General features: G+C 49.6%; 2 long non-coding RNA genes across 2 annotated transcripts; one reads left to right on the plus strand and one right to left on the minus strand.

Moving 5' to 3' along the window:
* The first annotated feature begins 24,988 nt into the window (after nucleotides 1-24,988).
* Nucleotides 24,989-31,004, plus strand: LOC137843137 (uncharacterized). Its single transcript, XR_011089383.1, has 3 exons — nucleotides 24,989-25,119; nucleotides 25,404-25,528; nucleotides 25,888-31,004. It is a non-coding gene; the product is annotated as an uncharacterized lncRNA (long non-coding RNA).
* A 12,666-nt stretch (nucleotides 31,005-43,670) lies between these two features.
* Nucleotides 43,671-48,225, minus strand: LOC137843108 (uncharacterized). Its single transcript, XR_011089366.1, has 2 exons — nucleotides 48,090-48,225; nucleotides 43,671-44,982 (listed from the first exon to the last, which is right to left on the minus strand). It is a non-coding gene; the product is annotated as an uncharacterized lncRNA (long non-coding RNA).
* Between the last annotated feature and the right edge of the window lie 23,136 nt (nucleotides 48,226-71,361).

Genomic DNA, 71,361 nt, shown 5'->3' on the forward strand with positions numbered 1-71,361 from the left:
CCTGAGGCAGAGCTGCAATTCCTCCTGCTTTGCTGGCCATGCAGGGCTCCAGCTCAGAGCCTCCCCAGCCCAGGCTGTGAGTGCTCCCATCCACAGGGGAGGAGGCGGGCAGTGGAGCTTGTCATCTGCGCCCCAGGAGAGGCCCACGGGTGCCACAGGGTAGGATGAGTTCTCAGGCAAGATGATGCATTGCCCTGAGCTGTTTCGCTGTGAGGAGTCAAAGGGGAGAGACTTGATGAGCTTTTCCCAGGGGAATGAAGGGGTGAAGCAGCGAAGGTCTCCTGCAGGGGTCTGGACAGGAGCAGGAACACCCGGCTGGCTGTGTGACCCCATATCCACCGAGGCATTATGTCAAGGAGAGAGGTAGGGCTGGAAGGAAACTGCTCCAAGCTCTTATCTTTGCTTTGCCAGTGATTAAACATTGTATTTTCCCATCTGTAAAACAGAAAAAAAAATCATCCTCCCTTCCCTCCCAGAGGCTTTGTGAGGATTCATTCATTCAAGTCAGAGTAAAAACGTGCAAAGTGCTGTGTGGATGGGAAGTCCAGCCTGGGCTCCTGGCTGCAGGCATGACGACCACAACACCCCCTGTGCTGGCTCTCCTGGACCATGCGGTCCTCTTTGTGGCACCATGGGGACACAGCATGGTGCCACAGCCTGGTGCAGAACAAGGGAGGTCCATGGTAGGGTGGGTGAGGAGGAGGCATGCTGCAGACCCTTCCCAAATCACAGGGCATTCCTATTTCTTCCAACAGTGAGAACAAATAGGAGTGGGGTGGGACTGCGGAAGCATTTCCCCCACCCTCCAAATGGTTCGGATGTGGGTATTTGGAAGGCTGTGACTGGCACAAAGCTCATCTCCAATATTATTTTTCAAGGGGATAGTTCCAAACCCCTGATACCCTGATGTTATTTTTCTGCTCCCACCCATCCCTGCGGTGCCAGGACACCCACTGTGCCCTGCCTGGGCACTGCACAAACCTCACCATCAGCTGCAACCTATGCAAGCAGAGCAGGGCTGTCTGCTGGGGCCAGAGCTGGGCTGGGACAGCAGGGCTTGGGAGGAGCTGCTGGCTGCTCCCCTCCTCCCAGGCCTGCATCCCGGGGATCCCCATGCGCTCAGCTCCTTGCACAGCCCCAGCACAGCCAGCCCCGGGCTGCACAGCCACGGGCAGCCACCACCCTCTGCTGGGTGGACGTGGACCCGTGCAGGACGTGCCCTGTGCCGTGCTGCTCCCCTGTCCGGAGCTCAGCTCCCGCAGGTCGGCTCCAGGGACAGCAGAGTTGGACTCGGGCACCGGGATCCTGAGCATCCCCCGGGAAAGCTCCCCGGCTCCCTCCTGCCTGCTCCCTTCCTCGACAGCATCTCCTCAGCAGCCGCCGACAGCTGTGACAAACACGCCGGCTGCTCGATCTGTCCCGCATCCCCCAGAGCCCGCACTCTGCCTGCTGAGACCCAGCCACAGCCCATTAAGCAATTCAGGTTCAGGAACACGCTTTGCTCTCCCACTGGCTGCTGCAGACAGCGGCCACCCCTGGACCCCTCCTGTGCCTGCCGAGGGGACCGTGGCTCCGGATCACTTCTATCTGCTTAGCTCTGCGCTGGCTGGTCGATGTCCCTGGAGTCACCTGGAGAAGAAGGGGAGCAGCCATCATGCAGGGGCTGCCTGCACCATGCAGAGGAGACCGAGCTCCCACCGAGCCTGGGAGCAAGGTGGGAATGAAAATTAATTAAATGCATGCAGGACCCCCCCCATGCTGCCCCAGTTTCCCGGTCCAAGGCTGGCCGGGCAGGCACGAGGCGCCAGGCACCCCGGAGCCAGATCCCATCCTCCCAAATTTCCACCAGTCGGAGGAGGGTTTTGAAGTTGGTTCAGAGAGACGCTGTGTCTCAGACCTTCTCTCAGGGCCTTATTAAAATGCAGACTGCAAATTCAGATACTGTAAACAAGGTCACTGGAGAATGAAGATCAACAGAGTGCAAGCACAAGGAATGCAGAGCATTAATATTCTGATGTGTGAGCCCGTCCTAAATATTTTATCAGGCTAAGCTTTTTTGTATTGAGGCATCCTTCCCCTGCTCTTCCTCCTCCTCCTCTGCCTGCTTCACGTCCTTTTCTCTTGCGTTCACAAAAAGCACTTTGTATTTCGGCTGAGGCTTGAAATGTATGCAAACCTTCCGCTTCCCCCCCGAACAAAACCCTCGCCCTCTTCCAGGCGGAGGGGGAGAGATTTCCTAACGGGCTTTCTTTTGTTTCTGTCAACGTCTCACTTAGGCAGCGGGCTCTGAGACAGAGCCGACTTATTGAACGCTGCCAGCGTCTTACCACCCGTGCCCCCCCCGCAGAAATGCGGGGATTCCCTCCCCACCGCCAGCAGCTCCACAAAGCGGGGAGCAGCGCGGCACCGCCGCATCCTGGACGGGCGCGGTGTGCGGGGAGGGGACAGCATCCCATCGCTGCTCGGGGGCTGCTGCCTAGGGTGGCTGGTTTTGGCTGGGGGAGATGACGCGGATATGCTTGGTCTGGTTTCAGAGCAGCCCTTGGAGGGTCATTGGGGTTTGCCCAGTGCTGAGAATGGCTGAAAACATTGTAGTTAGCAAGAAACCCAGGGAGACCCAGCCCAGCCTTTGCTGGTGGTGAGAGGTTGCTTCCTGACCCCAAGAAACACTTTGCACAACCAAAGGATGAGATTTGCTTTCCAAGATGCTCTTTAGCACAACTACAAATGTATCGCACAGTCCTGAGAGGTGCCTTTATAAATCCTAAGTCTTTTATGATTTTTTTTCCCCTTTACTTTGGGGTCACAGAATCCTGAAAGTGGCTGTGTGTTTAGAAATCCCCAAATGGTAATTTTCTCCCTTTTAATTGGGTGCTAAACTGGGAAGTTTGGATGTTGCTGTCAAGTCTGGAGTTACCTCACAACATGGGAGAAGTATTTTGAAGAGGACTTGCCCTGTGGCCATCTCAGGCTGTCCTGGCCCAGGTGCAGTGTTTGCTGGATGAGACCATTTAAAAGACACCCAGAGCCTCAGGGAAATGTTGGCTGATCCCAAAATGCCTCAAATCTGAGTATTTATCCACGTTGCCAACTGCAGGTAGCATGCTGTCCCCCATGCTGCCCGCTAACCTAAACGCATCTCTTCTGAAAAACTACACTCCTCCAATTAACAATATAACCCAGCAATGGCACGGCCCACCACACATCTCAAGTAATAAATAGCAGAGGATTGAAGTGAACAGTTTGGGAATAGTCAGTTGAATGGGAATTATTCATGCAAACTGTATCGCAGACTCTTACAAATACCAAATGCACTCCAGAAAATGAGGGCATTTATGTAATGACATCTCATTAAAAAAATAATCATAAGAAATTGATTATTAATAAAATATTGAGAGATAATTAGCATTTTTTTTCTCAGCAGAAGATTCCAGAAAAGGGGCCACTTCTCCTTTTCAACTTCAACTTTGGCTTCCAAAGGACTTGAAAGAGAATCATGTGCATTAACCAGAGAAATCTGGACTAAAATGAACATTTAAATGCATCGTGAATTAATGGGTGAGCTTTTTAGTAGGTGAAATGTTGGAGTCTATACAAATTGACATTTTTGATCATAAATAATAGTCTAGATCTGAAACTGCTGTATAATTGTCAGCTCTTGGATCTACAACCATTTTGCAGTTGTGCAGAGTGGATTTACCTTTTTTTTTTTTTTTTTAATTTTTACTGTAAAGTTAATAATGGCCTCAATGTTGCCAGCTCTGAGAAGCATAACAGGCAAAAGGAGTGGATGTGCTCATGCACAAACAGTGGTGGCCGAAGCCAGCATTTGGTCCCTTCCATGCACTGCTGAGGGATTTTGCTTTCCCCGCGCTGACCCTGAGCCATCCCCTGCGTGGGTCCAGCCAGACAGCCTGGCACAGCGAGGAAATGAGGGAGGAAAGCTGTGCAGGGGAAAAGGATCTGATTGTGTTGGTCAATGCTCATCTGAACATGAGCCAGCAGTGTGCCCAGGTGGCCAAGAAGGCCAATGGCATCCTGGCTTGTGTTAGGAGTAGTGCAGCCAGCAGGACCAGGGAGGTGATCGCCCCCCTGTACTCTGCTCTGGTGAGGCCACACCTTGAGTGCTGGGTTCAGTTTTGGGCCCCTCACTACAAAAAGGACATCGAGGCCCTGAAATGTGTCCAGAGAAGGGCTGCGAAGCTGGTGAAGGGCCTGGAGCACAAGTCCTGTGAGGAGCGGCTGAGGGAGCTGGGGGGAGTTGATCTGGAGAAGAGGAGGCTCAGGGGAGACCTTATTGCCCTCTACAACTGCCTGAAAGGAGGTTGTGGTGAGATAGGATTCATTCTCTTCTTGCAGTTAACCGGTGATGAGACAAGAGAGAATGGTCTCAAGTTGTGCCAGGGGAGGTTTAGGTTGGAAATGAGGAGACATTTCTGCTCAGAAAGAGCAGTTAGGCATTGGGACGGGTTTCTCAGGGAGGTGGTGGAGTCACCATTCATGGGGGTGTTCAAGGAGAGGTTGGATGCAGTGTTTAGGGACATGGTTTAGTGGGTGATAGTGGTGGTAGGGGATGGCTGGGCCAGATGATCTTGGAGGTCTTTTCCAACCCTAATGATTCTGTGATTCTATGATTATCTCAGCCTGAACAAGCTTCGGCTAGGAAGAGCTGATATCCCTGCTTCTTCCTTGTCTTGGACACTGGTGCCCAGCCCAGTTCCCATGGCTAGGGAGATGCTCAGCCGATGACGCTCACCAGGACGAGTCCACAGTTGCAGTGCTCTTGGCTGCTGGGAAGGACAGGGCAGTTTGGGCTACGTCCTGGGCTGCAGGGTTTTGTAGAGCAGGTGCAGCCACGGCCCATGCCCAGGAGGCTTTCCAGGTAAACAGTGGGAACAAAGCATGGAGGGGGATCTGGACTCTGGATCTGAAAATGAAGATGTACCCCTAGGCCTGGAGACTCCTGGAAGAACTCCTGGAAACTCCTGGAGAACTCATGAAAAACACCAACACCCCATCAGCTGAAACAGAAATCAAGTGAGACTGCTGCTCCAGTGCATGCGGCTGCTGTAGCTGAGCAGCCCTGGGTCACACACTGTGTGCACGTACAGAGTCCCAGATCCACCAGACCAGAGCAAGGAAAAAGTTAAAAGAGGGATTCAAGCTGGTGCCAGTGGCCCAGAAAGGGGTGCAGACATGGGCACCAAGCAGCTTGCCCCCATCCTGGCAGACTGGGTCAGTGGCCGTGCAGGTGCCAGCTCCAGGCTGGTTCCTGTGGCTGCAGCTGGGGATCTTGGCAGCATCCGGACACGGGGAAAACCCCAGCGTGCTGCTGCCTGCTTCTTGGCACAGCTCACTGGAAAGGCCTGAACACGTCTCCCCTCCCTCGGTGACTGCACTACGGCCCTAAGTCCAGCCAGGGGGACCCTGGGGAATGAAGACATTTATACTGCACATTGACTGGCCCGTGCTCTCTTCTCTTTTGAAATATAGCAGCTTATTGATTTATATTTAAAAGGGATGAATGCAGCATATATCAGTATATTAGACACACTCCACACAAACAGAAAGGGCACCCCTGCCTTCCCGCTCGAGCAATCCATCACGGCCAGAGCTCTCCCAGGGTAACAAGTGGGCAGACCGGGGGGAGAGGGGATTTCTCTCTCGTGCAGCTTCCCGAGCAAATTCCCCAGCAGGGAAAAGAAGTGGTGTGGAAGCACCGTCTCCAAAAGCCACAAACTGCTCTACCATCACCCTCTACAAACAGCCTCTCCCTGGTCTCTGGAATGTAGTGCAGAGCTGTCATTCCTGCCATGATGTGGGGAAACTGAGGCACACAAAACCAATTTGCTTCAGGTCACAGCGCAAGCATGAACAGAGGCAAAGATTTGAAGTCAGGCTGCCAAGGTATTGAAGCAGTGGCCTGGCTGCCAAACACCTCCCCTCCAAAGGGTCCTGAGGTGGGATTCCAGCTCCTGCTGCAAATTGCCCAGCGCAGCAGAACCAGGTGCTGGGCTAGTCCTGACCCCCTGTGCTCACAAGGTGCACAAAAACCATCCTGCCTGCCATGGGCTGGCTGCTTTGGAGCACACAGAGCCCCTCGGGCATGTTGCCTGGGCTGCTGGCAGGGACATGGCAGAAAAAGTCTGCCCCAAGGGTCACGTTCGTGCTCCAGCCCTCGGCATTTCAGGGCTTTGCAAAGCCTCCTTATGCTTGGCATTGCAGGGCCTGTGAAGTGAAAGGGAAGAAAGAGTTTTCTCTCCCCAGCCCACCACACCGGGAGGGACAGGTGCCCTGCCAGAAGGCAACCCTTCATTTCCTAGGGATGGCATTAAAGCAAGCAAAGCCCCAGAGCTCCTCAAGTGCCAGAGGCAAAGGGAGCTTCCTTACCCCGACAGAACAAGAGCTCATCCTGGTAGCACCACGCAGCAATCCTCCTCGCTTCCCTTTGCTGTGGGAGGCTCCGTGCTGCAGGCACCTTTCCTCTCACTGTCAGCTGGCCTGGGGCTCGGGGCAGGGGCTGCAGGAGAAGCCCCATTCCTCATCCAGAGAGAGGCAGGCAGGGATTTCACACAGGCAAGTGAAAATTACAGCATCTCTTCTGACTTAAGGGTGTTTCTGTTGGCTCCTGCTTGTGCTGGGTTTCCATTAGCAGCACGAGTGGTCTAGTTCACCTGTCACATTTGCCAGCCAGAGAAATGACATCAGGGCAATACAAATACATGCCGGTGCATTAGCTTTTGGGATAGATAAAGGCAGTGGTGATCCACGGAGAGGGTAGCTAAGTGCACCAGCTAGAAAGGACAAGGCCTAGTGAAGCCATGCTCGCTGAACACTTGGTATCTGAATCAAATCCAGGCTGCTGTCTTCATACAGAGGAGTATGCCTTTGATATAACATCCCCCTGAGATATGATATACACCTGTGATTATCCCGACTTGCAATTCCACATCCCTGTGCTGCCCTGAGCCGGCTCTGAGAGCCTGCAGTGTTATTTATCTGGCAATAAACGGCCTTCTGTCTGCAAAATGAGGGCTTCAGCTGGGAAAGTAATGGACAGTTTTGGCTCAGCTGGAGATGTGCCCAGAGGTTAAATCTGACTGGGAAGGAGTGTTATCCTTCTGGCTGAGCCCCATGACCCGCTTCCCAAGGTGAGCAGCCACGGGCAGCCTGGGAAAGGGGAGCTGTGGATGCTGGTAGTGAGCAGGATCACCTGGGGCTGAATGTTAGGGTTTTCCCTCCGTGATTGTCCCTTGGGAGGATGCTTCTCCATGTGACCAGCTTGTTGGGAAGAAGAGCAGATCCATGCCCAGGCAGTTAAGAGGACTTAGCCCCTCTGCATGTTGCTCCTCCTGACGCCTGCTCTCCTGCTCCGGGTCATGCATCCCAATAACGCCTCCTCTGCCTGCTCCTCCCTTGAGCTGGAGGGACAGATCCTGCTCATCCTACTTCATACTGCAGCGAGAACTTTGTACTGAGGCTCCAGAGACAACCTCAGTGATGAGTTGCCAGCATCCTGGCCATGGGTAACTCCTCCTCATCATTCAAGGGCATGGAAGGGTTAATAAATTCTGTGTGATGGGGCAAGGGGCAAACGGAGAGGATGACTTGTCTCCACCAAGGGGATCCATCTGAAAGCGGAACAGCACGTGGAAGGAAAGGATGCAAAGTCCCTCATCATCAGGGAAAGACTGCATCAGCCCTGCCAGCAAGCGGCTGGGAGACTTGGTCCCCTCAGGGGACAGCAGAGGCAATTGGCAACTGCCTAGTGCAGAGACAGCTGAAGTCTGGCTCTCAGCTGCATGGCATTTGTGATAGCCCAGCCTGTGCTAGAGGAATATCAACAGCAACTCCATTTATAACATGCTTTGGGATCCGTCTGTGGCAGGATGCTGCAGGGAAAGTAGGCACAGAAATATTATCGTTAGCATCATTATTATTATCATCAGTACTCCCCTGCAGCTGGCGGTGGCTGCACAGAAAAACCATCCAGAATGGCTCTGGTGGCATTTCCCCCAACCCCCCAACCCACCCCTACTCCCCATTGCTTTGACTAGACAGAAATTGCCCCCAAGAACATCTCTTTTCTGAATGCTGATTTCTCTTTAGTTAATTAAATGATTTTAATTGTAGTTGCCAGTTTTTTGTACTTTCAGTGGAAAAGCAGTCTTTTTTTTTTTTTTTGGGGGGGGGGGCAGGGAGGAGGGACATAAAATTAGATTTCTTCTATGTTTCTCAGGGAAGAAGGCATCTAAGTTTTAAACAGGTCCACAACCATAGAAAAATCCCCCTGTTTCCAGTGCCCCCAGTGCCCCCAGTGCCACACTGTGGGAGAAGAGGCAGCACTGGTCCCAAATCCCCACTCACTGCCTCTTCTGGTGCCACCGTCCCCATTCTGGGCATCAACAGTGATAATTGCCTCCCACGGCATGGGGAGGGTTAATTAGCCAGTGTTTGTTCAGTGCTGTGAATAGGTAAAATGCTGTCTAAGTGCAGAGCATTATGATTAATAATATCCAGCCTGCTAAAGCAAAGTGCTTAGAAGGATTCAGAAAGGATTATTCATTTATATGAATACAGAGGATATCTACAGTTACATTAAATGGGATAAAAATCTGCAGGGGACCTAAACCCTCACGCTTCAGGACATAAACCAGCCATTAGCTGCCTGGGTTGGGAAGGAAGATCTCTCCAAACACTTTAGCATAGTGTCACGGTGCTCAGCAGGAGACCCTCGTCTTCCTCGGGAGCATCCGGGCCCAGCTCCCCAGCCCGGTCTTGCGGAGATGAGACTGAGCCTGAGCTGTCTGGCAGCTCACAGCTTCCAGAGGTGCTTCAGAGTCAGATTTTCTGTCTCCCCTGCTTGTGCAAGCACCCACTGGTGCCTCATGGAACCCATCTCGGGGAGCACCCAGCTACTGCTTTGCTCCAGAACCACAGCAGCCAGGGTAGTGGGACCTACACTGCTCAGAGAAGAGAGAAGACGCTGGTTTTGCTACTTCATCCTCCTCTACATGTACATGTATTAAAGGTAATTCAGAGAAAAAGGGTGAACCTGGGCCCTGGTGAATGAGGATGTGAGCAGGAGACCCTGGGATGTGGAGGTGAGCTGTCTCCAGAGCAGGGCTGGGTGCCCAGGTATAGGTGGGTCTCTTGGTGGGTTGGATGAGACTTTGAAGGCATCTGCCTGCACCTGGTGTTCTTGCTCTGAGCTGCTGCAAGCAGTTTTGCTGAGGGTTGCACTGAAATATCTACATGCTTTGCAGGCTGGTGCTGGCTTGGTGCTCATCTTGCTGGGGCAGGGGCTGAGCAGAGCTCTGTGTCACAGACCTTGGGAGAGGTCTTCCCCTCCTGGGCACCTCTTCCATCTACATATTGGGGCAGACTTCAGCTCTGGCCGACAGGAGGACTGCAAGAATAATGACCAGAAACTGAGGTGGAAAGAGTTGTAAGTTGAGAGGACCACATACAACTCAACAGCTCTGAGGGAAGACATCACAGAATTGTTGGAAGGAACCTCAAAGATCTCCTAGTTCCAACATGAGTGGGATGGAAGTGGTGCTTATTTTCCCCAGCACTTGAGTCTCTTCAGCACAGAAGCAGGGCCTTGCAGTATCTATCTGCTCAAACCCCTCCTCCCACACCAAACTTCTTTATTTGTTGCTTGGACAAGAACATCTTGAGCAGAAACTCCAGTTTTGCATGTACCTTCAGAAGCTCATTTGCCATGCTTGCTTAGGAGCTTTCAGTTTTATTCAGCCTTTTTTCTTTTTGTTGCAGGAAAAAAAAAATCTCTCTCACACACACACAAATCCAAAACTGATGAAGGTGCAAATGGTAGAACATTTCAAGGATTGCTGGTTTTGTGGTGTTTATGGTCCCAGTGGTTTTGGGGATCAGTGGTAAGAAAATACTCCATATTAGATCTTGGAGTGGGCTGAGAAGTTAAGAAATGCAAGAAATTAAACTCAGGAAATGCAGAAAATCATAATGCAGGAAATTAAAAGGCAGTAAATTCAAAACCAATACAAGTTTTTATACAGTGTGTGGTTAATCTTCGGAGCTTATTGCCACTAGATATTAAAAGAGGTTGGATGTGCCTATGAACCATCAGCAGCAGTCACTCTAAGCCCTGTAAACATTAAGCACCCTCTTTCTGCACAGCACAGGCTGACCGCTCTTGCACTTGTGGTTAGCAAAAAGCTTCTTTGGGAGGAATGAGAGGGCAATGCTGACTGACCATGTTAAGAATTAATGAGACCCTCCATCCAGTATCTTCACCCCCAGATACGGTGCCCCCTGTCCCTGGGGGATCCAGGCAGGCGGGTTAGAGGAGAGATGTTCTGCACATGCCCTCTGCCCACCCACTGAGGGGAGCAGAGTGGATCTGCAGTATCCTGGACAAAAGGCCAAAGCAGCAGTGGGACGGGGTGATCAGCAGCAGCCCTTGGGCTGAACGATCTGCAGAGTTCTCTGGAGCTCAGCTGGTTCAGATGCTGCTGAAGCCCAGCCTCACTCTCTTTGATCTTCAAAAATCCCATGCAACCTCTTCTGTTTCGTGAAGAACTGGCCTCATACATAAACCCATAGCACTAGAACCAGTTATATTCTGGGATACCTTGTTTTCCTCAGGCAACCAGACCCCTTTGAAGGCCCCCATGAAGGCCTCATTACCATAATGAGGTCATGGCATTTGGGAGGGCCCTCCAGACCTGGGTGAACTGTGAGCTCTGCTGCTGCAGCCAGCTGCCAGGGGTTGCCCTCACCCTGGAGCAGCCCAAGCAGTGCTTCCACCCCATTCTGCAGGTTAAAGGGGTCAGCAGCAACACACAACCTGTTCTGAGCTGGGGGACGTGGTCCAGGGGGCTCCTGTCAACAGATCACTTGGCCGCCCATGCATTTCCTTCTCTCTGGGCTCATTACGATTACTGAGGCCCCTTCATTTGCTGAGAAAGAGCCAAACCCAATTTGTGTCATCTCATAATGTGTTCTCTAATATGTTACATTGGATCCAATTAGGTAATGGCAGCCCCAGCAACAGAGGAGGGGGGTGTCAGGCTTCATCCTTGTTTGGACCGTGCTGTCAGCATTGATCCTAATGAACGCCAGGCAGAAGGGTGTCCCCCGAGCCATGCTTTGTGATACTGGAGCAGTTCAGGACTGGGTAATGTGCACTTAACACAAAGTGTTACCTGAAAAAGATGCTCAGCTAGAGGGAGCCGACACGGTGCAGTGTAATTTATGCCTTTCGAATAGGATCCTCCATGGGCATTACAACAGCACACTCAGAAAGGACTCAGCTGCATGCTGGAGAAGAAAGGAAGGCTTTAAGTGAAGATTTAAAGACGGGGATGGAGCATCTACAAAGAAGGGGAACACACGCCCTCCAGCTGTGGAAGAAGGCAGAAGGGAGGCTGAGATAAAAGGGGAGCTTTGATCTACCTCGATCCATCGGGCTTCGATCAGCCGTGTCCTGCTGTGCCGGGGCTGGCCGAGGGCTGGCGTGTGACTGCCTCGGTGCTGAGCTGGCTGCTGTGAAAGGCATGTTTGTTGCTCCTCATCCCACCCCAGGCTGGGCTCCCTCTGCTCCACGGGGTGCTACCGTGCCCTGAGACCCTCCCAGGACCCTGCTGCTGCTCACCAGCCCTCACACCGCTGTGCTGGGGCTTTGCTGCAGAAGCCCTGTGCAAGGGTAAAAGCAACAGTTTTCTGGTGCCAGAAGTTCAGGCTGGGCTGTCTGGGTTTCTTCATTGCTGGTTTGCAGCAATTTAAATCTTCTTGATTTTCCATTGATGTGTTGCTGGTGTGTCCATGGGAACTAAGGACACAGGAAAGGCAAAACTCACCCCGGATCCCAGGGTGTGTGCTGCTGGGGTGTTAGGGAATACAGCAGACTGCACAAGAAGTGATGCGATGGCAGGTGTGGGCATTGTTCAACCAGTACAAAAACCTCACGTACATATTCAGGTGCCCACTGTAATAGAAACCTGCTTCAAGCCCATGTTCGTAGTTTGACTGCCTATGATGGGCTTATGGCAAAATCTAATCACTGGCATGCAAGGAGGAGAGCCAGACCCCCCATTATCACAGCCTCCTGACCCATGGAGCTTGTAGCACCAGCACCTCCCTGTTGGTCTGCAAAGTCTCCTTGCAAGTAGCAAAATGAGAGCCCTGATGTGAGCAGGAACACTGCCCTATTGCTCCACAGAAGCCATCAGGAAGCGTCAAAGGCCAATGAAGAACCCACAATTCAGGCATCAGGAGCACAAGCAGGAGAGCAGATGATCGAAGGTGATTTTTCAAATAATTTACAACATCTTGATTGACCTGTGGTGCTACAGTGCCTGCCCAGCCCAGTGGCACAAGGTGCAGATGGCACCAAGCCCACAACAGCTCTCCAGTGCTCATGGGTACCCACAGAGCAGGGAGCGGATGCAGGAAATCCTACTTCAAGAACAGATGTGCACCCATGGCCACATCTTGCCTTGATAAAAGCAGGACCAAGATGCTTCTGTGATACCCTCTTATCTGTATCTGACACTTATTTCTCACTGGGAAAAGGGCCAAACTGTGGGCCCATGTGGGGTCACAGCGCTCCCTGAAGCCCACCGCCCCTCCGCCCTCCCTGCCTGGCACAAAGCGGCTGCTCGGTGCTGCTGCCAGAGCAGCTCAGCCACACTTCACAATCCTCTTTGCAATTTCATTCATTTCAGAGCTCCCTGTTACCAGCTCCAGCCCTTAATCTCCCACTCCATAAATCAATCAGCAAGGGAGCTGGCGAGCGGAGGCAATCAGCTCCTTTCACCCCGGCTGGGCAGAGCCGTGCAGCTCATGCCAAGGGCTGGGGAGTTGCTGGGGGGTCTCTGCCCCCTGCCACACGTCCCCATTGTGCAAGCCAAGAGGCAGGGACAGGGGGGACGAAGTAGGAGGACATTGCTGGAGAGCAGGCGCAGGTCATTCCCAAGCCTGGAGCTAGCCTTGAGTTGATTTGTGGGGGCGAATTAACTGCAGGCTCCCAGCATTAATATCTGGAGGGTGCTTGGCTGCTTCTCACGTAAAGCCCACCTCGGCGGTGGGTGCTGCAGTCACCAGCCAGCAGAGCTGCGCCTGCTGGAGCCTCCTCAGCCTGGGGAGCTAAGCCCTCCAAGCCTGGTGCTTACCACCGTGATGGATTTGCTCCGAAGGAAAATGCCCCTTCGGTGACCATTAGGCAGACACATTGATTAGATTTGTGCCGAGGATTTTTATACATCTCATCTGAGGCTTCCAGTGGAATGAGGCCGGTGGACTTCACACAGATCCCAGCTGGGAAAGGAAGGACATTTATCCACACTAATAAACGGGTGTGCTGGTACGCAGGGGAGGCTGCCCAGTGCGGACCAGTGGGACCTCAGCAGTCTCCGTGCAGCAGGAAGGGGAGCAGGGCAGAAATCGTATGCTGCCTCTCGACTTGGTGCCTTGCGTGCCTCGCGTGCTGATGCAGCAAGTGGCAATTTATCAACAAAAATTAGGAGTGGAAACGCTGTTTATCCAGAGAGCGAACTAATTCACTTTTTGCTTTGGAATTCCAGGGTTTGCATTTATGAGGATTTTTTATTTATTTTTTTTCCCACCAAATGCCACACAGGGAATGGAGATTAATGAATTTTGTTTCGTGTAACTTTTCTGTGGTGGAAATGCAAGTTTGTCAGCTCTGGAGTATTTCGCAAAATTATGGTGATTTTGCCCAATTTTGTTTATTGGAGAAAAAACATGTGAAAACACTCAAAATGGCCAGTTTTGACATGTTCAGAATGAAATGTTTTGATTTTTTGGGTCTGAAACATTCTTCAGTTTCAAAACTCCCTTTCATTTAATTTTGAAAAATCCAGAAGCTTGATTGAAGCAAAGTATTCTGATACTGTCAAATGAAATGTTGACTCCAAACCCTTTAAAAATCAATTTGACAATAATTTGGAAAAACTCTATCTTTGTTCCAAGCCTGAATAACATTAAAAACAAACAAACAAATGCACAGTTTGCAAATGAACTAAAAGGAATCTCTTTTCCATTCAGCTCTTGTTGTTAAAACCATTTCATTTTCTATTATTTATTTTTCAAAAAATAAAAAAATAAAAGGCCAAAATCCCTTTCCAAATCCAAGGAACAATCTGGCCCTTAGAAAGCGAGGTGACTGCATGCTACAAAGTAAAATCTTTGAAGCGGATGTCATGGCTAATGAACAAACCAGAAGCCACCACGACGTGGCTGCCAGGCCTGAAAGAGCTTTTGGCTCCATAAGCAGGGAAATACCAGTTTGCAGCAGGGACATGGCATTACCTTTGGACATGGCTTCCTGAGGCAGTCACTGAACTCCTGCGTGTGCCAGAGGTCTGTGTATTTATTTAAAAGATTGGTGACAGATTTGGAAATCCTCAGAAAATAACTCAAGGGATGATACGAGGTGTTGGAAACCTGTTGTGCGCTGGGAGAGGAAAGAAGTGCAAGGTACGAAGTTCACTGCTCAATCCAAGGCAGCATTAACAACCGACTCGGCTGAGTTTAGAAGTGCCTTTGAGAGGAGGAGACACCAAACAGCCAGCTGGCTCGCAGACCAAGCAGGATATCAGCTAGCAGCTGGAGGGTACAGCCAGGCAAACGGGGAGCGGGAGCTGAGAACCAGCATCAGCAGCCAGCAAGAGGACCCGCTCCGACAGCTCGCTCTGCCCCGTGCTGGGGTCCTCATCACTCCAGGCTGTTCATCCATTCAGATACCTTGCTGCAGGCTCATCAAGCAGAAACTCTGTGCTCGACAGGGGTGAGGTTTTCCCTCTTGGCCCAAAAATCAAGCCGTGTCTTCTCTGCAGCTCTTCTTGGACTAAGCTTTGGCACGGGGAGACTAGGAGGGCCATTTTCCCAGATCCCAGGCACACCACCTGTGGCAAAGACGGTCCCTTCCTTGTCCAGCTTCCCAGCAGCCTCCAGCAGGAACTGCAAAGAAAAGCAAGCACACATGCCATCCCTGGATCATTCCCAGTACCTGGTCTCCCAGCCAAATCCGGCTTCCCAGGGGTGTCCGTCCCCTGGCATGAGACCATCCATCCTTCAATCATGCAGACATGACCCGTGGCTCTGCCCTGCTTTTCTCCAGCACAGCCCCACACATGGGCTGTGATGCTGGGGTATGGAGCTGCCCCAAGCACCCTCCTCTGTGCTCCTGCTCTGCTGTCACCAGCTCGTGGCTGAGCTGATGGTTACAGAACCCAGGAGAGGGGCACGGCTGCTCCTCTGCTCAGGCCTTCTGCACACAGATAGGGCAGGGGAAGAGGGAGAAAAGGTGGAAAAAGGTGAGAGAGGAGGGGGACTGCCCAGGGAGGTGAGGGACGGGGAAGGCCCAGGGGTGTTCCTCTCCCATCCTCAGCAGAAAGCGCAGGGTGACCCCACTCCTGCCCCTGCTCACCTCGTTTATCCAGGGGATGCCACCATTACCCCCAGAAAAACTATGAATGTGTTGGTCTGCTGCTTGGTGTCCTGCCCCATGGCCTTTGCATGCCTGCTGTCAGATGAACTAATTCACCACAGGCAGATGTAGAAGACATCCCCAGCTGGGAGCAAACCTGACCCTCTGCACCCAACAGCCTTGTCCAGGGGTAGCAGGGAGCCACACTGCTCCTGCTGTGGTGGTGCAGGTAAGGAGCATCCCTCTGGCTTGTGCTGGGCACCACAGCACCACCTGCAGCAGCACCATGGCAAGTTTCATAGCTCTTGGAGTTGATGCCCCAGGGCAAATCTCTCTGGGACTGCAGTCCTGACACTGCCAGTGCAGAAACAGGGTGTTGTTTCTGGGGCTTTTTTCCAAGCTCAAGTGGCTGTGGAGGAAAGCAAAGGCCAAGCGTCCAGCCCCACAGGTTTCTCCTTGTGCAGAGCAGCCTTGGTCCAAACCAGGAGGAAGGGTACGGTGGTCTCTTCTGTTCACCCCATGACAGGCAGCAGGCAGGGCGCTGCTGTGTGATCCAACCCATCAAAGGGTTTCTGGAGACACAAACTCTTCATCCTGCATCATCCATGTGCAAATGCTTTGGCTCCATAAGGTTTTCCTGCTTGTTGCTTTTCAGTTTGTGAGAGCTAAGAGCTTTCTTGTATACGTGGTTGAAACAGAGCAGCCTGGAGAGAGAGCAGCTTTCTGTATCCCATGGTATAAGTGTCTCCAGTCCATTCGTAGAGCCATACCACGCAGCCTGCTCACTGTCCTGGCTGAACCCTGCCCTGTCTCTGTCCAGGCTCCCTCCCATCACCCACATGGAACTGATGCTCAGTAGCAGCCACCGACACCATCAGGACTCCTTCATGCTGGCCATGGCACCAGCATAAAATAAAAATCCAGCCCTCCCCAAGGTGCTGAGCACAGGGCACAAGTGCCTGTTCCTCACCGCACTGTCTGTGCTGCCAGAAAACCTTTGCAGAAAATCATCCTGTTCTCATGTGCTGCCCTGTGGGTCAGAGTTTTGCACCCTGCAGGTATGAATTGCTGGTGCTGACCCTTCAAGCCTTTCCAATCCCCCATGCTGAGTGCAAGGAATCATAGTTACTATTTCACCTGCCCCTTCCCTCGACCTCCAGCTACACAGAGCTGCTGAATAATAGAAGAAATGCATCTGAGCGAGCTCTGGCCCGGGCAGCTGGGAGGGCAACTGCTGCTGCTGCTGCTTTGCCTGCCCCCTGTCATGGCACAGAGCTGTGGTCAATGTCAGGGGCTGCATCACGAGCTCCTCTCACTGCCTTGCATGGTTCCCTCAGCTCAGGTCTGGCCCTCCAGGGTTTTTCAGCTCCTTCACCAGGACCGCCTTTCAGGAGCCCAAATTCAGGTGGGAAGTATAGGGTGGGAGGGAGGTCTGTGGCCAACCAGGGTGGTTGGGACCCTGGGGTTCTGCACAGAGCCAGGCACTGTTCTTGGACACTGCCGGTGCTCAAATGAGTCTAAGGCAGGTCTAAGGTGCTTTGGCCTGGATGCCCCAAGCTGTGTGTCCCACCAAGCCTAACTGGTGGGAGCCTCACTCCCATCTCTGTTTTGAGGCTGACATGGTTTATCTGTGCTGAATGCCACCACAGATTGCTTCTTAGCATCAATTTTCTTTCTTGCAATAATACCTACAGCCAGGAACAAGAGATACTGAATTATTTTGGTAGTAAAGACAAGGGCCAATTGTGAGGAGTTGCACAAAGACTTCATGATATCAAGTGACTGGTGACAAAATGACAGATAAAATTCAAGGTAGATAAATGGAAAGTAATGTACATGGAAAAATACAGTCCTAACTTTATGAATTAAATAAAGTACCACGAGCTGCCTGTCATTGCTAAAGAACAAGATCTTGGTGTTATAATACATACATCTTTGAAAATGTCAGCTCTGTGCTCAGCAGTGGTTAGGAAAGCAAATCAAATATTAGGAATTATTAGGAAAGGAATAAAGATCAGAAGCTGCCAATCTGTCCTCATGTACATCCTGTGTGGGCTCTGCCTCCAAGCTTGGGCTGTTCTGGTCCCACCTCCAGAGGGATGTCATTGGGAATCTGAGGGTGTGCATAAACCCATGGGTGGCTGGGGGGGGGGGGGGGGGGGGGGGCTGCTGGCTCTCTGCTCTTCCCATACCAACGACAAAATGCACCTTTGGGTTAGGAGCCTTCAGGATGGACATCAGGAGAGGGTTGGTGTGCTCTCCCTGTTCTCACACTCCTCCTCGAGCATCTGCTGCTGGTTCAGTAACAAACTGGTGGTCCTGGCCTCTGGACAATGACAGTCTGAGTCAACAGGACAGGCACTGGGACACCACAAAGTTCATTAAAATAGGAAGGGAAAGTCAAATCAGTGACTTGAGGAGAGAAGTAGAAATGGGATCTTAACAAGAATCCCCCTGCAGAAGCCCAGTTAAGACTGTCCTGCCTTCAGGAAAGGCTTTGATGATGTCTCACTCTCCAAGACATGAAATTGGAGAAAAATAGGTGCCAAGGTTCCACTGCTCACAGAAAAGCTCCTCTCACCTTGGCTCATATAGGAAGTCATCAGCAAAATGGAAAAAATTGGTGAGGCAGGGGAGCAGCCAGGGAGGGCATCAGGAGAGCTGGAGGCTACAGAGGAGCAGGAAGGATGGAGCAAGCAGAAAGTTGGTGCAGGACAGGAGGAGGGCACCCTGGTCCTGTCCCTCCGGGTGGTGAGGCAGCCACAGACCATGCATGCCCTCTGGGGCAGGGTCTCCAGTGTCCCCAGTGCACAGTTAGGTCCTACTCCGATCTTTTATCAGTGCCACCTCTCCCTCCATCTCTATTAATTCTAATGGTTTTGTATTGCATAGGATAGAGGAGCTGCTTTAAACAAAAATAACAAAATAGGGAGAAGTTTTAGGATTTTCTAGTGTGGCAGCATCCTTGGCCCCAGGCAGTGAGCACCCGATGCCCTCACCCTCAGTGCTGTGGGGACAGATGGAGCCTGGCAGTGCTCTGTCAGTCTGTGCTTTTTTCTCCTTTCTCTTCTAGAAGGTCTGTGACAGGTTTTGCTGCGGGGCTGGAGGTACCACGGTGCTTTCCCACGCTCCCCGTGCAGTGGGGGCTGTGGCCAGGCTCAGTGCGGCAGCTCTGCTGCTAAGAGGAGGTTCCCGTGGCTGGAGCAGCCTTTGCTGCCTGAGAGAGATGCAGAGCCCAATTCATCCCCCTGGCCTCTGGCGAGGCTGCATGTGCTCCCAGGGCTCTGGTGCCTCTGGGGCGCACGGCAATCTCTTGCTTGCAATAAGCAGCCGCGTGCCAGCTCCATGCTGTCTCCTTGCCAGCGGTCCCCGCTTGGCCACATGGCTCCAGCCTGCACCCAGGAGGGATTTCAAGTGCACCCCCCTCCTCTTTTTTTTTTTTTTCTTTAAAAAAAAAGGTTTTTGTACCAGTCACCTTTCTCTATTCCAAAGTACTTAAACACCCCGCTTTCAAAATCCTTATTATCCTGACTCAGAGACTCAGCTTTAAGTAGTGCTTTGAATTAAGGTTCTCAAATATGCATTCAATTTCAGTTTAAAAGGGGTAGTTAATGTATGTTACATAAATAGCTATTATTAAATACGTTCACTGAAGATTAACAACTGCTGTGCGTAATGGATACGTGTCTAACTACTATGATATATACTGAATTTCCCTATTATATAGCTGCTGGATGTGTGTCTGCTAGAACAGAGCAAAAATTCACAGTGAATAATTTAGTAGATGAATTTAGCCTCTCTTTCTGTCTGCGAAACCGCATGGCATCCTCCAACGTATTCATCATTCCGGTCTGATTCTGCCCATTTCTCCAGCATGGGCTCAGCTGAGCTGGCTGGGACGCAGGTGGCTGGCGCGGCAATTCCCGCGGGCAGCTGAGGGTTGCAGCCGCCTGCGATGTGTTCCCTGTGCCCCAGCCCTGGGGACGCCGTGCCGGTGCTGCTTGGCCAGCCCAAAGCCCTGCCCTGCCCTCTGCCTCCCTGCAGCCCCGAGCACCCTCACCACTGCAGCCTGAGCTGGTTTTAAGTCCAATCGTGCTTCCAGAGCTGGGGAGCCAGAGGAAACTTGTCCTGTCAGGGTCTCTTCTGGTTATTAATTGAAATTTTCTGTTGTTATGTGGACCCTCTTTTCTGTTTCTTTATCTTAGAGGAGCTGGTTGGCAGGATTTTTGCTTGGGTAAAATGAACATTGGTGGGGGAAGACAGAGTCCATGCTTGTAGGACTGGGCTGTGCACAAGGAAATTGCCTTCCAAAGCACGTCTACAAGGTGAAGATGATGGGTGTGATCCTCCTGAAGATTAATGCTGGAGTACATCTCTGGGCAGCTGCTCATGAGCTGAGGTCTGGCAGCAGAATGTGCTGGGGTCCCTCTGATGCACTACTGCTACCCTCAGGTGCTGCTGGGGCCAGCAGAGCTCCTCTCCTGCAGGCAGGGAAGCAACACCTGCCACAGGACCTCTTGGCTCTTCCAGGTGAGCCAGCTTCTTTCTCCAGCATCCGATACAATGTGCAAATGGGCAATGCTGTCTTCAGGGGGCAGGCCATAAGCACCACTGGAAAACAGACAGGTCACGGGAAGATGTTCTGCAGGGAGACAAGGAACCCACCGCTGCAGCTGCCCCACGTGCATTGCTCATTTTGCAGAGTCCCCAGCACACCCTACAGGATCAATCCACTGAACGCCCTCTACCCTGTGCAGACTCAGATGCACCAGATCTGCAGCGCAAGGGTCAGGGGAACGAGTAGCATTGGTTCAGAGGAAAGGCCCCTTCCTCTTAGTTACTCTTCCATAGTTCCCATAAGAGAACTGTGGCAACTGCAGACATCCAGGTCTGCCTGCTAAGCTCCTCTTCAACAGCAGCAGGTGCTGCAGGGCCCTTGTGAGCTGATTTAGCAGAGAAATCAGCTCCTTTTCTTGCTCAGCGCATCTTCGCTTTATTGCTCCCTCTTGATGCTGTGTAATTTCTCCCTTTCCTGCACTTCGCGGCTAGCTTAGTTTCATCTAAAGCTCATCAAAGGGTGGCAGGGGGGTAGGCAGGTTGGGAGGTTGTCTGACACTTTCTGAAAGCATCTTGTAGAGATGCCACAGCTCCTTACTGGTAACATAATGTGCCCACCATGTCTGTGTTGTTTCTTCCAAGAAGTGTAGGAGAAACAAAGTACCCTTCCCCAGCCCAGTTCCCAAAATAAAAAGAAATAAGGTTTTAGGATGAAAATAACTGGCTGAGGCATGTCCTCTGTGCTAGGAAGATCAAGTGCTAATGATGGTTCTGGCACGTTGGTGACAGTTTTGTCTGTTGTATGTATATATATTTTAACTGTGAGACCACATGGGAGGCTCTTTATGCAGTCGAAGTGCCTTTGACAGCCGCTGAGAACACATTGGCTCCTTTCTGCTGGCAAAAGACTCATCCCATTAAAGGCTGTCGATAAAGGGAAGGGAAATGACAAGGGTGCTTGGGAGGGAGCGAGGCAGCAGGAGGAGACAGGAGCTGCCACCACCAATGTCATTACCAAGAATGAGAAGGAGCTTTTGCATAAACGCACCATGTGTTTTCATTAGCGGTGGTGGGAATGTGCTGTTCTGAAGAGAGCATTTATACCATCGAAGGGAAAACAGATACCCGGCGGCAGTCACAGGAGCACCCATGATGCTGATGACTTCGGCACGTGAGCACCCTCCAGCCCCTGCCTTGTGCTTGGTGCCAGTGCAACGCGACCCCGAGGCAGACAGCCCTGCAGTCGGGGCTGGGTACCCTTAAGGCACCCGTATGCTGGTGTGCATGCACACGTAGCACCTCTGGAACAACCCCACCAGGAGCTGTGTGCAGTTTCTGGGTCTTTACCAAAGAGTGAGGGGTTGAGGACACAGTCAAATGACGTGATTCTGTGCAGTGCCACCCAGAGAGGTGTTGCTTCTTATCTCAGCTCTGGGACCTCTCCTCTCGCAGGCTGGTTTGCCGTTACTACCATGATAAAATCTTATTTAAATGTTAAAACATTATTGCACCTCTTGACAAAAGTGTTTAAAAAGATAATATTCCACTGGTGGGGTTCAAGTTAACCTGGCCCACCACTCCCTGGCATGGCTGGGTCTTCATATTATAGAATCATAGAGTCATAGAATCACAGAATCCTAGAATTATAGAATGGCCTGTATTGGAAAGGACACCAAAGATCACCTAGTTCCAACCCCCCTGCCAAAGGCAGGGATGCCATCCACTAGATCAGGTTGCTCAGGGCCTCATCTAACCTGGCCTTGAACACCTCCAGGGATGGGGCACCCACAGCTTCTCTGGGCAACCAGTTGCAGTGCCTCACCACCTTCATATGATGGTGAGGAGACGTTCCCCTGGGTATTAAGTGCAGTACAAGCTACTGAGACTTCTCTGCTCAGGGACAGGAGATGGTGTGAAAGACAAGGGCTTTCCAGAGCTATAGCAAGGGCTGTTATGCAGCAACCTTGCACCCTAAAGGGATACGTGGTATAGCCCAGGACATGACAAGCCATGCCTTGATAAGCAGATCCATGAGGTGATCCATCTATGCAGGAGAACTTCACCCTCTTGGAGGATTTCCTGGGAGATATACCTGTGGTTAGGTAGGAGGAGGTGAGAACCTCACTGTGCCTGTGTGTGCTCACAGTGTCCATACACACACTTGGGTTTTTGGATGATTTTGGTCTTTTCTCAGTGCACATGGTGCCACTTTGCTTGTCATATCTTAAAAGAGTTTTGCTTGTACCCCCTGCTTGCCCATGCTGTGTGCTGGAAAAAATGCATTTTTCCAGGGTTTAAGGCAGTGTTTTTTGTCAGTCCTACTTGCTTGATTTTAGGTTTAAACCCTTTTCATGATTTCCCCACCAAACAGAGGGGTTACATTACTCTTACTAGAAACATCTCATCACCTGATCATCCCAGACTCAACCCCTGTCCTTGAAGCAGGATATACCCAGAGCCGCTGGGTCTCACCAATTCACTCTCAGATCTCCTGCTCCAGCTTCTCCTGTTGCACTTTCCAAAAACTTGCCTAAACTGAGGCAAGGTTTTGTGTCAGTGGGTCTGCAGATGGGCTGAGAGGATAGGGCAGGATGGGGAACTGATGCTGGAGACTGATGGGGAGTCAGGCAGGAGGCTGGGATAGAACATCCTGCCCTGCCCGGCCAGGGCCTTTTAGATTTATAAGCCACAGGCTGTGCACACTGCCAGGTGGGCAGCCTGGTCTCACTCTACCTGGCTCCTGCAAGGGTAGGGATCTTCTTCATGGGTGTAGAGGTCTCACTGCAGTGAGAGCAATGCTGCCCGAGTGCCCTGCACCTCTGAGTGTGCTTGGTACCCTCAGACCCTTGTGGTGCCTCCACAACCCTGGTAGAGATATACAGGCAAACAAGTGGAAGCAGATCTCTGTGCTCTGCCTCCATCCCAGAGCAGCGCAGACTGGAGAAGGGAAAGGAAAGATTAGCAGTGTTTGGGACATTGAAAATCCCCATATCCTCATGTCCCAAGGCTCAGAGAGGCCCACATTTACTGAAACCATCACCAGTTGAACAGACTTTAAATAGAATGTTACCACTGAGCCTGGAACCTCCTGTAATTCTGCTGGGTAGCATCAGGCTGGAGCAAGCAGCTAAGTCCTCGTCCTTCCCACGAAGCCAAAGCCAGCCTCAAAGTCAGGAGCATTTGGAGCACCTGTCACCAAACTCTGCTGTCCCCAGGCCTCCTATGAGCAGGGCTTAAATTGCAGTTTCCCCTATGACTGCCCAGCTATCTGCCCCAGAGCTGACCTTACATCACCTGATATTTTTTTCTCCTGCTGTGTAAGTCTTTGCACATGAGTATGGGCCTCTAACTGCACCTGGGTGGTTGTGGCAGTTCTGAGTCTCCTCCTGCAGGAGACAGCTCCGCTCTGCTCTGCTCTGACTGCACCTACAGAACCCAAAACTTGAGGCGTGGTGGTCTGTATGAGACATCCTGGTGCCTTGTACCACACTGGTACATCTTCACAGGGAATCAGAAGTACAGGGAGTGCCTTGCTTGGCAGCAGAAAGTGGGTCCAGACCAGGGTCATGCAAAGAACTGCATGACCCAGACCTCTGGCCCAGGCTCCTGAGCTGGGCTGGGAGAACTTCTGACACGAGTTACAGATGGAATGAGATTTTGAGATTTGTTTAGGGAGCTCTGCTCCAGGGTGCTGTCCTCTGTCATGGGACTCACAGGGAAAAGTCTGAGAGGCAGGAGACACCCCTGTCCCTCGTAGAGCCACCCTAAAGCCCCATTGCCCTTGACCCAAAGCAGTATGAGAGAGAAACTCACTCCCTAATTTGTAGCGGTGTCAGTCCCCCCACACCAGAACCACCCCAAAACCCAGCAGAGGTCTCACACAGCCCTACACACCAAGCAGAAACACTCCCAGACCTCCCTGCTTTCCAGAGCCTGCATGTCCCAGACCTTCAGGGGCCCGGAGATGTCACCTCTTTGTCTCAGCATCTCCATGTTCCCCCATGAGAGGAGAAGCAAGAACAGATCGATGTGCCATGAAACCACTGTTCATCAGCACTGGGGGTTCCTCTCCAGCCAGGGATGTGGCTCACAATTCCCTCCTGGACGTGCTGGTGCTGCACAGGGGCAGGAAGGGTGCCAGGACTCGGGTCCCAAATCCCCCAGCAAGACACAGCCCAGCATTGCCGTGCAGTTCTCAGCAGCACCCCCAATTTGCACCTCCTTTGGATGTGGTTTCCTAATTTCTGAGATACCTTGGAAACTGTGGGCTGCCTCCTCCAAATCTTTATCGCAGCCCCTCCTCCACCAGATCGGCTGCAATTTCCAAAGCGAGCCAGCTGATTAGAGAAGGCAAATTAATTCTTTCATTAGGAGAAGCATTGTTATAATTAGAGTAGAAATTTGGTACTGATGCCTTTTAGAAAAGGAAAAGAGAGAAAGGAAGAGAGAGAAAAATCCCTTCTGTTTGATACAGTTTTATGGCATCTTTATTTAAAAGATAGTAATATATGTATATATATATATTTGTATATTTGCTGGCCATGCTGAGCTACTGCGGTTTGTTAACATAAATAAAAATCATCATTATCATAATTCATTGTAAAAAAATTCAAGAGGTCACAGAGATATTTTGGGAGATGTTGGTGAATCAAAACAAATTGCATTTTCAGCAGCTGGCATTTCCAGCTCCTGCACAGCACCAAGTGAGAGGCTGGAGGAAGAAATAAATAGAGAGGCAGGAAGATAAATCGAGAGCACCAGACAGACGGGTTTATGTAGCATTTTCATGTATCATTGTTGGGTGGCATGGTGTGAGCTATCTCTGTACTTACAGCCCTCCTGCTCCCCAGCAGCTTGCTCCCAGGACCATGGTGAGCCCCTGCCAGGAGATGCTGGCTGGAGTGGAAGGCAGAGGGCAGCAGGCTCATGTTGGAGGCTTCCTACATGATTGCACACAGTCATGGAGCTGGCTGACCGGGGTTACCTTTGTCCTCTGGCCCTCAGAGACACCGGATGATTGGAGTAGCTTCCAGCCACCACATATGGTTCTCCTCTTGCACTCCAGGAAGAACCGAGGTGGTCAGATTTGCCCTGGCTCAGCACGTGGGACTCTCCAGCAGGAGGTAAGTTGGCATCTCCAGAGGTGTGTGCCCAGCTATAGGGGGTGTGAAGCATGGGGAGAAGGTCTCTAGATCTCTAGATGGTGGCTTTCCTTGAAAAAGTTTTTCTCAATGACCCTGGTGCAGCAGAAGCTGCAGGAATGTATAGAGACCTCTGGGACCTGGGCAGACCCTAAGATTGGATCAGAAAAACAAGAACTAGCTTACTAAACAAGTTATACCTGTGAATTTATGGCAGGAACTACTCAGAGATGTGGGTTTTACATCTGAAAATCTTGCTTCATCAGTACATAGTGATGCAGCCAGCGCATGCAGTGAAGGTGACTCCTCATGGCCAAGGACAGACTGGGTGACCAAGCAGTGCAGAAGGAGGGCTGCAAGGAAACAAGTGCATCTTGCCTCATCTGTCTAGGTGAGAGGGAACTCATGGCTTTGAAAACCAAAGGGATTGCTGCGATCAATAAGACTTTTGTCCCTCTGCTCTTTTCTTTGGAGAGGTCAAAGTCTGGTACTTCAACTGAAGGCCATTTCTCTCTTCAAAACCTATACATTTCTCCCCCTCACCCTACCAAGGGCCGCTGTACATGAGTTTCTACCTTTTCTTAGGACGGCTGCAGAGCTGGGCTGTCACTGAAAGCTTCACTTGATTTTATGGCATCTCATATGTCTGTAGAAATCGGAGTTGCTTCTGCTAAACAGGTCTGTTCTGATGCTTTGGTGGCTGAGATGTAACAAGAATACCTGATAATTTCTGATTATTCTTGGCACTAGGCACCATATTATTGCTTATGGGGACATCAGCACTGGGATCCTGGGGATGTTCTGATGGAGAAGTTTTACTGAATGTGGCTGAATCTGTCTCATGCGTATGTGAAAGGGACAGATATGAACTTTCTGCTCTCCATATCATATTGACTTTCTGGAGCTTCCTCTGTACAGGAAATGTCAGCAGAGTGGCCACAAACTGTGTCTTTCACAAAAGTATAACAGTGCTTTCCACATCCTGGTTTTAATTTGACATGACTGGGAGAAAAGAAGAAATGTTTTCCTTTCCCTTCCTCTTGGCTCTTGATATCGTGATGTGGTCAGGGCCACCATGGTCACTCTCTGACCCGAGGGTTCTGGGATGGACGCAGACCCTGAGCTGCACACAGCCTCCCTCCCTCCATGGGATGGGGCAGTGTGGTCAGGAGGAGGCAGTGCAGCAGGTGCCAGCAGCTTGGGCTGTCCATAATTCTGTTATGCTCCTATACATTCAACCTTCATTGCTCCAAAACAAACAGACCGGTGTCCTCAGCCCCAGAATGAGGTCTCCAGCTGTGCACAGCACAGCCTCTAGCACCCTGGGGAACTCCTTCAGAGCTTCCTGGAGACCCAGATCCAAGAAACAAAGAGAAGAGGCAACTTTCTCTCCTGCTCCTGGCTCTGCCAAGTTATCAGGATATTTTTGCTGGAGAGCTGCACTAGTCTGGACTGCTGACACTTTCCTGGGATTTCTGTGGGGCTGGAGAGGGACAATTTCACTCCCTGGGAAGGTGCTGGTCACAGCTATTTTGCCAGGTCCCAAAGCCAAGCAGTGAGTCTGCTTGGCATGAAGCCCTGGAGATATCTCCTGAAGCTCAGCACCCACCCACATCCCCAGCAAGAGCCTTCCAGGCTCTGAGAAAGCCTCAAAGCCCCTGAACCTTGGCTGGTCCCACAGCACTAATGTTGCATAAACTTCTAATGAGGTATGGTGTCGCGTTCTCCGTGTCCTGTCTGCTTTTTGTCTTGGATGAGCCAGGCAGCCAGCACATCACCTGCACCCAGCCATGTGCACTCCTCCTCCTCCTCCTCTCCCTCCTCCTTCTCCTTGCCCTCTGCTGCCCTCCCTCCCTCCATGCTTTGCCCTGGGGGTAAAATGCCTCCTCCCTGCCTTGGAGCCCCGTTCTCTCCCTGCCCATCTGAGTCTCCTGCAAGCCAGGAGCCTTTGCAGCTGCTTCCAAGGACAGGAAAGCAGAGAGCTCCCCGCTGCTGCTGGCTGTCACTCTGCAAAACCCCGAGCCAGCAGCCGCTCGGAGAAGGAGCGCTGCCATTGCAGTCAGCAGCCAGAGGGTCAAATCCTTCCAGGAAAATGTAATCACTTCCAATGAGCAGAAAAGCAATTTAGACGAGAGCTTTGTGGCTAGAGATTACAGAGCCCAGAGGCCATGTGTGTTCAGCAGCTCTCCCCAGCCTGGAAGGGAGCGGGGAAGCTGGCAGCTCCCCCCGTCCTGCTGCTCGCCTGGAGCTGCTCCATGCCAGGAGACGAACGTGGACCTTCCCCTGCTGGCTCCAACGATCCAGGCTGCGTGCAGACCCGCTGTCCCTCAGCATCCCTTGGATCCCCATCCCCAGCCTGGCTCCCAGCCAAGATCTGGGGCTGGAGACCAAGGGGGGAGGCCTGGGTCTGTGCAGCTCCTAAAAGAGCAACGAAAGTTGTCAGACGAAGCGTTCAGCCAGAGACACCTTCACACGACCTCTGTGCTTTGGGCTCACCGCCCGGCTCTGGCAGCCCCATGCCCCACATACAAGATGTGATGAGCTGGGCCGTTGTCCCACCTGAAAAAAAGAAAAAGAAAAAAGAGCTCACACCACACGGGCTCACACAAACCAAAGGACCAGCAGCACAGAGGAGCACCTGGCAATGGGGCCAGTGGGTTCTCAGTACCCAATATTTTGGGACTGGCTGCTTCTTATGACCTTACATGTTGAAGCCAGCAGCTGACTCAGCCCCCCAAGCGCTGGACCAGCCGTAGGGTTACCACTGCCGCCAGCTGCCCCCCGTGTGCCGTGGGGTCATTTCCTCTTTAGCACAGCACGCTCTGCTCAGGATGGGGTCAGCAGCCAATGGGACCACCTGGATGGTCCCATTTTGGGGAGCTGCGGTCAATGTGTACCATCAGAGCTGCTTGCACATCGCTGTCAGCTGCAGTCACCCTGACTCAGCTGCTCTGGTCCCTCTGCTGTACACCTGGAAAAGGTTTGCAAAGCTTTTGCGTTGCGGGCTGAGAGGTGAGCCCAGCTCGCACGGAAGAGGCTGCATTTGCTCTGTGTCATCCTGGGCCGAGGTGAGAGGAAGTGTTCGAGTCTCAGATTACACAAAGGCTTTCAGCTTGTCCTGAAAAGTCAAAAACTTAGATACTTAGGAGCCAGGTCTCCCTTCCAAGTCTGATTTCGAAGTATTTATCTTTTTGAAATGTTTAAGTATAATTAGCTTAAATTTCAAAACAAAGGGTCATCCGAAATGGAAAATAGATTTTTTTTTTATCCCTTAAGAATGTCAAAACACTTCATTTTGATAAATTTAGAACTCCTTCCAGATTTTTTCTGACTCAATAAATTAATCAAACCCGACCTTTTCTTAAAATAAGTGTTGGTTTTGAAAAAAAAAAATCAACATTTTCCAGTGGAAAAATATACAATTCATCCAAAAATTCTTACCATGTTTCCATCCTGACTTCTTGTCATGTGTCTCTCCTATGCTGCTTTCCCAGTAACTATAATCCTGGCTGGATTAATTAAAGTGGGCAAGGAGACAAAGTCAGGAACAGCTCCAGCCTGAGCAAGAAATTTTCTTTTCAGGCTCAGAGATATGTTGAGAACATTTCTTTTTTCTTTATTTCTACAAGTCTGAGGTTGAGCAGACTTCAAGGTGCAGTGTCCACAGGGAGCATTTTCTTTGCTGTGACCTGTGACCCTTGAAATCCCCACCTTTCCTCCCAGTGCTCATTCTCTCTTTATTTGCATTTCCCCTAAAAACAAGCTTCAGCTACTGAGCCTATAAACACAAATTTATTGTTGAGACAATCCAGGAGATGCTTAAAGAAAATCCTGACACCTCCTTGAGATTTAACTTGAGAAGTTCAGCTGGGATGAGACACTGATCCAAGATGAACATGTGTGCATCTGGAGCAACTTCAGTGGTGGAGTCCACAGACAAGCTCTGGTTTCTGCAGCATTTATTTACACCAAAGAGACTGACACAGAAATTAGGCCGCTGAAACGAGCCAGAAAAAACTCTGTGGCAAGCTCTGTGCAAAGCCATTGACAAAACAAGCTGGAAAGGGGTCAGAGAGATGGTGTGGCACTGGGTGACCTTTGGTCTTGGTGATTTATCTCTTGTGGCATCTTCCTGCGCCACAGAGCAGCACAGTGCAGGCAGATCCAAAGGGAGGTGATTAAAGCTGCCCTGTGCTAGTGCCAGCGTACTACCTAGGGAATGCTGCCCAGGCCAGCACACCTCCCAGACACACCTTGCGTGCAAGCAGCTCTTTCCTATGGAGCAAGGTGTCCTCAGCCAGTCTTCCCACAGGGCAGGAACCTCCTCCAACCTGCACTGTGGGATGGCCCCGGCTGGATCCAGGCAAAGCTGCGTGGGGGCTGGACCAACAATTTCACCTGCTGGCCTGGGAGGATCAGTGCTGCAGCCCCTCTTTGTTTTACCTGCACAAACTGTGTGACCACAGAAGTTTGTGGCAGCTGGGCTGAGGTTTTATGGTTGCCAGTGGCACTGAAACATGAGATTTATTTCCTCTGTGAATCCAGTGCCCAGCACTAACTGGAGTGGGATGACAGTGATTTACTATGAGTGTACGCCTGTTCACGCTGCCCACAGTGCTAACATAACACTGACACAAGCCCCGTAACTTCTGTGAGTGCCTTAGGACTGCTCTGGGTGTATGCAGCATGGCTGGGGTGGCAAGCAGCAAGGTGCAAGGTTCAACTGCACTGCCCCAGGGAGGACCATGGGCCTGATCCTGCTCTCAGGCAGACAATGCTCCACCACCAGCCTGGACAGACAACTTGTTTTCCCTGGGCATGAGAAGAGAGCAAGGGCCAAGTGCTTCGCTGGGATTCATGACCAATTTGCTGACGCCTGTGTGGTGCTGGCCAGGACAATGGTGGAGAGCTGCAAACTGCCTGGCCCCATGGCACGGGGGCCACTGGGTCCCCTGGGACCACAGGCAGCAGGTCCCCAGGCCAAAGGGGACTTGTGTGCTGTGGACCTCTGCCCCCGAGACTGCCACCTGTCAGCGCTGTAAATGAACCCCCTGGTGCAAACAAGCCCAAATTCCCAGCGGGCTCCCACCTTCGCCCGTCTCCTCCAATCAGCTCCCCGAAACACACATCCTGACACAGCCACCACGCACAGCACCTTTGAATGAAGTTGCCATAGTTACTGGTGCCTCACAGCAGCAGGCTGAGCTCATTAAAATGATTTGAATGGCTACCCTATAATCAAGGCGCTCAGGGAGGGGAGGTCTGGCGGGGAGGAGGGCCCTGGGACGTGACGGGGGCACGGGCTGGGAGCAGCTCCAGAGATTGTGGTGCACCCAGAGTGGCTCGGGGAGAGGCATGGGGACAGTGTGGGGCTGGGGCAGGTGTGTGCTCGCACCTTGTGCTGTCCCCTCTTGGAGAAGGAGGAGGGCGTTGGGGTCTCCTTCCCTGCAGGGACCCCTGGTGCTGCTGAGGCTGCAGGCAAGCATCCCCCCATCATGTCCACACACACTCCGTGTGATGGTTTCCCACAATCTGGGGCAGCCCAGGAGGCAGTGCTGGGGGTCTGGAATCAAGAGTAGCTTGAGACATAAGCCAGATCTTTCAAAATATACCTTTCAATAAATATTTTACAAATTGCTGTTTAAGAAAACAAAACAAAAATAAAATAAAAAAATAAAAAACACATCATTATTGGATTCACCCAAAACATTCAGCCCAAATAATATCTCACTTTTTTTTTTTTTAGCTATTATTTTTTATTTTTCTTCAAGACAAGGTTGTGAGAAGCAAGTATTTTGGGGTTTAGCCTAAACCAAAGCAGAACTAAAAAATTCAGTATTAAAAATATCATAGAATACTACGAGAAAAAGTGCCAGGGGTGCTGAAAATATCTTGCTATTAATATATATATATATATATATCAAAAGCAGGTCTTTCTGGAGCACTTCTGCTCTGGGGAGGAGTTGGCTGTGGCATCCTCAGGCAGGTGCTGCTCAGAGCTGCTCAGCAGCGGGCTGTGCCCAGCTCTGACTGCGTGTGGGCGTGGATCCCTGTGGGAGGAGGTGGCACAGGGTGGCACGGGGTGGCACGGGGTGGCACGGGGTGCTCCAGACGCTGGGTGCTGCGGGCTGCCCATCTCCCTCCTCCTGCCATCCCAGCACCCAGCCCAGCCTCCCATCACCACAGAGCCTCTGCAAGAGCCCGCTGCCTCCGCTCAGCCTCGCCAGCTGCTTGGGTGCAGAGTGCCCTTCTCAGGGCGATCCACCAGGGCTCCCACACGTGGAGGAAGCCCAGGTGAGGATTTTCTTTATTTTCTACATTCATGCAGGGTGTCCATCTCACTGGGGCCAGTCCAGCCCGACACACAGGACTGGAAGGGTGTGTGCGCATCACCACACCACACCTCTCTGTGAGACGTGGGGAAAAGCCTCCTGAGCCTCTCTGTGGCTCCAGGGTGGCTGCTGTGATAACATTTGGGAGCTGCTCATCGTAGATGAGCTGCAGCAGCAGCGACTCCCTTCTTCTGGGAGCAATGAGGTCTGTCCCCCTCGTCCATCTCCTCACATCCTTCCTCACCCAGGGGATGCTTCATTGTGCCAGGCCACGCTTAGATCCCTCGGGTGGCACTGGCTTTTGGAAGCAGCAAAGGCAGCTCTGTGCGTCTCCCACTGGTGTTTTCCCACAGCACAGAGCATCCGTGGCAGCTCCCATGTGGCCGTGACGGTTCCTCCGCCCCAGAGCTCTCCACCTTCCCCTCCCCACAACAAGCACAGGCCCGCACCCCTTGCTGTGCAGAGAGCTATCAGGGTACACGGATAATCTTTTACTCTTCAGTACAAATAATTTATTACATTAAAATAACGTTTTTAAAAAATGAGTACTTTGGGAATAATTCAGGCTCGCCTGCGGAGGCATTTTTCAAAGTGCCATAATAGGCACTTAGAAATGGGTGGTTATTTTTATTCTCCGAGCCTGTCAAGAAGCTGATGGATCGAATTGGCTGATGACAAGGCAGCTGAGTGCTCGTAGACGGAGACCACAGCGTGAACGCGGAGCCTGTTACAAATGAGCAGCTGGCTCAGGTCGCAGCTCTGCCGCAGCAGCCCCGGCTCCCCCCGCTGTGTCCGGGTGGGCTGCGGGCAGGGAGCCCCGAGCCAGCGCCCCCTGCTCCCCATCTCTGTCCTGCAGACAGGGACCAGCCTCACCCGCCCCACTCTCCATCCTGGTCTAGGTGAAATTCCCCCTGCATCCTCCCTCCGTTCCCCAGGGGACGAGTGCCCTGCTGGGGGTGCTGGCTGCTCTCCCACCCCCTGCCCTGCTCACTGCCCTCAAGGGCCCCCTGCTGCCTCATCCTGGAGACTGAATGCTGCCGAGGTGATAAACCTTCTCCCTGGAATTTACCATCCCTGCATCCCAAGATTAGCCAGAGGAGAAGGCAGGAGCCCCACCAGCAGGACCGCTGCTGAAAAGCCACCAGCCCATTGCAGCAGGGTGGGAGTGCCACCCAACAGGTGCCCAGACACATCTCCTCTTTATGGACATCTCCTCGTGTCATGCTTCTCACCCTCCTCACCACAGCCAGAAATAAAACATCCTCCTCTGCCTTGCCCCACTACAGGCAAGGCTGCTACAGACACTGCAGCCAGAGGCCTGCTGCTGTGCCAAGGCAGCTGGCAGAGCCAGGGATGGGGTCTGGGTGTGCAAACCTGGATTCTGGAGGGCATCTCCTGCCTCCCAGAGCAAGGCTGGTGTGGCTGGGGGAATCCCAGCTTGCACATGGGTGGTTCTTAGTGGAGAGTTGTGCACCCAGCAGCTAGATTCACTGCCTCTCTGCACCTGCTGGCTCCTCATTATTCCCTTCCAAGCATGGAAACCTGATTTCCAGTGAGCTAGAAGGCAAACTCCCAGTGTATCCCAATCACCCCCGCACGCTGGCTTGTTATCCCTGCAACCTTTGCTCCCCCCAGCCCACCCGTGTCCCCATGCCCCTCAGCTGTGCAGAACCACACCATGGCACCAGGAGGCCTTGGGGCACCTCCACTGGTGGTGCAGAGCTCACACCTGAGCTAATGGGGATCCTCCCTGTCCCCCATTCCTAGAGAGGAGATAGAACCTTAGGATCAGGGATATACACAGCTAAGCAAGTAAGAGGGCAAGGGGGCAGAAGATGTTGGGTGCTTCTACAGCCCCAGCCTGCACCACCTGCAGGCACTGATCCTGCTCTGCTCCGGGGCAGAGCTTTGCATCAGCATTAGTAGCACGGTTTATCCACATTTCCTCACAGCAGCCATGGATTTGTGAGATCTGCTTTGTTTCAGGAGGCCCCAACAAGGCTGTGGGTCACATCCGCCCCTGGCCTCGGCCTGAAGTCACTCATGGTCTCAAAGCAGGGTTGATTTGTCCTTCCCCACAGCAAGGAGTGGGGTCTTTGCTTGCAGAGGATGCTGCAGCCCAGACAAGCTGAGCTGGGGTTTGCAGTACAGATCGCTCCAGCTCCTTCCCAGCCTGTGGGCACGCTGCATGTCTCAGGTGTTTCCCTGAGACATCTCCCAGGATCAGCTCTTGGTGTGAAAGAGCCAGCTAATCATATTATGTCAGAGAGCTCGGAGAGGCGAGGGAGGGAGCTGCAGGCGGACCCGCTGTGCCTTTGAGCTGTGTGAATAATTGATAAGGCCACTCAAAAGGGCTCGCGCTGCGGTGCCGAGGCATCAGCCAGCCCTGCCTCGTTCCCTGCTGCTTGCACTTCCCTGTGCTCAGAGGAGACCAGCGGAGCATCCATCAGAGCCTGCCTGCACCAGCCTGGATACCAACAGAGCCACAAAAGCTGAGACTTGCTGGGGAAGCATCGTCCACAATGGGTCTCCTGCAGCTGGGAGTAACCCTGGTCCATCTGCCTGGGTCTGAGTCCTTCCTGCTCTTTGTAGAGACTTAGAAAGGGAGATGTGAACCTGGTACTGAGACAAGAGCAAACCCATCCAGTGTCGTGGTCAATGTCATGAAGAATTTACTTTGTGTGTCCTGTATATAGGCCTGGCGAATGCAGGAGGGAAGTCTGGAGCATGATGGATACACCATGGACCTGAGCTCCTCTGGTTCTGCTTTCCACCCTGCTGACCAGTGTGGACATGCAGTGCCACCAGCAGCTTGAGTCTGCAGAGATCTCAGAAGAGGAGCAGAAGGTGATGGATGCCAGGCGTGGGGCTGTACAGACTGCACTGGTCCTGGGGCAGCTCCTGCCCAGCTGGCTCAGCTCCTTCCAGCTCTTCCAGGCCAAACTTATTGGAGAGAGCTCCACAGCATTTCTGTGCAGCTTAGGCTGCCCTCACCCTGGGTGTTTTAGCCTGTCAAAGCCTGGCAGGCTGTGGAAAAAATGAAAAGGCACGTTGCTTTGAATTTCAGAGCCCAGAAGTTGCAACATCTTCCTCTCTTGCAGCCTCCTACCTGCACTTTCAAAGCTCTCCTGATGCTCACAAATTGATCCCGTCTTCCTGGGAGGCAGGGAAGGATTACAGGCTCATCCCTGCTGTACTGTGGCACAAAGATGGCAGCATGGCATCACGAGCTGGATAGAGAGCTCTCTGTTATTCTTCCTCCCACTCCAACCTCTGAAAGTGACAGTTTCTTTGGGAAACATGGGTCAGGTTAAGGTGGGAAAAAAGTGGTGGTGGATCTGCTGGGATTTTCCTTTCAAACTCACTTCCCTCAGGCTGAAGTTGAGGGCTGTGGAAGATTTGTGTCCTTGCAGTGAAGCCTGGTTGATGCACTTGGCCCTCCCTGGCCCTGCAATCGTAGGGAGCCAGGAGGGGAGGCAGGGTGCACCCCCTACCTGCTGGTCCTGACCCCAAGCTTTTATCTCACCTCTGTCACCCTGATAGCAGGGCTTGTCCAATCAGAAGCAACAATCACCTTTGACTTTTTTGGGTTGAAAAGCCTCATTATGTTGGATTTTTGCTATTTTAGATTCTCTGCAGCTCCCTTTTATAATAATTTTTTTCAATGTCCACCCAGCAAAGGCTGAAGGGGTCACTGTATGACGTGCTGTGGTGCTCAGTGGAGAAGGGGCAGAGCTACCACACTGAGCAAGGCTAACCACTTTGCTAAAATGGCGATGAGTAAGTAAATTGCACACCAAAGCATTCCTGCCCACGTTTCTTGCATGAGGGGTGCTTCTGCAGCAAGATGTGTGCTGTCCATCCTGTCTCCCCCAAATGGAAGAGGACCTCTGAGCAGGATCAGAGCCAGGAAAGCAGTTCTGCTGAATGATGGACACAGCGGCTATCGCTGAGTGGGAAACCTCAGCTAAAGGCAGGAAGCTGAGTAGCAGTGTTTGTCCATAGTTTACTTGCGAATCCTGTTGTGGTTACTCGGATGATCAGTCCTGATCGATGCTGCTGTGGCCTTTACTCATGAGTCCATAAGAACACCATATTTTTGGACAAAAGATAGTAAAATCTGTAGAGCAGAGCTGAGTCTCTGAGTTTGGTGACTCACAGGGGCCATGGGCAGAGCTGAGATGTGCCCCCCCCCACTCCCCCCACCTCGGTCTCTCATCACAGCTGGGAAGATGTCAGAGTGGTCATCCCCAAACCTTTGCTGCAGGCTCCTTTCTCCCACGTAGTGTGAGAAGTTCCTCTGCTCAGGCTCAGCCAGCACATAAAGGTGTCTCTGTTCATTTGCAGCCAGAGCATGTTGTCATTTTTCCGTGATTTAGTACGATTAAGAAATGCTAGTCTGTGGTCTGCAGTGAGTGTATTAACATGTGATGCCTCAAGGCATTCTCATGAACAGATGCAGACACATAGGCTCAGACCCCCATTTTTTCAGCCAGCAAGTGGAGAGAGAACAGTTCATGGGCTATGGTTCAAACAGGATCTGAAATATTCTCCTAGCAGAGAGTTTTCCAGAAAAATGAGACATCTAAAGATTGGAAGCAAGGGCAGATTTAACACATGGGAGAGCTGCAGCCAGGCATACTCTGATCTCTGTGCCCAAAGAACGGAGCACTGCAGGGACTTTGCCATACAGCAGAAGTCACCTCCTTTTCTTTGAGCTCTTGCAGAGCAGGGAGGTGGAGTCTCACACCCTTTGCCCCACACTTGTGCAAATCCAACCGCTTTCTCCAGGTACCTTGTTAAGGGTATTCCCAGTAAAGGCATCACTTACGGGCTCCTCACAGCTCCAAGGAGGGCTTACTGCAATGTAGGGATTTGTTCCTGAATGAGTTCCACGTTGCTGCCTCTCCCTGCTCCAGTCTAGACCTGTTTGGTTGTTCAAAGGACAGACTACTGCTCCGCAGGCATCTCCAGACAAGTGTTCAGTGGCTTCATTTCCTGGCTCAGTTTCCTGCCTGTGCCACTGCCAGGATGTTATTCTGGACTTCCAGGGAGACTGGAGACCCTTCAGGGGATAATCTGGCTCAAAGGATGGCTGGGAGCGGGGACAGAAGCAGAACTAGTCAACAGCATGTGTTCTTGCATTTACATAGAATGCTTGGGGCTGGATCAAATCAGGGTTGTGGAGGCTTAGAGCTTCACAGGCATTCCTTTTGTGAAGGGCTGATTTCTGGATGTTTGATACCTGGCTTTTGTCAGCTCCACACCCTGGGCAAAGTCTTCTTGTTCCCAAGGTGTATGGTGGAAACCAAAAGGAGAGCAGCCATTTATAACACTGACTGTCTCCTGAATGCCAAAATGGCCTTTGTAAGGGTTAGAGGGTCTTGCTCTCATCATCCAGGTGCCTTCCAGCCACAGGGGCTTTCCAATGATGGGCTTTCCGACGATGGGCTTCCCAAGTCATTCATCTGCCCCTAAAACTGGCTGTGGCTGTGTGAGATGTCCAGCTTTTTGAAAGCACCCAGGATCAGGCAGCAAATGAGAGAGGTACTTGGGGTCTGTGTACCTAAGGGCTGACCACCATGCTGCAGTTTCCCATCTATCAAATGCTTTATCCTCTTGTCATAAGCTGAACCTGAGGGATGGGGAGAAGGTGATGGTATTGGCTCCGGGTCATTTGTGAAACAATATATTCAAAAGTAAATGAGGTGCTAAAGATTAATTGCACAGAACCTTCAGGGACTTGGGAAGGGAATCTTTCTTCATGGAAATGTTGAACCAGATTGGAAAAGAGACCTTCTAGCCCAGCTGTGTGCTGCTGTGTGTTGCTGGGTGCATGGCCAGAGGTGACGGGTGGACCTGTCCACCCTGACAGGTAGTCAGTGTAGCCAAAAGGAGGGCCTGAGTGGGCAGTAAGAACTATAGCAGACTGAAAATGAAATAAGAGGTATAACATTTTTGTTTTAGCTCCTTCCTCATGCAGGGCAGTCACATCCTCAATGTAAGGGAGCAGAGGGCTTGGCCACACACACAGACAGGCACCAGGATCTGTCTGGGGACCCAGTGTGTGACTGCAGTGGTCAGCTGAGGATGTCTGGGTCCCCTTCCCTTTCCCTGACCCCCACCCCCCCAGGTGCTGACATTTCTTTCCAGAACCCTTGGCTCCAGCTTGGACAAAATTCAGAGATGGGGGATTAATTTATTTTATTTTATTATTTGCTATTCTCCACCCTTGGACACCGAGAGGACTCACAGTCTCGGCTGAGGCTCACAGCACATCCCTCAGCTAGGAACAGCCCCTTTCACCTCACATTTCTTTACATGCTAAAGCAGAGAGGCACACCACTGCTCCTAGGGAACCTCCAGCCTGTGCTGGGGAAGGTGAGATCCCACTGACTCCTTCTGGGCAGCCAAGAAGGGCTTGGACCACTCGGAGATGGCTCATGGCTTTCCCACTCCTGCCTGCTCAGCTGCACCTGCCGAGGACAAGTGTTAGGTGCTCACAGAGCAGCAGCACCCTAGGAGTTAACGATGCCTGTCCCCATCCCCACAGCTCCTTGTTCTTTGTTGCCAGTTCTCAGCCTCCCCATCTCCATCCTCAGAAGCCATTAGCGTGAGCGGCTTCATGCTTCCCTCTAGTGGCCCCAGCTCCCCTCCAGCATCACTGCTGTCTCTGACACTTCATCCCACTGCGTGCCATGCCGTGGTCACTTCCGTGCCCCACCGTGTCCCGGACTTCAGCTCGGAGCAGTTGTGTGCACAGAGATCCTTTGGAGTAGCTGGCCCTGAGGATGGGTCATGGTATGGCTGCTTGGGAACGAGCAGCCCAGAGTGATGCTACTCCTCAGCTGTGAACACGGGAGCTGTGAAACACTTGCTGTGATTTTTGAGTGGCTCTTTCATCACCTTGCAGGGGGTTCATGCTCTGAGGTGGTGTTTGAAGGTACTTGTCCATTAGCAGGGTGCAGCAAACTCTGCTTCAGAGCAAAAATCCTGAGGTTTTGGTATCATCTCTCAAACTCTTTTTTTTTTTTTTTTTTTCCTTTTTGCAGTCTGCTGCGAAATGCTGACTCAGCTTCATTTCTGTACTGGGGCCCCAGATGCTTTCTTCTGCTTGGGGATTGCCCCAGAAAGGGCCCTGTTTTTGGACTGTGCAGTTGAGCCCATTCTCTCAAGCCAAAGCCTTGACTGAGTGAGTCCAGTCACTTTTGTAAGTGAGGGGTGTCACTGTCATATACTGTCTGGGATGGTGAGCTCAGGGTTTTGCTAGCACAGTAGGTTACTGACCTGAATAAACCTCCTTATGTCCTAGAGAGCTGTTCAGGCTGACAGCTTCACCACCAGGATGCATTGAAGAAATGTTGAGTGGGCCCTACTGGGGAGGGATGTATCCAACCTCAGAGCTAGAAGATATAAAATGAGAACAGGACTGACCAGTGCTCCAAAAACACACCTGGTTGGTCTTGCTGGAATAGCAAGGAGAAAGAAAATGACATCCCTCTGAGAATGAAGACTTTGTTGTCCGATACCAACAGGATGGCCTCACCAGGTGCCTCCATGCAGGATTTCAAATCCATTCTCAAATCCATTCCTGCAAGTGGAATGCAAGGAAAACAGCCTGGCAGCTCCTGAGTGCTCACGAGCAAGGACCAGGTTGGTCTCAGTGTCACAGTGTGCACTTACAGGTGCGCTGGGCACACACTAAGGACATTCTAACTTTTCCATCCACAGGCCAGGAGATGTCTCATTGTGTTGCCTCAGTAAAATTGAACCATCCCAGCAAAATGCGAGAAGTCCTAGTTTCTGGCACACACCATTTATTCTTCTTTAGCCCTGTGGGTGCTTCCCAGTCTGTCCCAGCTGCACAGCCAGGTCCAGGCAGCTGGTGGCTGCTCCTGTGCCACTTGGCTCTCGCAGAGCTCACTTTGTGCAGACATAAAAATCAACGAAAAGGGGCCACACATCACAACCTCCCGTGCATGTCACAAGATAATTTTAGTACAGAAGTTGTTTTGAGCACTTACATCTCCCTGAGGAGCTGGGCCTGGTAGATACCATTCATTTATCCATCACCATCATGACAAAAGGCAAGTGAGAAAATGTGGCTCTAGGCCTGAGAAGTTTTTAGCAAGGCCGATCACGCCTGATAATTAACATTGAGAGCACTGAGCTCATCCACTTCTCTTCATCTCAGCATTGTCCTTGTCTTGCTACATTACTTTTTGGCAGTGGCCCAGCCAGCACACGAGAGATATTGAACTGACCTTACAGCAAGGCAATAAAGCACACGCAAAACAGCAGCACCCATCCCAAACCAACAGACCCACAGAAGTCAGCCAAAAGACTTCTTCCAACTTTGTCAACCTCCACATCTGTTTCCCCCCCGCTCCCCTGTGAGAGAGGTTGGCAGGGGAGAAGCAGGGCAGGCTCCTGGGCAGGACTGCTGCCACCACTCGGTGATGGTTCTTTGGACAGACCAAAAAGACTTGGGTGTTAATGGAAGTTTGTGATGTCAAGTTCTGCTTACGACCCTGCAAGATGATGCCCATTGCAATATCTCCAGTCTAGGTTTCCTGCCTCTATAGGGAAAAAGTTCCTTACTGTAGCTGTACCTTTATATTTACAGCTACTACTCAAATAGGCATGGTTAGGTCATGTGCACTGGGTACAATTTATTTCCCCAGCATGAGAAGCAACTGTGTTCAAAAGCCTGATGGGTTTTTGTTTTAAAAGGAATGAGCAGAATAAGAAGAAATAACAAACCAAGCCCTAAAGAGAGCATCAGCAATATTTGCACAGGACAGTAGTGCACAAGCGTGGCTCAGCTGTACCTGTAGCAGCTGCCAAAATAGATGTGGGGATGGCCACAACAGGAAAAGTGGCCACGGTAAGACTCCCATGCCACACAGTGGAAAAAAGCAGGACATACAGAGAGCCTGTCTGACCCTGTACAAGCCCTACTGCATCATCTCTGTCATGATCTGTGTGGCTGTACGTTGGCAAGCATTCCTGGTCAGACCATTACCAAGTGTTTAGTCTCTCCTCTGATGCTGGATACCTTCTGCAGCAGGAGTATTCCCTTTGATCTCGTTCCAGTCTAGCAGACGTTAATGGGATGGTGTGCCTCGGCCGAGCGCTTTCGCAGATGGATAGCCTCCTCTGATGCCTGTCATATCAATTGCTGCAGCCGTGTAATCTGCTCCTCGGAGTGCGTGATTGTGCCTGACCCACCGGACCTGATGCCATTCTGCTTCATGTGCTCTTTGCTGGCCTTCTTCAATTCATGCCTCAGCATACACTTACACTGATCTCTGCTGCCCTACCATCAGATTTGCAGCCCCTTGGCCTTCAAATTGCTTTCCTGACTCTCAGTGGGCCTTGGAAGTGTCCTTTCATTCTTGCCTCTGAAATCACATTTGAGCTCTGCTTTGCCTCTCCTTCACTGCACTGTGGGGGAACTGAACTTTGCCTGCAGCTGGCTCACAGCTGCTTGAAGAAAGAAGAACCAGAAGACCTGAGTTTTCATGTGTTTCCTGTATGATCCTGGCAGGTGAAACCCACCCTACGCATTGAGAGATGTCATTTGGACCAGTAGAAGAGCTTGCTCTTTCTGCCTCGATATATAGCTTTCACGTTAGCTTGCAGGGAAGCCTTCAGTCAACCTAGTAGGTCTGATCCTGGTGGTACCCAGCTCCAGCCATGTAAAGTCAGCCACTATTATATGTTAGAAGCATGTAAATGCATCCTGGACAACTGCACCATGGCTGTGCTGGCAGAGTGAGGCCACACAATCTGGGGGTCAAAGCAGACTTCACTCAGGTACTTGTCTTCATGCCATGGGAAGGAGAGGAGCAGTACCGAGCTGGCAGCTCGTGGGACAGACGAGCTGCAGCTGGTTGGGATATCTGCTTCCAGGTCAGCCTGGGCAGGGGGAGATCTGGCACTTGAAGATTGTGCAGGAATGCAAGACTGGCACCTTGCTGCCCAGATCTTCAGTTCAAACTGGTATGGAGGCTTTGCCCCCTGTGAAGCAGTGCAGTTGTTACTTGTCTGGCTCATGAGCCCCCGACTTCTCACTGACACTAGTGAAAGTCTTGTCAGGACACGTTCTGCCCTAGAAATACAGAATAGCTGAAAAGCTGAATGCAGAAACCCCACCACCACAAGTGGCCCAAAATCGACACACAGGAGGTGACATGGCAGCCCAGGACCTCTCCTCCCATGTACCCCCTGTACCTGTGCAGCTCCAGAGATGCCAGAGGCACTGCTCTGACACATCCCGATGTCAGTGTTAAAGAGGGATCAGTGTTGCCTGGTGCTCACAGCAGCCTGAACATCCCTGTGACACCAGCAAAGCTTTTCAAAGCGTCTGGCTCAGCACGCAGTAGGTCTGGTGTCAGATGTGGAAGCAGCCGATCTGTGTGTCTGATGAGCTGGTGGGTACTGGTCCAGATGGCAGCGGTCAGAGCCGGGTCAGGCCCCTCTCGGGGCTGCTGGTGTGAGCAGCACTTAATGCAATCACTTGACAGGGGCCAAGCAGATCTGCATCTGCTGGACTCGCACCCTGCAGGTTATGCTGTAAATAACTGCTGGCACCTGGGAACACGGGAGCAGCCAAACTCCTGGCTGCAGACAGGACACGTCTCCACCACTAACCCCCCCCAGCATGGTGCTCCCTTTGCAGCTAGAGCAGCCTTCAGCTCCTTGACCGGAGAAATGCTTCCCACTAACAGGGCTCACCATGGCCAAGTCCCTCAGGGAGTCTGTTCTTACCTTGTGTCAGGGACATCAGCTGTAAAATCACTGCCAGTTTAACTCTTCAGTGGCTCCTGTAACAGCATGCGCCTTCAGTTGAGTCTCCTGAAAACATTTAATAAGCCAGGCTCATGGAGGTTGTGAAGGTAATATTCATGCTATGAGGAAACCAGGGCCTGACCAAATATCTCACTATAGAAATGGAGGTGATGTGTATGTTTGACAAGGACGCCTGTTGTTGACTCTATTTCTGAGGAGAACTACTCCTCTCCATCTTCTGGTGTGCCTCCTCCATCACACCTGGGGGCGAGGACAGGACATGGGCAGAGTTTGGTGCTGTCAGACTCACCCTGGGGAGTTCCCAGCAGAGACCTTTTTGGCCGGGGAAGAGGAACAAAGGTGATCCAGCCCCTCTCCCTGAAGTTCTCCTCTTGTGTTTCCTGCTTTTGCTGTTTGTCCTATGTCACAAAAAGCACCCGAGTTTTAATTTTTCATCTCAGACGAAGACTAATACATTCTTCCACCCCAAGAATAAGTTTTTATTGAGGTGGGATTCCACCTCTAGCCATGACTCAGGCTCAAGTCATTCTGTTGTTATACGATCTGGCTCCTTCCTTGCATATTTTGATCATTTAGAAATGATTCAGTGCCCCAAGAATTATTGTAAGGGCCAATATAGAGATATTTTGGGAGTCTCGGTATTGCCTTTGTATCTGAAAAAGGAAAGAGCCAAGACATTATTGCCTGTTATAAATACAAAAACAAATACAGGCTGTGTGAGCAAGAGCAGTTACACAGCTGCTTCACTCCACGTGAATTCCATCCTGCAGGAGCCACTGTCCCAGAAGCAGCCTGCAGGGCTGGGGGACTGGCTCTCGCTTCAGACCCACGTGCTGCAAAGTTGCACTCAGCCTCAGCCTCAGCTCCTCGTGGAGGAACCACGAGCCTCCTCGTACCTTCCCAGTCTGTAGCACATCACCCATTTCCTGGGCTCATTCCCAAGACAGAAGACTTAGCCAGGATTCCTAAACCTCACTGGTAACGTGGACACAGATTATCAAACCCGCTAAGTACCACATCGATTCAGAGATTTTAAACCCATGAGGCACCACCAAGGTTACTGGGTAACCAACATGCAGAATGTTCTCAGGAGACTCTCTTGCTGAACCCAGTCATTTGCTTCTGACTTAAGGAAGTCTTCAGAAAAGCAGCCCTGGTTTTATCTTTTTTTTTTTCCTTTTTTTATGGATCAATTCACTGCAACTTTACTGCGAAAAATAGCTCTGGCTCGTGTGTAAGATGTGTACGCTATTGTCCTATTATAAAGCCATTGTCATGTTGTTATTGTTATGTTGTCATTTCATAAAATGACTGAAAACATGAAGGTTTTATGGGAAATGCCTAATCTTGGATACTTGGGATTATTAACTGAAAAGGGCTCACAGCACCATTTTATGTTATTTTTATTTATTCAGCCACCCAGACCTTTATTCTCTAAGCTCACAATAGCAGATATCATTTCACAGCATTATCACAGCTGAGAACACCAGTGGTTACACAGCCACTACTTTTGTACCATTTGTGTCTGTTTTTTTCATATTTATTTGGGCCAGGAACAATAAGTTCTGCGTTCCTGGCCCTTCCAGGTGGAGCAGAGGGCCACAATATCAGGCCACCCTCTCCAGGCTCCTAACCACTGAGAAACCTGAGGGGACACAAGAACAAAGACTTTTTTTTTTTTTTTTTTCTTTCATATTGAAGAGGAACAAAAGCAAAATGAGGCAGGAACTGACAAGAGAGGCCGGGGGCAGAAAACAATGGTCTGGTAGCAGCTCTGTAGCATGGGACCTGGCTTGACCAGGGTGTTCAGCTTGCTGGTAAGAAGGTGACCAGCATCATGAGATGTACAGACATTGCCTGCAGGCATCCCCAAGGAGGTTCAAGACCTCTGCTTCAAGAAACATGTGGAGAGCACCCAGGGACAGCATCAAGAATGGTCAGAAGCCTGGACACATGTCCTTCAAAGAAAGGTGGGAAGAGGTGGCACGTTTAGCTTGCAGAAAGGTAGGCATGATAACAGTCTGCAAGGTTATAAAGGGTTGGGACAGAAAAGAGAGTAATCTGTTCTCTTTGTCTGCAGTGGACAAGGCAAGAAGAAAGGAACTTAAGCTGCACAAGAGAGATTCATGGCAGTATCTGGAAAGCCTGTCTAGCAGGATAGATGATGAAGCTCTGGTATGGATTGCCTGGAGAAGGTGTGGAGTTTCCATCACTGGGAGCCTTAACAGTTAAGGAAACATCTCTAGGGGATATCAGTAGCATTCGTCCTGCACTGGCACTCCATTTGTCACGGCTGCCTGGCCCAGACCCCACGGAGGTGCACCAGGATGGCACCCAGCTGAGTACAGGGACTGCTGCTGGAAGGGAAGGGCACAGTGTCCCTGCTTTGCTTGCTGACCAGCAAGCCAAGAAAATTAAAGTGGAATAAGCACAGGAACGGAAACAGCATGTGGGGAGAAACATGGAAAAGAAAATTGCAGAAGAAAAGTGGCAATAAGACTGCCTGCCTCCAGCCTGGGGACAATGTGAGTGCAAGGAGCACATCATTGAAGACTGTCTTCCTGACATTTGTGCCTTCTCCAAAGTCCCCTTGGGCAGATATAAGATGGACAGATACCACCTTGCTGTCCTGCTTCCCTCAGAGGCAGTAGACCCAGGCTCATCACCAGTCCACATATCTCTTCTAGGACCATCAGACCTAAAAAAAAACCACACACACACAAAAAAAAAAAAAAAAAAAAAAGCTCTTGTGGCATGTAGATTTTTTCATGTAACAAAAGATGGAAGTGAATTGCCCACAGCCCCTGTCAGTCACTAAATGCCCCAAACATTCAGCTGTTTGCAAGAATACACAGTGAAACAGTCCCAAATCACTGCAGCCTGGACCCTACAGAAGAACCAGCTTCCTCCCTCTTTCACCAGCACCTGCCTACGTTGGCTGCAGTGGTAGATCTTGAGAGAGTCTCAGAAACCCTTAGATAGAGACAGTCTTTGCCAGCCTGAGTTTGTGGGAATCCCCGAATGCCCTCTAGTGGCCTTGTTCCCAAAATGTCCCTGCAGCTATGGGCACGAAGCCGCCGAGGAATGATTTCCCAGAGCTGCTGAGGACACGCAGCTGGGGCTGAAGTTAATGGGAGCCGCATCTGCTTAGCTCTGCTTAAAATCAGGCCCAGCACATTTCCCCTTCCTTCACAAGGGGACTGAATATCGCTCGTGTTTGCACAGTTCATTGTGTTTGTTACCCAGCTGAGTTTCTCCCTCCTATTCCTACTCCTCCTCCCTCTCCTGTGACGGTTTGGCCGCGGTGGCTCTGAGGTCCATCAATTGCCTGTGACCAACAGGGGTCCTGGAGGGGTGGGAGCAGCAAGGGGGTGTTTGCAGCAGCAGGAAAGAGGGAATTATTTCACAGGCAACCTTTCCTCTCCACAACCCCCTACCCCTCGTACCTCCCCAGGATTTATTGAAGTTGGACTCAAGTTAGATGTCTTTCCACTACGGGAGACTGATGCTGTCAGAGCCACCCCCCGTGCCGGTGATGTAACCGTGTAACTCAGAGGCAGCTGCACTCAGACTAAAGGACAATTATCTAATAGCGAGATTACAATTAATTCTGCTGAAGGGAAACAATTACCCTTTCAGATCTAAATGGAGTATAAAAAAGCACAACATTTACAGACGGAGGAAGAGGGCACACACTTCCTGAGGGCTACTCTCACTGCGTGACCTGGCAGCATCCCTGGGCTGAATTTGTCAGGCCCCACAGCCCTGTCCTGCGGGCATGTGGGGTGGGAAATCACTTCCCTTACGGACGGGCTGTCTCAGCCCATTGACTCACAGCCTGCTATGGCTCCCTGCACCCCAGCCCCACGTGAATTCATCCACGCTCCCAGTGCCCCAGCCCATTGCAGCCCCTCCACCAGGCATAACCCTTGTGCAGCCAAGTGCTGCCCCTCCCCATGGCATTTGCAGCAGAGGTGGACAACCACCACTGGCAGCAAGGCAACAGGCCTCATGGGAGGAAAGGGTTAAACGATACAATTCCCCTTTTCACTGCAAATAGATTTTGCTCTGCTCTGCCTGCAATACTGTTTATCAGCAATTGCAGGCTTTAAAATCCGTACTTTACAAGTGCAGCATAACCTGCCAGTTATAATTGGTTGAATTATACCTCATCCCTGATGCAACTCTTGATGACTCTCCGCCTCAGCCAGAAAACTGATAGGAGACAAGTTTATAGCTCTCTTGGAAAACACAATTATAAATTGCATCCCCACCACAAGCCCTGGAAAGCATTAACTGTTTCACTGCAGTTCCCCAGGCATGGAGGTTTCACAGCCATTTCTTTTCCCATGCAGAAAGGGAGAGGAGGAGAGAAAAATCACTGCCAGAGGAATTCAGATAGATCCAGTGAAAAATAATGGAGAGGAAAAGAGGGATGTACTGGCCCAGTTCCTATTTGCACCAGGACTCCCTGTGTGTTTCCAACTCTCAGGAATATGCCCAAGTGTTTATAGGCAGGAGAACCACATGCCAAGGAAAGGTACCAGGAGGTGCACTGACTTTGGCCATAATTGCCCTGCAGTCTTACATAGGCCAGGTTACGCCACAGTCCCAGCCCTGCTGAAGCCACTGTGGTCCCAAATCCTTCACTAGGATTTTCACTAGCTGCTCCCAGCAGCTGCTCTTTATACCATTCCCCTTCCGTGCTACAGAGCAGGAACTGGGAAACAACTATCACGAGGACTGATAGGGGGTGGGGGCAGAATCCCAGTGCAGACAGAGCCTGCAGCCAGAATGGTTCAGAAGGTGCAGCATCACCCATGGCTCAGAAGATCGTGGGCCTTTGAGTATCATGATGAAGACCAGACACGATGAACTAACTGCAGCTTACCATCCCAGCACAGATCAACCAATTCTCAGAGCAGCTGTGTCACTGTGCTTACAGGTGGACATCGTTTCTTCACAGCTATAAGAGGTGTCTCAAAGCATTTCACTCTGCTCTTCAGGGCTTGTCACTGGGGTATAGCAGGGCCAGCTAACAGCAGACCTGTTTCTGCAGTGCTTAACATGGACGTGTCCTGATCTGAACTTGAACTGTGCCCAGCCATTGTAAAGGGCTAAGTCCTGGACTAAGGTCAGACCAAGCCTATCACTAATCCTTGCATCCCCAAGGTCTGCCTGGATTTTGTGCTGCTTCCCTTGAGCAATAATACAGGGAACAGAGGGCACAAACCCCATGCAACTACAGCCTGGCATGTTTCAAAACTGCCTCTCTTCCCTTCAGAGATGGGATTAGTTCCCTTTCAAAAGAGAGAAGAAAGAAATCTGTACTGAATTTGAATCACTTGAAATAGGACTAAGAGCAGCTGCTTGCTTTGCCTCAGGAAGCACAGCTCTTCTGCGGGAAAGAAAATGTCCACCAAATGCTCTGGATCTCCCAATAAATAAGTGGAATTTTTAGCAAGGTCTTTAGGAATGAGCCTGATTGTCCTATGGGTTGTGATGGGCTCACATTAGCCTTAAATCCTTGCTATGCCACAGTTCAGAGTTTGATCTGTAAATGGCCTATAATTAAGCCTGAGATGGAGTTACCCTTGCATACTGGGAAACGATACATCTTTTTCCCCCTAATCCTTAAATTGGTCTCACTGAGCCTGTGCTGGCACTCGTAAAGCCTGATGTATCCAGGCAGCCTGAGAGCAAAGCCCTGGAAAGCCCTGCTGGTCCTGCCTCTGGCAGCCTGTTACACCACCCGTTAGGAAAGGACCAGCTGATGAACGGACCTGTGGGACAGGGGATGCTCACCTGGTGCTCACCTGCGTGCAGATTTCTGAATGGGAGCTGGGTCACTGGCCAGAGCAGTTTGGAATGGTGCTTCTGGAGATGTCCTCAAGAGAGGAAATTGCCAAGCATGGCCATACCCTAAACATCACTTCCCAGCACTGCTCATGTCCAATATAGCCTCCTCCTGCCACAAGGCTCCCTCTTTCCTTCTAATCCTGAGGATCTGTACCCTGGGCAGAGGACATATGGTGCACTGTCTTGCTCTTCCTGAGCTCATCAAGGTGTTTGCACTAGGACAGCCAGCAAGCTTCTTGCTCACTCCAGAGTTTTCTTCTTGGAGCTTTCATCAGGAGAGACTGTGTTTAGTTTTCTTAAACTGGTTCATCCCTGGAGGAAAAAAATGTCAGCGATTTTTCTGAACCTCTTTAACCCTGGCTTCCCCAGAACATGGTCCTTCCAGGCTGTGGTGGCATGAGTCAGCAGGAGCCTGCAGGTCACTCTTCTGTGCCACGCAGCCTTGTGGTGCACCATCTTCCCTCTCCTCTCAGCTCCTGCTGACTCAGGGCCCAGAAGCAGCTTGGAGCCAATCAACCCCTGTCTCCTCTTTTCAAATCCTCTGAAATATGGGCCCAGAAATATTTACAGTCTCTCTGTCTGTCCCTGACCTTCAGCTTTTATTTGCGTACGTAAATTTTGTTCTATTCCAGAGCTACAAGTTTCATATCAGGGCAGTTCAATCTTTATGAGGATAAAGTGTTTGCAGTGCTCTTAAGCTGCTTAACGTAAGCATGTGTGTGAAAGATTAACAGCTTTATAAGTCGGAGCAGTTAAGTGACAATATAAAGAGAAAGGAAAGGGGAAAACATCATCAATCTAAAGCAGCACAAGGAATATTTGAGATGAATTACTGAAGGGAACTGGCTGCCAAGCCCAGCGGTGTCTTGGTAAGATGCACCAATGACCAGTGCAGGAGCCCTCTTAGGGGAAAGGTAGAGGCTGAGCAGCTTTAAAGGATCATCTTCTCTGCAGCTCTCAAACTTGGAAGAGAAAGGAAACTCTCTAATTATCCCCCGATATTTATGACCATCATTTGGTGTTCTGTTCAAAGCAGACATCTGAGTGGAGGAAGGAAGAGACAGACTCTTAGCACGGATAAATATGCGCTTCCTAAAGGCGCTGTCAAGCCCTCAGAGATCAAAGCCAGCCCACAGCCCGTGGGTGCACCACAGGGCTCCTACCTGCCTCCCTCTCTTCCCATCGAAAGCATTTGCTGGAGACACACATCCCTCCTTCTGCAGAGGCTAAGGAAGTTTTCAGGTGGTTGTAGCATGTCTGGTGGATCCAGAGACAGCCTCATCAAAAAACTAATTTGCCCCTTGATATGAGATGGGGGAAGACTAAGAAGAAACATCAGAATATAAACCAAAGGTCACACTACCATTTTTTATTTGATTTACAGCCACTGCACCTGCGTAGCTGTCCGAAAACCTCTCTGAAGATTTCAGTTGTAAAGCACAGGGTCATGCAAGGATAAAGACTTCTTATGACCTCTGGCAAACTAGCTAATGTCTGTGTCCTGGATTTTACTTACATGCAGTAAGGGATAATTCTGCCTGTCTTCCAAGACAGGTGGCTGGTTTATTAATGAACAGTTGCAAAATGTTCTGAGATCGTCTGATGAGGCATCTCTGGAAGAGCAAAATATGACGATGCCAATGGAAATTGGCTGTTTGGCTCCCGATTTTAATTGCATACAGAAAGAGAGCCACACAGCAGAGCTTAGCGCGTGAAACAGGAAACATGAGGCATCGGGAGAAACTGAGAACGGTACCGGATGTCAGCGAGCAAATGCTGGAGCTGTTCTTTGCCAAAATCAGGCATGGTGAGCTTGGCAGGAAGAGCAGAAGGCTTCGCTTGGGTCTCACTGTGAGAGCTCCTAAAATACCACCTGAGCTCGGATTCACCCGGTTCTCTCTTTGTTGGACTGTGGTTTACAAGCAGGAGCAATGTACCTGCTGGAGGGCTGCCTCTCACCCCCGCTCTGCCACGGAGTTCGTTCCCCTTGTTGGAGCCTGGCTGGAGGCCTGGCTTTGTGGGACCCTGCCCTGGGTGCCTTGGGTTTTCACTGAGAACCTCAAAGTGCACGTTCCTGCCTTTCTGTGACCACCCGTACAAACATCTAGAGGCCCGTGACAGACATCTGCTGCTTGGAAAGTTGGCCTTGATTAATAACATCCTCCAGAGCACCATTACTGGAGTCGGGAATGTTTGCGGATGGAGCATATCTCTCTTGGAAAATGACTATTCATCAGAGCAGAAATTTTCCTCCAGGGAACCGCTGCTTTTGACAAACTTCAGCACTGAATAAAAAGACTGAACAACAATATTTCAGTGAGGTCAGAGGACTCCACTTCAGAGTTACTGGAATTTCCTTTTGTGGTGAAGCGCAGCACTGCAGTAAGGCCCAAACACCTCCATTAAATGGAGCAAAATTTAACTTTTTTTTTTTTTTAATCCTGATGTGAGCATTTGAAATAGTTTTAAAATATTATTATTATTATTTTTTGTTTCCTGTTCCCTGTGTTTTTGTTTGCTTTTCAATTTGGACCAAAAGAAATCCATGGCAGTGGAATAGGAAATCTGACTTCAAAAGCAATTCCAAGTTGGATGGCAGTGAAAATGCCGCAGGTTTGCAATCACTGCTAACAGCGGTCTGTGGTGATGACAGGCAGGTGGCCAGGACAGAGCAGAGGAGTTCACAAACATGTTTCAGTGTTTGGTGCGTTCCCTAAACACAACCCAGGCTGTCCTCAGGGGAGAATAACCCCCCACTCTCTGTATTGCAGGAAATCTGTGCTACGCTAATAATAAAGATAACCTGGAAAGATAACTTCGCAGGCTCCCGTTTTTACATCTCGGCAGGAATACAAATAAGCCCAAACAGTTCTTAGAGATGGAAGAAGCTTGTGGATGGAACTGGAAATCAATGTGCCATGCAGCAAGCACTGGGCCCAGGTCAGCTCCCCACCACACAGGTAGAAATCCATCCATCTGCTTTAGGTGTTTATTTATTTCTAAGGCAACTATCACCATGGTGCCAAGGGATATACCTATCTCAATTTCAGGCTAGTTACTCTAGCTTTGTGGCCACGTGACTGAGTGCAAAATTTGGTGAAATATATTGCATGGGAAAGGAAAGGAAAGGAAAGGAAAGGAAAGGAAAGGAAAGGAAAGGAAAGGAAAGGAAAGGAAAGGAAAGGAAAGGAAAGGAAAGGAAAGGAAAGGAAAGGAAAGGAAAGGAAAGGAAAGGAAAGGAAAGGAAAGGAAAGGAAAGGAAAGGAAAGGAAAGGAAAGGAAAGGAATTATCCAGGTGAATTCTAAAGCTGATGGGAGATTTTCAGTTACAGGGTTGCTCCCCCTCTCACCCTGGAAAAGGCAGCATTTTGAAACTGAAGCTTTCTTTGGGTTTCAGTGACACCTTTAGGGACAAGGGGAAGACCACATATCTGTTGGTCTTCCATCAAAAGCCCTGCTGATGCAGGGCACTTGGCCCATGCTACTTTTCTGCCTCTTTTTTTTTTTTTCCCAGATCTGAATTTATGACTCTGAGGTGATCGTTCCAGCCCAGAGCTTTCAGCTCCTTCACAGACTTTATTTCCAGCTGTCTTTTGACTTTTGAAAAATGTTGGCTTCCTGATTTATTCAAGGAAGAAGAGACTTCAAAATCATTTTACAGGAATGAATCCTCCTTTTCAGGCAGCTCTGAAAATCCTGGGAAAAAACTATTTCTCTCTATTATGTTAATATATCTTGAATGGCCAACTCCATTAGAAAGGCAACTTTAAACCTAAAGATTCCAACATTTGAGCACTTGTTTTTGCAATATTAATGATCCCTCAGTAAAGTCTTCTTTTCCCCTCTACACACACACTGCTTGCTTCTGAGCCTCTTTTTCACTCTCGTTTCAAAAAATGAGAGCACATTACCTGCTCGTCAAAGCAAAGATCAAGAGGTGACAACCTTGACTTTAACAAGCTGAATGTGTATTTAATGCTAAGGCCAGAGTTAATGTTTCTGAGTAGAGCACTCTGCAACACATCCAGCACACATATCTCAAGCTACACTGGCTGACATGAAGCTAGACAAACCCTAGATAAAACACAATGAAAATTTTTAACACCTCACGAGGAATTATTTGCTGGAATAACTTCCCAGAGGAATTTTTTACTAAAGTCACTTCCCAGGTAACAACACAGATACTCTGAAGGGTCGTGGGGTTGCCCAGCTGCTTTTCACATGTAGGCAAATTGGAGTCAGAGTTGAAATGAACCAACAATTTCAAACTTCATCCTAGTATTCAGAAGAGCATTGGCCAACTGTGGGTTTCAGCAAGCACATAAAGAAAGATCGAGATACCTGCTGCTCTGTAGGAGCCTCACCAAACAGTCCCCACTGATCCTGGGCACGGCAGAGCTGGCCACATGCTTACACAGGGTCTGAGACATTTTCAGGTCAGGTCCATGTGCAGACTCGGTATGTGCAGACTTGTCCATGTGCAGAAGAGGATCCCACCATGGTGGGAATGAATTTTAACCCTAATTTTTCATCATGAGCTTATCTCTAGTGTGTATTTGTTATTGTAGTTAATATTTTAATAGTATAATGCCAAGAATAACTCCTCTACAGTACAATCAACACAATCTCCAGTAAGGAAATCCATTCAGACAATCATATACACTGTAGGTCAGATTATCACACACACACACAGAATTTCTAGGTTGGAAGAGACCTTAAGATCATTGAGTCCAACCTCTGACCTAACACTAACAGTCCCCACTAAACCATATCCCTAAGCTCTACATCTAAACGTCTTTTAAAGACCTCCAGGGATGGTGACTCCACCACCTCCCTGGGCAGCCTGTTCCAGTGTCTAACAACCCTTTCAGTAAAGAAGTTCTTCCTATTATGTTGTGTTCTGCATTGTAAGCGTCACTGAATTTTGGAGAAGAGAAATTCTCAGGTTATTTTTGTAGTATGTGCTTCACAGGAGATTACCTAAGGGTCCAGTAATTGCCTTCATCCAGGCCCTAGTCATTCTCCACCAGCAGGGATCCAGGAAAGTAGTCCTGAGACTTGCACAGAATTTGCAGTACCATCAAAAAGAGAGATTTTTTGCCAAAATAAGATACTTCTGTACCTTGGAAAGGGACACAGGCTCTGACAGGCCCCCTGGATTTTCCCTCAGGATTTTCCCATGGACAGCTCACCCCCACATGTGTCTTCCCTGCCCTTGGCCTCTCTCAAGCACCCTGCCTGTGTCCTCTTGGGCACAGCCAGGACAGGGGTACCCAAGAGGGACTGGAGGGGACTCCTATGCTCAGGAGTTGATGCCAGCCCTGTGTCCCAGTGCACAGCGTCCTCCTGCCCTTCCTCCTCCCCAGCAGATTAAAAGGGCTGTGGACCGAACAGCAGTGATAGCACCCAGGAACAAAGTGCTGGAGGGGGTTTCCCCAGAGAGTTTCAAGGGAGCCCGCTGTAATATCCTCCCCTCTCAATGCCCTGGGCATGGTGTCCTTGGGCAGCCAGGTGCTGTGTGGGAAGGCTGCTGGGGGAAGAGCCAGCTTCCCTGGACTGCCCCCTCCACCATTCCCACCCATTTCCAGACACAGACCTGTGCACAGAGATTCGGCACACTTATTTATACACACACAGATCTTCATTTACCGTTGCGTCCAGCACTTTTCCTGCCCACTTTGACCCACTCCTGCCTCTGTTATCTTGCCAGGATCAGGATTTTATCCCAGCTGGTCTGGGAGCTGTGATTTTCCTCTGGGGGATCATTTTCTAGAGGGATTGGCAGAAAGGATGGCAAGAGCTCCTGGGCTGCGCAGCCATGGGGACTGCACTACCCTTCAGGCAGGGACCAGTTAGGTCAGGATTTATGAGGTCGATTGTTCCCAGAGCTGTGGAAATAACCTGACATTTCTCCTTATCTCTGTTCCTGGGCTTGCAGACAGACTTTTCATGATTTCTGAATTCTGCCTCAAGCACAGGCGCTCTGGGGAGTCACAGGACTCAGCTGCCTGGGGCATGCAGCTGCGCCCAGGGCATCTCAGCAAGTTCACTTCTCCCAGCCCTGGCGTCCCAGTGTGGTGATGGTAATATGTTTGCCACCAGTATACGCTCGTGCTTTAGGCTTTAATGGAAGTTTGCCCCTCATGGGTTTTGTCTCTGCCTGGTTATTGCTAGGAGCTCCTCCAGGGGCTCATCTTTCCTGGAGGTGAGATGAGTTTTGCTAAGGATATGCTTTCCTGGGAATGTGTGGAAAACAGCCCAGGATTTTACCTCTTACAGTGGAATAATAGACAAAGATTTTCTTGTCTGCCTTTCCACTGCTTGCCTCATGACATTGCTCATGTGCCCGGTGCCAGCAGCAGCCCTGTGCTCAAAAGGCCAGCACTTCTTCTTGCTGCAGTCTGCCTTCAGACAGAGATGCTCACAATGAGCAGTTCCCTGCTGGCAGCAGCTGTGCCTCTACGTGTCTTTCCCTTCCAGAGGGGTTTTCTTTTATTTTAAAAGATCTGAGCCTTTCCTTGGGGTTTGCATTTGTTCACAGGTTGCCTCTGGGAGAGGCAGAAATAGGGGAAGCAACAGAGGGGAGAGAATAGAAATGCTGTGTGTCTTTCGCTCGCTCCAGGCGATGCTGGGCAGGCTGTGCACGCTGCGTATGGCTGTGGCTTGGTTGTGGCTGGGATGGGACTGGGAGCCTGCTGCTGGCAGAGGAAGGACCAGGGTGCTGGGGACACAAAGCTCTGCAGCTAAGGTCCCTTGCAGGAGGCTGGGGGGAAAGGCACTGCGGGAGGCTTTGCCTGGGGGCGAGTGAGAGGAGGTGGCATGGGGGCATATTGGCTGGGAGAGTGGTGGATGCTGTGGAAGGGGCATGGGGGCTGAACCATCTTGTAGACAGGATGAGGGCAGTGATTTCTGCCTGCATTCAAAGAAGTGGGGCTGGAGATGCTGAGAGGGGAGGAGAGGGAAAAAAAAAGTGCAGAGCCAAGAGAGCAGTAGGCTGGGGGCAGAGGGACCCTTTTCTGTTCCAGGTTTTGTTGCTCTGATTTTCTGCCGCCATCCAAGCCCTGACCAGCAAATCACCCTCATTTCCGCAGCCCCTCTGCCAGGAGCAGGCACCACTGGGGTCTCCCAGGCTCCCATACACCATCCTGGGCACCGGCTCCACTTGGGTAGAAGACTTTGCCCAGCAGCTGGTTTCTGGCTGGAGCCAAACACAGGAGGTAGCTCAGGATGGTCCTGGAGGGCTCAGCATCACCTCAGGCAACGCTGCTCCAATCCCTGAAGCTGCTGGGGTGCCAGAGCCCCATGCAGAAGGCTGCCTCCAGGGCTCCATTTGGGGTGGGGTTTCTTCTAAACCTGTCATCGGGAGACTTATGAGTCAAGTGCAGTGTGTTATTGGTGCTGTGTGGCTGGCTCCCTGTGAGCCTGCATGCCCTCGAGGTGGCAAGCTGTTGCTCCTGCCCTTGGAGCAGAGCCAGCTCCACAGCATTACGATTTAATTAAATTACTCCAGCAGCTGCAAGGGAAGGAGCTTTAACACGAGAGATAGAAAGAAAAACAAGGGTTTGGCCCTTACCCTCTGGAAGGGGGGAGCTGTGAGGTTCCCCTGACTCCACCCCATACCATACCATCAGGGCAGAATGAGGGGCCAGCATCCCTCCAGCTCCCCCTGCTTCTCCTGGGGCTGTGGGCACCCATGAGGGGTACCAGGGCAGGCCTGCCAGATGTTTTCCTCACCCCAAGCCCTTGTCCATGGCCAGCCCCACCACCCACACCTCCCTGGATGAGGGACAGCAGGCATCAGGAACTGCTGCTGCTGCAGGCTCCTAAGATCCAGGTGCCCTGTGGTCTCAGAGAGCCAAAGAAATAATTGCCTATTACAAAATTGATAAAATATTGTCTACACATCCACTGCCTCCTTCCTCATCTCTGATGGGGAGCCTCTGAGGACTTCTCTTCCCTCTCCTCACACAACCCATCTCCATGCTCCTCAGCTGACCTAGCACTAAAACCAGACACTTTGTCCACACCTCACCACTTATTTCCCTTCCCACTGCTCCTCTCCAGATCCCTATTTTTTCACCCTGAGACTCCTAAATATATATATATATATATTTTTTTCCCCAGTGCTGTCACCTCTTGCCTGGGGACTTTTTGGAGCTTTCCCTGCATGTCTTCACCAAATCATCCATGGATAAAAGGCGTGTTACTGCTTAGGACACAAACACTGTAACAGAAGAATCCAATATGGTCCTTTACCCCCAGGTCAGGTGGGGCACTGAGTCCTCAAAGTCAGCCTAGTGCTGTAAGACATCAAACCTCTGGAACACCAGAACTATGTGCTGAGCTGAGTTCATCATACAGACTTCAGCATTCTTGAGAAAAACAGTCTTTTCTTGATAAGAAGGGGAAACAATAAGGACAGCAAGGCTGATGGGTGAATAAAGATGCTCTAAATGGACTGAGATGGGATTCCATCCCTTCAACAAAGAAAGGGATGAGGAAGAAGAGAGACTGAAAATGGGGCAGCATTGGTACAAGACAGAATGAAATAGGTTAAGTGGGGAAATGGAGGGTGGTGTTCATGCTTTTATGGAAATCTGTGGAAGCAGTGAAGAAGACAGTCCCATTTCTTCTGAGGAGGCGTTTGGTTGCTTTCTGTGCAGCGACATCCTGGCACAATGCAAAATGGCCTGACTTCTCCAGCATCTTTGTGACCACTTATGTGCCCTAACCTGAGAAATGCTTCGTGTTTCCCCTGGCAATTTCTCTTCCCTGTCATGGCATCTGTGCAGTGATGATCTGTCAGCACGTCCTGCCTCAGGTGCTGCTTACTGTTTGTGTTGAGAGATTTTCATGGTGGCATGCCTGGACTCCTCTTCCCAGCTTATCATGGCTCTGTGTCCTGCCAAGAACATTTCCCTCTTTCACCTCCAGGTTTACTGTGACTGGGGAGTGAACTGCTCCAGTCTGACCACATGGACACACTCCCCTTGAACACAATACCTTCTCCAACTCATCTTCCCTTGGGCAAGTCTATTGAGCAGAGGGACAAATCCAGAGCTCGTGTATTAGCTAGACACAGTTTCCTCAGGCTAAATTCTTCTGGAAATCAACAAGACTTTGAGGTTAGAAACACATCAATTAATTGGTGGTGGTGATGGTATCTCCCCATTCCTGATTTGGGTGAGGGAGTTGTGGAGGTGGTTGAGACACGAGGTTTGAGAGAGAGCAGCCCTCTGCTCTGCTGCCCATCTCTCTGCAGATCACAGATCAACCACTGCCCCACATTCGGGTCTGGGGTCAGGAGCAAACATTTAGTTCATGGACTGAACCAGGGGCCTCCAGTTGTGGGTCTGGGTTCTCCAAGTTGTACAGACAGCATGTCTCATGGGGCCCTGAGGAATCAGCATGTGCAATCAGAATGCCATTCACTCACGCCGTGAACAAGCATCAGAGGTGAACTCTGTGAGACGCAAAGGACAGGCATTCTCTTTTCCCTTTGAAAGTGAGGCTATGGGAATGGCAGGGGATGTTGTCACTGCTGACCATGATTATGACAGACAAAGGCACTTGAAGGTGGCAGCCATTGGCTTTCAGAGGAGGCCAAAACAGGAAGGGTATTGCAGGGTGAAATAAGGGGCTTCAGGGACTGCCCTTGGGGAGGTCAAGCATGTTATGGGCAGAGTGCATTGGAAGGCCTGACCCAGATCTGAGCTACCGACCAGCTTGCAGATAGAGGTCTGGTGCTCCAGACAGCCCTGTCACCCACAGAAACATTCTTGATAAGGACAGGCAATAAAAGCCATGGATGGAAGAAAACATATCCAAGGGCAGAAAGGAAAAAAATAAAGGGAAAAGACCTTGATGTAACATAAACATCATAAAAGGCCATAAAAGAAAAGCAAAGGGAAGTGTTGAGGAGTCTGAAGGTTGGCAGCTAATGTACATAAACAGAAGGAGCCGGTCTGAAACATTCTAGAAAATAAAGGAAGGTTATGGATGGACAGAACTGTAGATTAGATGAAGTTTAGATGAAAATGAGAAAGGAAATAGATTGACAGATTTGATAGCAGCACTGAGAGCTGCGACTCAGAACTATGGAGCAAGTGAAAATGCCCTGGTGAGGGACGTTTCCAGAAGTCTGAATGGGACTGAGGGGGAGAACAGCAGACAGAAAGCCAGAGTTCTGATCACGAGCAGCTACCATGAGGTGGGAAGGACAGGCTGAGGGCAGATATGCCCCAGCTGTCACACACACCTCGTGCAAAAGAGTGGCCCATGCCTCCCAGGAAAGATACAAAAAGAGCAAGGCAATGGGCAATCTGTGTTGGGACGTGGTTGTGCAAAGCAGGCAAGGCTCAGCCAGCATGAGTTGTGGCAGGAGATCTCTGGGTGAGGGGGAGCCCAGGTGGACTGAGCCCCCCACACACTGCGGCCCCTTCGCTGCCCTCAGCATCCCTCATTGCCAGCAGCAGCAGGGCAGACGTGAAGCAGAGATGTAGAGGAGCCTCCAGGCACTGATGGCATCAGCCTGGAGCCACTGAGAGGTGCTGCTCATGGAAAGAGGGTGGAAGCATCCTCCAGCTGCTGCAAGTGCCAAACATTTCTCATTCCTCATGTGCTCTTATTAACACCTCCACACGCAACAGAGCTGCAAGCAAGGTCTTCCTAAGCTCTGCTAATTATTAAACATACTTCTGTTAAGCTTAACTAGACGTGCTTGTCAGCTGCTGGCAGGAAGAGAATAGTGGGAGAGACTTGTAAACACACTCTGATGACTAAGTGAGAACACTGCCAAGATTTCAAGGCACTGGAGCCTGCTGCCTTCAGGTGTCGTTGTCTACCTTGTGTTTCAGCCTGGCAGTCATGCTGGTCAGGGTGGACTTCTGCATTTCCAGATAAAGCGCAGGAGCCTTGCAGGGACAATTCTGACAAGATTTTGCATTTCAATGTTGTTGTTCTAATATCTGCTCTTGGTCACACTGAGATGGTTCACCAGGACCTTCCCTGCCCTGGGGATGTAACCAGTCTTGGGAGAAAACTACCCATCACAGAGGCTCCTGAAGCTTTCCAAAGTAATGTCTTGAAACCCTTTCTGTCTTTCCAGAGCAAGGAGATCTGGCAGCAAGTTGCACCAGCTGCTACACTAAGGAAGTGGCGTTTAAGCTTGTCTACAACAATCTTCACACTCTTTCAAGGCTGCTTCAGCTGCACTCCCAGAACACCAGCTGCAACATGCTCCTTTATCTCCCTATCTATCATACTTTGTGACAGTGTTCTGCACAGACAGTGCAACTTCTCTGCTTCCTGGTGTTTTTATAGCACCTAAGCACTTGGTCATACAAGATAGGAAGGGTGGAGCTATTAGAAATTCTTCTATTCCTATTCAGAAAGAAAATAATAATAATAATAATAATAATAATAATAATAATAATAATAATAATAATAATAATAATAATAATAATGGTGTATATGTTGATCAGCTAGCTAAAAGCTTGTGAACACCTGAAACGCTTCAACTATTAAATCATAACTTCTCTACTGAGAAATGTTGTAAAAAGCATCCTGAAGATACAATTTTTACCCATTTTTGACCAGTATTTCTGAAAATAACTAAAGAAAAATATTTCCTTGGTCTGGCTGTAAGGTCTGGAGAAGGCTTTTTATCCTATCAAATCCACATGTGACACACCTTATTCCTTACTAGCAAGCAGGAGCACAATGAAGAAGGATGGATCTGAGGATGAAGATTTGCTTCCTTCAGTGCTTTCGGCTGCAGACTGCTCTTGGCTCTGTTCCTCCCACTGACCGAAAGAGGCAACGTTCCAGTTTCTCTCTTCCAGGCAGAAGAGAGGCTGAGGAGACAGGTGACAGTGCGATTGAGATATTCTGCTACCAGGTATTGCGATTAGCTTGTCAGTATGAGGTTAAGAGAGAATTGGAGTAGAAATGCTCCCAGCCAAGTTGCACACTTATTGAATGCAAAGCCGGCTACAGAGCAGCACTAAGGCTGGACAAATAGCAAAACAACTCCAGCAGCACTGACCCAACTGGGTTGCACTTCCTGCATATTTTGTGACACCCAATATGTAATATAAATAGCATCTATCAAGCTGCACACTGACCCAGAAAAACAGTAAGACAATTCTGCAAGCTCCTAACATGGCTGAGCAAATGCTGCTGCTGGCACATTCATACTCACAGTTCCTCTATTAAGACATTTAATTTTCCTGCATTTTTACAAACAAACAAAAAAAAATGAGATGGAGAAAGAAATTGCTCTTGCTTAATAATGTTAGCATTTAAATAGCCTTAATTAGGCATGGGATAGATGTGCATGAGCTGTTGCCTGTGTTGCCGTTTTTTTACTTTGAGACAATTTCCTGCCAGGGTGGATGACAGAACTGCAGCACAGTTACTTTGTGATAGGAAAAGACAGATTTTATTTTATTTTTTTTCTTAATATAAAACTTATAATTTATGTATGGTACCAAAACTCAAAGGGCAAACCTGAAAATCATAAGGCCTGATCCATCCTTTATGCATTTATATTTGTGCCAAGCTAGATAGAGTTCTCTGCAGAGACAACTGCAAATTTTCCACGTAGAAGCCTGAAAGCTGCCTTGTCCTTGCCAAAGCCCCTGGTCAGGGAAAATGTTAACAAGTGTCAGAAAGGGGACACGGGGATTAGGAGGCACTCTGCATGATGCACTCTCTGAAGTGATATGCAAACTGCTTATCTCTCTCTGAAGCTGGCATGTTATACCCCTTCCCCTGAGCAAGCCTGCAGCTGGAGGAGGCAGCCAAATTGGCTTTAACCTTTGGTTCACTGGAAACCAGGCCCCAAGTCCCACCGTACTTCTTTGCCACCAGGGATACGCTGAAAGGCACATCCTTTTGTGAGTGAATGGCACCGATTTAGGAAAGGAGTGGAAGCAGCAGCTGATAACCCAGGGAGCGGTGTCTCTGCTTGGAGCACTGTGGAGGCGGCTGGCAGTCAAAACAATGCCCAGAATGGCAGAGGAGGGCTTTTATTTTAAGGTTACTCTGTGCAATGTCACACAATAATATACACTCCCGCGATAAGGAATGTTAATAATACTCCACTTTCTGCCAAGAATAGAGTCCCTATCTACAAGGCCCACCGCTCTAATCAAGTGAAACAAAAGGCAAATATATGGAAACAACAAAACCAGCAGCTCAGGAAGTATTCAAATTCAGGAAAGACTAAATATTTAACTTGTGAGGCCCAATGCATCCTGGAATGTATGGGGCACTCCAGGAATGGCTAGCCATTGTACAGGGGCTGTGATGTAGAGCCCTCTTAGGCAGACCGTGCCTTGTGGGGCCACCAACCTGCCCTGGTCACCTGCAGTGTTGGCACCAGGGCTGGCAGGCAAGGAGGTCCTTGCAGAAGTGAAGGGAGGTATTATTTAATGAAAGGTGTCATAGCCAGGTACAGTTCAGGGTTGCATACTCTGCAGCATGGCATGGTGCTGCTGTGCTTGTTCTTGATGTGAGAGAATAGACGTAAATTTCTGGGTGCTCTGTTCTGGAGGTTCTGCAGGTTGTCTGGAGAAAGCCCCTGGCTGCTGGCTGCTGCTGCAAATATCCCGTATCCAAATTCTCTTCTAGCCTGCTTTAGCTCGCAGCACCCACATTCTTGACCCACAAGGCTTCACCTCTGTGTGACAGTATCTCGTGATTACAATGTCATCCAGAAATGAAATCTGGAGTATACTGAACACCAACATATTAAAAATAAGTGTAAAACCAGGGCTCAGACACCTGCAAAGTTTAATTGTTCAGAATCATCTGGACAGTAAGCTTAGGTAAGCTTAGTGACTCTGGCAGAAAACCCTGGTGTCTGGACCATAGTTACATGTTTGAATCTATGATGTATGAACCTAATATATTATACCCCACATTTAATACGTGGGCATTTCAAGGGTAAATTGCCCCTGCATTTTGTCTAGTCCTATCTCTAGCAGTCCAGCATGAACAGTGTGAGAAGCAGACCTGAAGTAGGCAGCAATACAATAAGACACCTTTTAATTTTTCACTGTTTTTATAAACCCATGCATTTTTTCAGCAAAAGAAAAATAAACTCCTAGTAGTGAGTAGAGTGGATTTTGCCTGCTTTGCAAAAGTTCACCCATTGTTCAAAGCAAATTCTCCTGTCCAACGTAAACAGGGACTCTTAAAAACATTCTCATCCAAAACAATTGCCATGACTTTTGATGTTTTCATCGTCCTCGCTCTCCCCTACTGTTTGATCATTATGTTTTATAATATTTTTTCCCCTTCCTCACAGGCCCTGTTCCAGGTGCCCCTTCTCTGGAATTCATGGCTTCATCATCCAAGCTCTTGTATTCAGTGAGATACAATGGAAAGAATTTCACAGCATTTATTTTGACTTATATGGCTCCCCCCTCTTGCCTGTTTACACAGCCTCCTTTCCCTCAAAGAGTTCACAGATCTCCCAGCAGCCAGGCTGAAAGAGCTCGGCTCCAGCAGATCATCTCCTTCCTTTCTAGGAATCCCCTTCAGAGTTCTCCTGCAGGTCACCTCTCCCTTGGCATTCAACACAAAGCTGCTGAACACTTCATCATTATTACTATAATGAGCCTTCAGGATCTGGCTGAGACCATAATGTGTTGGATACTGTACTCGGAGGAAGGATCCTTGTGCCTGAACCCGGCAGTCACAATGCACAAGGCATGCAAGGAAACAAGGGAACATGCAGAGCAGGAGTGGAAATCCTTGCACTGCTGTAAAACTCTGCTCTCTCTCCAAGACGGCCTCCCAGACTTGGGGCGGCCAGGCTTCCGTGAGTGAAAGGAGGAAATCCCTATCTATAATAAAGACAAGCCAAAATCAGAATTACTCCTCCTTATTAATCTTAAATCCCACTCTTCACTTCTCATGATTATGAGACTAGAATCAGAACCAACCCAAATTTTCAAAGTAAACTCCGGGGCTCTGTAAACCGATATTGTTTGGACTTGTTCTGTGCTTTTGTTTATTCACCCCAGACATTATAATTTTAAAGCCACACAAGAATGGTCTAACCCTGGGTTATAGGGCTTGGAGTCAAATAGTTTTATTCTGTTCTAGCAGAAAAATAATAAAATACAATAAAAATAAAAATAAAATAAAATAAAATAAAATAAAATAAAATAAAATAAAATAAAATAAAATAAAATAAAATAAAAAAATCTTATTTAAAATCATATATTAAATTCAAGGAGGGGTAAGGTGTGAGATCCAGATGGAAGAAGCCCTGGCACTCAGAGCACTTTGACAAACAGTTCTGTTTCTTGCAATCAAAATGTTTCAGTATCTGAAGGTCCAATCCAGCAATGTTTGGGAACACTCACCCTGCTTCTTTTTTTATCTCCTAAACAAGAGAGCAAGTAGACTCGAAGACTAAAAGATAATAATCTGGAAATACACAAACTATGAGCTGCACAATAAAAGCAAAATAGCTAGTCAACATATACTACTCCTTTGGGGATTTTCTGTAAATACATCACTCTAAACTAAGTGCTGCTTAGGATTAACTCATCTCAGGAGACCTTGAAGTATCCAGACCATTTCCTCCAGGAGGATTCTGACAACAAAAGACTCTGGGTGGAAAACCACCTGCTGGCTCTGGCTGGTGCTTATCACTGATGTTGGCTAAATGCAACGGACGGTTGCATCACCATCGAAAAATTTGAAACATGACCTGCAACAAACACCAAGGGAGTAGGTTGCCACCCATGGAAGCAGAGGGAGCGGGACCAGGAAAGGCTCAGAGGCTCCAGCTCCTTTTTTCCATTTTAGTGGTGCTCAGAGTGGGGTGCAGACTGCCACATGTGCACACAAGACACGTGTCCAGATCTCCAGATCTATACTTCTCTGAACAGCTTCTACACGATTTAGACCCAGATCCTAATTTTCAGTTTCTCTCTTAGCCATGTAGAAATTAAAAAAAATAAAAAAAAAAAAACAACACCCTAGTTTTTCTTTTAATTGGGACAAAACTGAGCAGGCCTGTGGGGCCTTTCCTTAATTCACTCCCTGAACAATGTTCACTGATCAGGACTAGAGATTCAATTAAGTACCTTGGGGTGGTAATTCACAAAGACAAAATAAGGAGTTTTCAGATAATTTGTCTTCCCTTCTATCCCAGAACGCTCCTACTGAGCAACACGGGCTCTGTCTCTAATTGGTAACATTAATACAATTAAGATGGTAATTTTGCCCCGATTTGCTTCTGTATTACAAAGTATCTCTCCTCACATCCCTCAACACATTTTATTCTGTTAAATTCTATCATTATTTCTTTCCTTTGGGCTAACAGGCAAGTCAAAGCCTTGCCTTGAAGACATCGCAGCTTCCCTCAGAGCAGAGGGCTCGTGCTCCTCCTGTCTGTTAAATTTTCACACAGAAAAAGATGTAGGGGTCCAGGGAGGGGCAAATGGAGATGATTGTTTATTTGGATTCGAGCACAGCATTAATGAATGCTTCTCTAATGCACTGGACATGTGGTAGCAATTAGAAGCAAAACAGAAAAATAATTACAATGTCAAAACATCCCTACATATCTTTTTGCACACCAGCCACCTACAGCAAGGCAGTCCACATAGATCCTGCCCCTTCTCTTCCCAAAGACCAGTTTCAGCATCTGTACCTAACAGTGGCACACTTCTTTTTATCAATCACAGTGTGAAGACTTGGTGATATGGTGGGGACAGTGTGGTCTGACAAGGAGGGAGGGAGGACAAGGAATGCTCTCTCCTTGGGCAACTTAGACAAAGAGGAAAGCAGCACTGGCTGCAAGGCTTTGAGGCAAAATGAGCCCATGGTTTAAGGGAGGAACAAGATGCAGTCAAGGAGCAGACATGGACACAGGTGATGCAGGAACAGAAAAGGACACATGCCTAGGAGTGTCCCCAGGCAGCAAAGACATACAGGTACCCCTCCTCTCCCCAGCCTCAGTGGCCATATCCAGGCTGTCCTTGGGAAAGGTGCATGGTCCGGGCTAGCTCCTGGCCATGCCCAGGAATGTTCTGGGGCAGAAAGGACTAAGAGATCTAATAGATTAACTGCTACAATAAATTAATCATGTGCCAATGCCCAGGAGTGATCCCATACACTCCTGAATTTCCATGATGGAGGTAACAATGCCCTGGTGCAGTGCCTGTTGAGGTGAGTAGAAGGTGAAGATGTTCAGATGAGAAATTTTTGCTGTGACTTCTTAATTCAATCCTGGGCTACTCACACTCAGAACTCAGAAATGACAAAAAAATGCATACATTATTTTTACGTTAATAGAGAATGGGTCTGATTTCTTTCCCCCCTTCCGCCCAAGAGAGCAGTCTGTAGGACAGTGCGGGTATATTTGAACACTAGCCATTCATGTGGACTTGAGTATGAGGAAAATGTGCTGCATTGCCCTGGGCTTTGCCTTCTCAAAACTCCTCCTTGGTGAGAGGAAGCCATTGAATTTGCTTTTCCTCCTGCCCAGTTAGAACAGGGATTTTCTGGAAGCCAAACAAAGGCAGTGGAGATTGTCTGGGAAGATAAAAAGGGAACAGTCTGAACAAGCAGGAAGCTAAGGGGGGAATGAGACTGAAATGTGGCAAGTAAACAAAGTCATTTCTATTTCATGCCTTGCTGAGGAGGAGGAAGACCTTGGGGGGGACTGTGAAAGTTTGTCTTCATGGACAGTGGTTGGGAACTGCAGAAGCTCTCTACAAGATTTGGGAGAAGTTTTGATCCACAGCCACTGGATTTTGTTCCCCTACCAGCCAGCCACAGCTAAAATCCAAAGTCAGGAAATTACTGTGACTCCTTCCCCTGTGGAGAGGCAGGACATACACAGGGTTTGCCCATGGCCCCAAACTCCCTGTGGAGAAAGGCCCTGAACTGCAGCCAGCTGGGGCCCTCCCCCAGGACCGCCTCCCCTGCCCCCAGCCACAGTTACCAGCTGAGCTGCAGGAAGGAGCATGCTTTAATCCCTTCCCACCTTAAAGCTCCCTGACTGATGGACTAACACCAGGACAGCTGAGAGCACCTGTGGGCTGAAACACCTTGGTATCAGAAGAGACAAAGGGTAGCTGTCAGTGCAGAGAGTCCAGCAGCAGGGCACTAATGGAAGCCATGAGAAAAACTGAATATTTGAGTCCTCACCCCATGCCCTGGGTGGCCACAGGGCCAGCAGATGGCTGCCCGGTGCATGGCTTTCCCTCATAGACAAGGTCAGGTTGAAAATTTGGGGAATCATTTTCAACCTTCTGGGTTCTCCAACTGCATTGAGGTCCTTCCTGTTTCTTGGGCAAGAGCTCAGCTGAAATCAAAGCATTTTCAGAAAATCTATATATAAATATAAATAGAAATAATAAATAAATAAATCCTGTTAGATGTGTAGGTCCTTCCTCTATAAAAAGTTGAGTCTTTTGCCTGCCTCAGATCAGTCCCATTCCCAGCTTTGTCCCTTCCATTTCTTGTTCCTCCTGTGCCTGATGGATTGCAGGGCCTGTAATGAGTAAATGTGTAGACCCACGGTCAGTGAACCAGCCACACTGCCCTCTCTCATAAGCTGCCTAGAGAGAGCTCCTCAAGTCTGCTCGTCCAAGGCCTGAGAGCTGCCCTGAGTGGAACACCGAGCACACAGCTCTCTTGGCAGCGTAACCCATGGGGAAGATGTGAGTCCCAGCCACCCCATGCACTGTGTTCATGGGGATGCTCATGTGTCCCCAGCTGCCTTTTTATGGCATGAGGAACTCAGACACCAAGGATTGCTCAGTCTTTGACTAAGAATGGAGTTCCCCTCCTGTTGGTAGGACCCTAACTATGGCAATAGGGTAGTGGTTAACTTATTAATTAATCATATTTTTTCCTACATTCTCATAATTGTAACAGTAGCTGCTCAAGAACTATGCTCCTACCAGCCAGGGAGAGGACTACAGCCTTGCAAGGGCAGGTGGCCACTGATGGAAGGAGCCCAGGGAGTCCAAAAAGAACAGATATAACAAATGTAACCGAAGGGATTTTATGTTACCAGCATGGCTCACAGATCTGCTCTATCTTCTGAAATTCCAGGAAAACAGGAGTATACCAACTCTTCTCTGCACCTGGGACACAACAACCCAATGCAACACTACAGGCTTGGGGCAGAGTGGCTGGAAAGCTGTGCAGAGGAAAAGAGTCTGGGGGTGCTGATGCTCACCTGAACATGAGCCGGCAGTGTGCCCAGGTGGCCAGAAGGCCAACAGCATCCTGCCTTGTGTCAGGAGTAGTGCAGCCAGCAGGACCAGGAAGGTGATCATCCTCCTGTACTCTGCTTTGGTGAGGCCACACCTCAAGTACTGTGTACAGCTTTGGGCACCTCACTACGAAAAGGACACTGAATCCCTGAAATGTGTCCAGAGAAGGGCTACGAAGCTGGTGAAGGGCCTGGAACACAAGTCTTATGGTGAGTGGCTGAGGGAGATGGGGTGGTTTAGCTTGGAGAAGAGAAGACTTGGGAGAGACCTTATTGTACTTTACAATTGCCTTAAGGGAGGCTGTTCTTCTTCCAAACACCAAGTGATAAGATGAGAGAAAATGGATTCACGGGAGGCTTAGGTTGGATATAATGAGAAATTTCTTTATTGGGAGGGTTGTGTGGTTATTAGAACAGGCTGCCAAGGGAAGTGGTTGAGCCTCCATCCCTGGAGGTCTTCAAGAAATGTGTAGATGTAGAACTTAGTAGCGTGGTTTAGAAGTGCACTTTTCAGTACTAGGTTAAAGGTTGGACTAGATGATCTTACAGATCTTTTCCAACCTGAACAATTCTATGATTCTATGGTTCTTCATTTTTATATATTCTGTGGGAAAGGTTGGCTTCAGAGAGGAATGGGGAACCTCTTGGAGGGGTATATGCCTGCATGTCTTAAGCTTCTTTCTGTTCTTCAGGAGAGGAGCTGTGTCCTTGCAGAGCTCACAGCGAGGTGGCACGCTGAGGAGTGCTGTAAAGGTAGGTGCCCATCTTTGGGGACATACAGACAAAAGCAGCTGCATGTGCTTACACGTATTTTCCTAAGGAACTGTGTCTCTCACAGAATTCGGTAGAGAAAAATTCTTGACCTATTTCTTTTCTCCTCTCCAGTGGACAATCTTGCTCAGCCAACCCTGTCCCAGCTTACAGCACTGAGAGACAGCAGTGGGTAGACCAGGACAGGGGAGGTGGTGAATGCAGATACAAGGGCTGGGCCTGGAAGCAGGAGGAAAGAGGCATCAGTGATTCTCATAACAGTGATTCACAGGTCAGGGCCTTGCCCACAAGGCAGAAGGGGTTTTCCATTACCAGCTGCAAACAAGCTGTTACATTTAATAGTCTGACAGTAAAACACATTCAGCAACCGAGACTTTTTAAGGATGTTGTTGAGCAGGCTTATATTTTACTTTACTTGGTAGTAAGGCAAAGATGCATGCACAAGCAAAACCACATGTACAGGCTCTCCCAGGATATCCATCTGTATTGCTAGGAGATGTGATCATGGAACAGCTGACAGCATCAGCTCTATTAACCCCTCATTAATAACAGTAATTGTACACCCACCCCCTACCCTGTAGTTAACTGCTTCCAATCATGTGACTGGGCCAGAAAATGAGATCTGATAGATAACACAACCTGGATGATGAGACATTTCAGCAATGCCTATCAGTCATGTGAAGCAGGTGGTGATTACTGCCTTTCTCCACAGACAAGGAATCAGAGCCTCAAAGAGGCTGTGCCATTTTCCAGCGATTTTGTCCAACGAAGACAGCAGGTGGAGTCCAAATCTGAGTTTGTGCTCTAGCCATGCGTTACTGCCTTCTCTTGGGGCATTTCCAACTCAGTGAGTCTCTCCTTGTATTCAAGAGGACAGGTTTTGCAGATCATTGAAGTGCCACCACCAGGGCCCAGGTGACATACACCCATTCTGCTCCAGTGCCCGGGTGAAGGCCATGAGCAGCACCAGGGGAGACCAGCATTGTCCCGTGGCAGGTCTGTAAAGGCCAGAGCAATCTAGGGAGGTCAGGTGCGACATTGGAGAAAGATGAGGTCAGTTGCAGTGGTGTACTTGGCCCTTTCCTATCACTGTAATGGTTCATAAGCAGCGGTGGGATTTAGGATGTGTTGATGTACCAGTGAGCAGTGCAGGAAGTCCTCACCAGATCTCATGCTTGTGGGCACCAGGTGGTGGGCATGTGGCATTGCCATTCCCTTTCCAATGCTTGTGCAGTCATAATGTGCTCCAGAGAGGGAGTACAGACAAGGGCACATGCCAGCTTGAGAGTGCTGCAGCCTTGCTAGCATGGCTTTGTGTTGCTGGAGAAAAATAAGATGTTTCAAGTAATCTTGTCCCAGCCCTTTTCTAGCACTGAAAATCCTAGATAAAAGTCAGAAAAAAAGTGATATTCTTTCATCTAAAAGTGTCAGTTCCCCTCACTTTGTGTTGGCAAAGATGATAACCCAGAGCAGGGGATAACCTGCCCAGGGGAAAGCTGTCATAAACTGACATATGACTGGTGCATAAATGAAACAACGCTGGTTTACCCATTCTTTCATTCTCTCCATGACATCTTGTACTTCCTATATCTTTGGTCAAAAATGGTGACTAGAAATGGTGGCATATACACAACAATATTATTTTTATTTTCTTAAAAATGAATGCACCACTATTGCTCTTTTATTCATGCTGGTCTCCCTTTCAACGAGAGGAGACCTCATTCCAGGTCTGGTCTCCTTCACAGACAAAGAAGCCATGTGCTGTTTGAATTCACTGGGGACAAAGCATTTAGCTAAGTCAGCGATTTCTGCAGTGCAGTTCTGAACTCACAGAGGCCAATGGACACGTTCCTTGTGGACCCGGATTTCTCCTTTTCAAATAGTTTCCTCCTAATCAGAACTGTTATATTTTTTGGCCTTTCCCCTCTGTTTCCTGTTGGCTTCCTTCTCTCTAGCACAGGAGCACCATAATCTGATGAGCTTCAGTAGCTGCTGTGCTGGACCCCTGCTCTGCCAACTCCTCTCGCCCTCCTTCCCACCCTGCTAATGTTTGTAATGTGCTTTGCCTTGCTTCCTGCTGCAGGGCCTTTGGCCTCTGTCTGACAAGGGCCTTGAAACCTCTCCAGAAGGTGATGCTGGAGAACAAGGACAGCTATGATCCTTCGCAGCCCATAGCTGAAGTGCAGACAGTATTTCTTGCATGTGCATGTGCATCAGCTCCAAGGGCTGTGTGATTTCTGGCACAACAGCCTTGATTCTCAATTGTTTCCTTAAGAGAGATTTCATTTGGAAACGTGATTTATGATTTTAAAAAGGAAAGCTAAGAACATACCACTAGCCTGCCAACTGGGGCAGAGGCAGAGATATGCCTAACCATCAATTAGCCAGCTGTTTGCTGAGTGTAAACAATTTCTGTGATTGTGCACAGACACAAATTCATACGGCTTAGCCTACCTTGACACCATGGAACAAATATGTGGATGACTATTTACATCTCACCGTGGAAGGTATTGAGTAGGCATTTAAAATGCACTAACACTTATCACACTTACCCTGCAAGTCCTGGTCCACGTACATGTTTATGCCTTTTGAAATAAGCATTTGATTTTAGACATTTAGCTACACTGGTGCAGAAGCCACATGGGCTACCTTAGATCTGTTTATCTGATTTACATCAGCTTAGTCCCCAGTTCTGAATCAGCAGGATAAACTGTACAAATCTAAGCAGTTTTACACTAACATGTGGCTCACAGAGGAGTTTTTACCATCTGAACTGAACTTTTTATAATGCCTGATTTAAACCACTATGAGAGGAGTAAGAATGAGCCATATTATTTCATTTAACTTTCAAGAATGGGTATACTAAAGGATGAGGGTGGCAGTTCAGAGGAAAGGAAAAGGTGCAGTTAAAAGAGTAAAATATTTGCAGACAAACAATACAGATTAAACACGTCATAAATCTGCCCAAGGTAAATATAAATCGTTATTAAAAATTGTTAGAGGACCACACAAAGAAAACATCTGCTTAGTTAAACAACACAATAAAGAAGTCTATTCTTAGAAAAAAATCCTTCAGGAGTGGATATCGTGCCTCTGTATGGAAAACATGAAAGATCACAAGCTCTGGTAAGATAAATGTAAAACCAGTAAGAGAAGGCAAAAGAGATCTTAAAAAACAATTTGCTAAAGTCA

Source organism: Anas acuta, chromosome 21 (genome assembly GCF_963932015.1).
Source record: "Anas acuta chromosome 21, bAnaAcu1.1, whole genome shotgun sequence".
Taxonomy (NCBI): domain Eukaryota; kingdom Metazoa; phylum Chordata; class Aves; order Anseriformes; family Anatidae; genus Anas; species Anas acuta.